Source organism: Capricornis sumatraensis, chromosome X, assembly GCF_032405125.1.
Source record: "Capricornis sumatraensis isolate serow.1 chromosome X, serow.2, whole genome shotgun sequence".
Taxonomy (NCBI): domain Eukaryota; kingdom Metazoa; phylum Chordata; class Mammalia; order Artiodactyla; family Bovidae; genus Capricornis; species Capricornis sumatraensis.
This window is the reverse complement of record NC_091092.1, coordinates 86,982,842-87,054,930: the sequence shown is the minus strand read 5'-3', so window position 1 is coordinate 87,054,930 and position 72,089 is coordinate 86,982,842. Positions and strand designations below refer to the sequence as shown.

Below are 72,089 nucleotides of genomic sequence, written 5' to 3'. Positions count from 1 at the left end.
ACATGTGTCTGTTTCTTTTTGGTTTCCTCAAGGCATCTGTCTATGAGTGGGATTGCTGGGTCATACAGTGATTTTATTCCTAGTTTTTTAAGGAATGTCTATACCCTCTTCCATAGTGGCTGTATCAATTTACATTCCCAACAACAGTGCAAGAGCATTCCCTTTTCTCTACACCCTCTCCAGCATTTATTGTTTGTAGACTTTTTGATGAGGGTCATTCTGACCAGTGTGAGGTGATATCTCATTATAGTTCAGATTTTCATTTCTCTAATAATGATTGATGTTGAGCAGCTTTTCGTGTGTTTATTAGCCATCTGTATGTCTTCTTTGGAGAAATGTCTATTTAGGTTTTTCCCACTTGTAGACTGGGTTGTTTCTTTTTCAGGTATTGAGTTATATGAGCTGCTTGTATATTTTGGAAATTAATCCTTTGTCAGGTGTTTCACTTGCTTTTATTTTCTCCCATTCTGAGTGTTGTCTTTTCACCTTGCTTATAGTTTCCTTTGCTGTGCAAAAGCTTTTAAGTTTAATCAGGTCCTACTTGCTTACTTTTGTTTTTATTTCCATTAGTCTAGGAGGTGGGTCATAGAGGATCTTGGTTTAATTTATGTCATCGAGTGTTCTGCCTATGATTTCCTCTAAGAGTTTTACAGTTTCTGGTCTTACATTTAGGTCTTTAATCCATTTTGAGTTTATCTTTGTGTATGGTGTTAGGAGATGTTCTAATTTCATTCTTTTACATGTAGCTGTCCAGTTTTCCCAGTGCCATTTATTGAAGAGGCTGTCTTTATCTCATTGTATGTTCTTGCCTCCTTTGTGAAAAATAAGGCACCCATAGGTGCATGGGTTTATTTCTGGGCTTTCTATCTTGTTCCATTGGTCTATATTTCTGTTTTTGTGCCAGTACCATACCATCTTGATGACTGTAGCTTTGTAGTATAATCTGAAGTCAGGAAGGTTGATTCCTCCAGCTCCATTCTTCTTTCTCAAGACTGCTTTGGCCATTCGGGGTCTTTTGTGTTTCCATATGAATTGTGATTTTTTTTTTATTCTAGTACTGTGAAAAACGCCATTGGTAATTTGATAGGGATCACATTGAATCTGTAGATTGCATTTGGTAGTATAGTCATTTTCACAATGTTGATTCTTCCTACCCAGGAACATGGAATATCTCTCCATCTGTTCATGTCATCTTTGATTTATTTCATTAGTGTCTTATAATTTTCTGTGTACAGTTCTTTTCTCTCCTTAGGTAAGTTTATTCCTAGATATTTAATTCTTTTTCTTGCAATGGCAAATGGGATTGATTCCTTAATTTCTCTTTCTGATTTTTCATTGTTAGTATATAGAAATGCAAATGATTTCTGTGTATTGATTTTGTATCTTGCAACTTTGCTAAATTCATTGATTCGCTCTAGTGATTTTCTGATACTATCTTTAGGGTTTTCTATGTATAGTATCATGTCATCTGCAAACAGTGAGAGCTTTACTTCTTCTTTTCCAATCTGGATTCCTTTATTTCTTTTTCTTCTCTGATTGCTGTAGCTAGGATTTCCAGATTATGTTGAATAATAGTGGCAACAGTGGACATCCTCATCATCTTCCTGATCTTAGACGGAATACTTTCAGTCTTTCACCATTGAGAATAATGTTTGCTGTAGGCTTAGCATATATGGCCTCTAATATATTGAGGTAGGTTCCTTCTATGACCATTTTTTTCAAGAGTTTTAATTATAAATGAGTGCTGAATTTTGTCAAAGGCTTTTTCTGCATCTATTGAGATTATCATATGGTTTTTATCTTTTAGTTTGTTAATATGGTGTATCCCATCAATTGATTTGCATATATTGAAGAATCCTTGCATCCCTGGAATAAACCCAACTTGATCATGGTATATGAGCTTTTTGATGTGTTGCTGAATTCTGTTTGCTAAAATTTTGTTGAGGATTTTTGCATCTATGTTCATCACTGATACTGGCCTGTAGTTTTTATGTGTGTGTGTGTTGTCTTTGAATGGTTTTGGTATCAGGGTGATCACCATCACCCTGGCCTTGGAGAATGAGTTTGGACGTGTTCCTTCCTCTGCAATTTTTTGAAAATGTTTTAGAAGGATAGGCATTAGCTCTTCTCTAAATGTTTGACAGAATTTTCCTTTGAAGCCTCTGGTCCTGGACATTTGTTTTTGGGAGATTTTTTTTTTTTTTATCACAGCTTCAATTTCAGTGCTTGTAATTGGGTTGTTCATAATTTCTACTCCTTCCTGGTTCAGTCTTGGAAGATTGAACTTTTCTAAGCATCTGTCCATTTCTTCCAGGTTATCTATTTTATTGCCATATAGTTGTTCATAATAGTCTCTTAAAATCCGTGGTATGTCTGCATTGTCTGTTGTAACCTCTCCTTTTTCATTTCTAATTTTGTTGACTTGATTCTTCTTTTTTTCTTGATGAGTCCGGCTAAAGGTTTGTCAAGCTTGTTTATCTTCTCAAAGAACCAGCTTTTAGTTTTATTAGTTTTTACTACTGTTTCTTTCATTTCTTTTTCATTTATTTCTGCTTGGATCTTTATGATTTCTTTCCTTCTACTAATTTTGGGGTGTTTTTGTTCTTCCAATTGTTTTAGCTATAAAGTTAGGTTGTCTATTCAATGTTTTTCTTGTTTCTTGAGGTACGATTGTATTGCCATAAACTTCCCTCTCAGGACTGCTTTTGCTGCATCTCATAGGTTTTGAGTTGTCGTGTTTTCATTGTCATTTGTGTCTAGAAATTTTTTTATTTCCCTTTTGATTTCTTCACTAATCTGTTATTTAGAATCATGTTGTTTAATTTCCATGTGTTTGTGTTTCTTACAATTTTTTTCTTGTAATTGTTATCTAGCCTCACAGCATTGCAGTCAGAGAAGTTGCTTGACACGATTTCAGTTTTCTTAAATTTACTGAAGTTTGATTTGTGACTCAAGATGTAGTCTATCCTGGAGAATGTTCCAAGTGCACTTGAGAAGAAAGTGTGTTCTGCATTTGGATGGAATGTCCTGAAGATATCAATGTGATCCATCTCATCTAATGTATCATTTCAGACTTGTGTTTCCTTATTAATTTTCTGTTTTGATCATCTGTCCATTGATGTGAGTGGGGTGTTAAAGTCTTCTACTATTGTGTTACTGTCAGTTTCTTTTATGTCTGTTAGTGTTTCTCTTATGTATTGAGGTGCTCCTATGTTGGGTGCATAGATATTTACAACTGTTATATCTTCCTCTTGGAGTCATCCCTTGATCATTATGTAGTGTCCTTCCTTATCTCTTGTAACAGTCTTTATTTTAAGGTCTTTTTTGTCTGATATGAGGATTGCTTCCCATTTACATGAAATATATTTTTCCATCCTCTCATTTTCAGTCTATATGTGTCTTGAGGTCTGAAGTGGGTATCTTGTAGACAACATATATATGGGTCTTATTTTTGTACCCATTCAGACAGTCTGTGTCCTTTGGTAGGAGCATTTAATCCACTTACACTTAAAGTAATTATTGATATATATGTTCCTATTGCCATTTTCTTCATTGTTTGTAGTTGATTTTGTACATCTTTTTTCTTCTCTTGTATTTCTTGACTAAATTAGTCCCTTTAACATTTGTTGTAGAGCTGGTTTGGTGGTACTATATTCTCTTAACTTTTGCTTGTCTGAAAGGCTTTTTATTTCTCCATCAATTTTGAATGAGTTCCTTGCCAGGTACAGTAATCTTGGGTATAGATTGTTCCCTTTCGGTACTTTAAATATATCCTGCCATTTCTTTCTGGCCTGCAGAGTTTCTGCTGAAAGATCAGGTGTTAAGTGTATGGGGTTTCCCTTGTATGTTACTTGTTGCCTCTCCCTTGCTACTTTTAATATTCTTTCTTTGTGTATAGTCTTTATTAGTTTGATTAGTATGTGTCTTGGGGCATTTCTCCTTGGGTTTATTCTGTATGGGACTTTTTGTGCCTCTTGGACTTGATTGACTATTTCCTTTTCCATGTTGGGGAAATTTTCAACTCTAATCTCCTCAAAAATTTTTCTCATACCCTTTCTTTTTCTCTTCTTCTGGGACAACTATAATTCGAATATTGGTGTGTTTGATATTGTCCCAGAGGTCTCTGAGACTATCCTCAGTTCTTTTCATTCTTTTCACTTATTCTGCTCTTCAGAAGTTATTTCCACCATTTTATCTTCCAGCTCACTGATTTGTTTTTCTGCTTTAGATATTCTGCTATTGATTCCTTCTAGAGTATTTTTAATTTCAGTAATTGTGTTCTCTCTGCATGTTTATTCTTTAGTTCTTCTAGGTCTTTGTTAATTGATTCTTGCATTTTCTCCATTTTTTCAAGGTTTTTGATTATCTTTACTATCGTTATTCTGATTTCTTTTTCAGGTAGTTTGCCTATTTTCTGTTCATTTATTTGGACTTCTGTGTTTCTAGTTCCTTCATTTGTGTAGTATTTCTCTACCTTTTCTTTATTTTTTTTAACTTACTGTGTTTGAGGTCTCCTTTTCCCAGGCTTCAAGAAAAGTTGAATTCTTTCCTTGAAGAAGGTTGAATTCTTCCTTCCTTTTGGTTTCTTCCCTCCTAAGGTTGGTCCAGCAGTTTGTGTAAGTTTTGTATAGGGTGAGATTTGTGCTGAGTTTGTGTTTGTTTTTTCCTCTGATGGGCAAGGCTGAGTGAGGTGGTAATCCTGTCTGCTGATGATTGGGTTTGTATTTTTGTTTTGTTTGTTGTTTAGATGAGGCTTCCTGCACAGGGTACTACTGGAGGTTGGGTGATGCTGGGTCTTATATTCAAGGGGTTTCATTTGTGTGAGTTCTGACTATTTGATACTCCCTAGGGTTCGTTCTCTGGAAGTCTAGGGTCTTAGAATCGGTGCTCCCATTCCAAAGGCTCAGGGCTTGATCTCTGAGGAGTGCAAGCTAATAAGCAGCAAGCCCAGAAGGGAGGTCAGTCACCAATAGGTCACCCCTGTTTACTGTGCCAAGATGAATTGTGTCAATTCTCTGGCTCCTTCCTTTAACCTTGATGGGTAACAGCTGGACTACAGGAAGTAATGATATTTGAAACTCAGGTTTTAGAGAATACACAACATGCTCCAGGGCCACACTGAAGTCATGGGGTGGGAGAAGTGGAGAGAGAGAGAACTTGGGCAGAATCTGGGGCTCTGCCTTTGTTAGGATCCAAGGTTGGGGTGCTTAGGGTTTTGCAGGTTCAGATTGTCAAGAGGAAGAAATTTTTCCTCCACCATTGTAGATTCTTCTGACTAATTTCAGGAAGCAGAGATGCAGGTGGGCTCTCAAAGTTAGGTCTATAGGGTATGGGCATTCAGGTATTTATTTTTTTAAATTTTTTAAAACTATAAATTTATTTAATTGGAGGTTAATTACTTTACAATATTGTATTGGTTTTGCCATATAAGAGGCATTTCTTTGAAAACTTCAGGAGACATCCAATCCTTGGGGTCAAAAAGATCCTCTGGAGAAGGAAATGGCAACCCACTTCACCATTCTTCACTGGGAAATCCCATGGACACAGGAGCCTGGCCGGCTACAGACCATGTAGTCTCAAAAGACAGGACTTAACAACTAGGTTCTTGAAGGTTCCACAGCTAACTGCTATACGGCTTAATCCATGCAAAGCTTTACATGGTAAGTGCTGTATGAGTTATCTATTTTTTATTACAATGCATTTTTGCATTACTTATGCAATTTTAAAGTAAATAATGTTTGTGATTGCATTAATAACTCTGAACCCAACTGCCTGCCAAGCATAAGGGTCATTTATTACAACCCCTCCATTCCAAAAGCCCAGCACAAGGTCCGGCAGTTAATGGCCTTGTTGTGAACACATGCTGCGGGGACCAGCCTGCTGATTCTTAGCACTCCCCACACCCTAGTGAGATCCTAAAATCAACATTCACCACACCACACTAACCTCCCTCAAACAGCACAGCTACCAGCCATCCAAAACGCAGGCACAAGAAGTGGTTTGATCTTCTTGCTGTCCAAGGGACTCTCAAGAGTCTTCTCCAGCACCACAATTTGAAAACATCAATTCTTCAGTGCTTAGCTTTCTTATGGTCCCATTCATGTATGGTCCATACATGGCTATTGGAAAAATCACAGCTTTGACTATATGGCCATTTGTTAGCAAAGTGGTGTCTCTGCCTCTGAATATGCTGTCTAGGTTTGTCATAGCTTTCCTTTCTAGGAGCAAGTGTCTTTTAATTTCATGGCTGCAGCCACCATCTGCAGTGCTTCTGGAGCCCAAGAAAATAAAATCTGTCAGTTTCCACTTTTTCCCTTTCAATTTGCCATGAAGTGACAGGACTGGATGCCATAGTTTTCTGAATGTTGAGTTTTAAGTCAGCTTTTTCACTCTCCTCTTTCACCCTTATCAAGAGGCTCTTTAGTTCCTCTTTGCTTTCTGCCATCAGAGTGGTATCATCTGCATATCTGAGGTTGTTGATATTTCTCCCAGCAGTCTTGATTCCAGCTTGTGATTCATCCAGCCTGGCACTTCCCATGATGTCCTCTGCATATAAGTAAAATAAGCAGGGTGACAGTATACAGCCTTGTTGTACTTCTTTCCCAATTTGGAACCAGCCTGTTGTTCCATGTCTGGTTCTAACAATTGCCTCTCAACCCGCACACAGGTTTCTCAGGAGTCAGGTAAGGTGGTCTGGTACTCACGTATCTTTAAGAGTTTTCCACAGCTTTTTGTGAATCACACAATCAAAAGCTTTATCCTAGTCAAAGCAGCTGTTTTTCTGGAATTCCCTCACTTTCTCCATGATTCAACGAATGTTGACAATTTGATCTCCAGTTTCTGTGCCTCTTTGAAACCCAGCTAGTACATGTGGAAGTTCTCTGTTCATGTACTGTTGAAACCTAACAAAGGATTTTGAGCCTTACCTTGCTAGCATGTGAAATGAGTGCAATTGTGTGGTAGTTTGAACATTCTTTGGCATGGCCTTTCTTTGGGATAGGAATGAAACCTGACCTTTTCCACTCCTCTGGCCACTGCTGAGTTTTCCAAATTTGATGACATATTGACTGCAGCACTTTTAGGCAGCACATATTGACAGCATCATCTTTTAGGATTTGAAATAGCTCAGCTGGAATTCCATCACCTCCACTAGCTTTGTTCATAGTAATGATTCCTAAGACCCACTCAACTTCACACTCCAGGATGTCCAGTTCTAGGTGAGTGGGCACTGCCTCATTGTTATCTGGGTCATTAAGACCTTTTCTGTTTAGCTCTTCTGTGTATTCTTGTCATTTCTTCTTAATCTCTTCTGCTTCTCTTAGGTCCTTGCTATTTCTGTCCTTCATTGTGCCCTTTCTTACATGAAATGTTCCCTTGATACCTTCAATTTTCTTGAAAAGATGTCGTCTTTCCCATTCTATTGTTTTCCTCTATTTCTTTGCATTGTTCACTTAAAAAGGGCTTCTTATCTCACCTTGCTATTTTCTAGAACTCTGCAATCAGTTAGGTATAGCCTTCCTTTTCTCCCTTGCCTTTTGCTTCTCTTCTTTCCTCAGCTATTTGTAAGGCCTCCTCAGATAACCATTTTGCCTTTGTGCATTTCCTTTTTCTTGGGGATAATTTTAGTCACCACCTCCTGTACAGTGATACAAATCTCCATTCTAGTTCTCCAGGCACTGTCTACCAAATCTAATCCCTTGAATCTATTTGTCACCTCCACTGTATAATCATAAGGGATTGGATTAAGGTCATACCTGAATGGTCTAGTGGTTTTCCCTGTTTTCTTCAATTTAAGTCTGAATTTTGCAATAAGGAGCTCACGATCTGAGTCACAGTCAGTGACCAGTCTTGTTTTTACTGACTGTATAGAACTTCTCCACCTTCAGCTACAAAGAATATAATCAATCTGATGTCGGTGTTGACCATCTTGTGATGTACATGTGTAGAGTCATCTCTTGTGTTGTTGGAAAAGGGTGTTTGCTATGACCAGAGTGTTCTCTTGAGAAACCTCTGTTAGATTTTGCCCTGGTTCATTTTGTACTCCAAGGCCAAACTTGCTGGTATTCTAGGTATCTCTTGACTTTCTACATTCGCTCAGTATTAGAGAAATGCAAATCAAAACTACAATGAGGTATCACCTCACACCAGTCAGAATGGCCATCATCAAAATAACTACAAACAATAAATGCTGGAGAGGATGTGGAGAAAATGGAACCCTTCTGCACTGTTGGTGGGAATGTAAATTGATAAAACCACTATGGAGAACAGCATGGAAATTCCTTAAAAAAAAAAACTAGGAATAAAACTACCAACTGACCCATCAATCCCATTACTGTGCATACTCTGAGAAAACCACAATTCAAAAAGACAGATGTACCCCAATGTTCACTGCAGCACTATTTACAATAGCCAAGACATTGAAGCAACCTAGATATACATTGGCAGATGGATAGGTAAAGAAGATGTGGACATATATTCAATGGAATATTACTCAGCCATAAAAGGGAATGAATTTGAGTCAGTTATAGTGAGGAGGATGAACCTAGAGCTTGTTATACAGAGTGAAGTAAGTCAGAAAGAGAAACACAAATATCATACATTAACACATATATATGGAATCTAGAAAAACAGTACTGATGAACCTATTTTCAGGGAAGTAATGGATACTCAGTCATAGAGAATGTACTTGTGGACACCACAGGGAAAGGAGAAGGTACAACAAATTGAAACAGCATTGACATATATACAGTACCATGTAAAACAGATAACTAGTGGGAAGCTGCTATAACAAAGGGAGGCCAGCCTGGTGCTCTGTGGTCACCTAGAAGTGTGGGATGGGAGAGGGGAAGGAGGTTCAAGAGGGAAGGGAGATATATATAGATACAGATATAAAATTATGACTGATTTGCATTTTTGCAGGGCAGAAACTGACGCAACATGGTAAAGCAGTTATCCTCCAATTTAAGAGGATAATTTTAAAAATAAAAAAAGTTTAGAATCAATTTGTCTATGTCTATAAAATTATCCTGCTGAATTTTGACTTGTATTGAGTTAATCTATAGATCAATTGAGAAGTTGACACCATGAACACCGTGTTTCTCAATTTACATGATTTCATCAGCAATTTTAGTTTCCACTACATAGATTTTGTAAATATTTTATTAGATTTACACCTAACCATTTCATATTGGGGACCTATTGTAAGTGGTATTTTGAAGTGTTAATTGCCTTGTACATTGTCAAGAAGATCCCTTGATATTTTCTACACATATGGTCATTTGCCCCAAAATCAATTTTATTTATTCTTTTCCAATCTGTATTCTTTTTCCTTCTTTTTGTTGTCTCATTGCACTGGATAAAATTTCTAGTATACTGTTGAAAAGAACTGGTGAAAGTAGAGATCCTTGTCTTGTTCCTAATCTAAAAGGGAAAGCATTCAGTCTTTCACCATTAAGCATGATGTTACATGTAGAGTTTTGGAGACAACCAGCTTCCCTGGTGGCTCAGATGGTAAAGAATCCACCTGCAATGTGGGAGACCTGGCTTTGATCCTCTGGAGGATCAATGGTTGGGAAGATCCTCTGGAGAAGGGAAGAGCTACCCACTCTAGTATTCTGCCCTGGAGAATTCCATGGACAGAGGACGCTGGCAGGCTACAGTCCATGGGTTACAAAGAGTCAGACATGACTGGGCAACTTTCACTTCACTTTATCAGGTTCAGAATGTTTCTATCTACTCTTAACTTGTTGATCATTTTTATCATGGATGAATATTGAATTCCATCAACTGCTTTTTTCATATCAATTGATATGTGACTTTTCTTCTTTAAATTGCTAATAATGACTGATTACACTGGATGATTTTCAAATATTGAACCAGCTTTTCATTCTAAAGATGAATTTCATTTGTTTGAGTATTACTATTTCTGGACTGGATTTGTTAAAAATCTTTTTGAGTCTATGTTTATGAGAGATATTAATCTGTAATTTTCCTTTTTTTAATACTGTCTTTGTTTGGTTCTGGTTATATGGATAAAGGTAGTCTTGCAAAATGAGTTGGAAAAGGTTCCATCTTTTTTCTGGTGAGATAGTGTAGAATTGGTATTAATTCTTCTTTAAATGTTTGGTAGAATTCACCAGTGAAACCACCTGATAATGTAGATTTCTCTAGGGGTGGGGGGAGGTTTTCAACTATGAATTCAATTACTATATTATAGGACTACTCAGGTTATCTATTCTATCTGAAAGACATTTGGTAGTTCATAGTATTCGGGAAATTGGTCCATTTCATCTAAGTTGTCAAATTTATTGCATAGAGTCGTTCTTAGTATTGTCTTACTAGCCTTTTAATTAATATGAAATCTGTAGTAATTTCCCCTCTTTCCTGATATTGATGATTTGAATCTTCTTTCGAGTTTCTGTAGGTGACATAGTTGAGTATGCCATTTTAATTTGTCTTTTCATTGTTTAGACCACTAATTAATTACTGATATGACTATATTTAGGTTTGCAGTTTTACTATTTATATTCTGTCTGGTTCCTCTGAATTTTTATTTCTGTTTCTCTTTTCCTGCCTTCTGAATTATTTGAACATTTTTAATACTCAATTTTAATTTAGTGTGACTTTGAAATCTCTTTATACAATTTTTTTTAGTAGGTGGTATAGGGATTTGAAAAACACATATTTTTCACAGTCTATTTAGAATCAATATTTACCACTTTAATTGCAAGGTGAAAAAACCTTTCCAGCATTTTGGACCCTTTACCCCTCCACTTTATGCTAACATCCTCTTATGTATTGCATCGACATACGCTGAAAATCCCATCAGAAAGTGTTGCTATTCACTTTCAGTCAAAACTCGAAAGAAGAAAAATAGTTTATTACCCAGGTTTTCACCACTCTGTGTTCTTCCTTCATTTGTAATGTTCCACTTTCTCTTCTGATATCTTTTGACTTCTGTATGAAGAAATTATGGCTCATCTTCCGCTGTGAGAACTCCAAAATTGCAGCTAACTGGTGAAATACCATCAATAGGAGAATGTTGAATCCCACCAAAAAAGATACCCCACGTCCAAGAGCAAAGGAGAAGCCCCAACAAAATGGTAGGAGGGGCAAAACTGTGTTTAGAATCAAACCTCATACCCACTAGAGATGCTTGGAGGACTCAAACAAAACCTTGTGTGCACCAAGAGCTAGGCATCCCACAACAGACTGAAACAAACCTGCCTTTGAGTGTTTGAGTGTTTTCTGCAGAGGCGTGGGTCAGCCGTGGCCTGCCACAGGGACAGGGGCTCTGGCTGCAGCAGACCTGGGAGGTGCAGTACATGAGCCTCACCATAGAGCTACTGAGCAGACAAACCACAAACTGGAGAACAATTATACCAAAGAAGTTCTCACACTGTTATAAAAGTTTTAGGGCCAAAAACAGATTTCCCACCCTGGGGATCCAGCAAAGGGACTGAGAACCACCCAGAGAATCTGACTTTGAAGGCCAGTGGGATGTGATTACAGAACTTCCACAGGATTCGGGAAACAGATGCCTGGAGGGCACAAACAAAACCTCATGCATACCAAGATCCAAGAGAAAGGAGCAGTGACCCCACAGGAGACTGAGCCCACAGGAGACTGAGCCAGACTGAGAGTGTCCAGGAGTCTCTGACAGAGGCGTGGGTTTACAGTGGCCTTCTGTGGGGTCAGGGACACTGAATACAACAGTGCTGGCATAAGTCCTTTTAAGAGAGGTCACCATTAACAAATACCCCTACCAAAGTTTGGCCTCAGACCAAACAACAGGGAGGGAATACAGCCCCATCCATTAACAGAAAATTGGATTAAAGATTTACTGAGCATGGCCCCAACCATCAGAACAAGACCCACATTCCCCCACAGCCAGTCCTTCCCATCAGGAAGTTTCTACAAGCCTCTTATACTTATTCATCAGAGGCCAGACAGAATGAAAACCACATATCACAGACAAATAATGAAACTGATCACTTGGATCATAGCCTTGTCTAACTCAATGAAACTATGACCATGCCATGCAGGGCCACCCAAGACGGACAGGTCACAGTGGAGAGTTCTAACACAATGTCGTCTACTGGAGAAGGAAATGGCAAGCCACTTTAGTATTCTTGCCTTAAGAACCCCATGAATAGAATGAAAAGGCAAAAAGATATGACACTGAAAGATGAATTCCCCAGGTCAGTAGGTGCTCAATATGCTGCTGGTGGAAGAGTGAAGAAATAACTCTGGAAAGAATGAAAAGATGGAATGAAAGAAAGAATGAAAAGCTTGTGGATGTGACTGGTGATGAAAGTAAGCTCAATGCTGTAAAGAATAATATTACATAGGAATCTGGAATGTTAGGTCCATGAATTAAGGTAAATTGAAAGTGGTCAGTCAGGAAATGGCAAGAGTGAACATTGACATTTTAGAAATCACTGAAATAAAATGGACTGAAATGGGAGAACTTAATTTAGATGACCATTATATATACTACTGTGGGCAAGAATCCCTTAGAAGAAATGTAGTAGCCCTCCTAGTCAATAAAAGAGTCTGAAATGCAGTACTTGGGTGCAATCTCAAAAATAAAAGAATGATCTGTTTGTTTCCAAGGCAAATCATCAATATCACAGTAATCCAAATTTATGTCCCAATCACTGATGCCAAAGAAGCTGAAGCTGAACAGCTCTATGACGATCTACAAGACCTTCTAGAACTAGCACCAAGAAAAGATGTCCTTTTCACCACAGGGGATAGGAAAAAGAAGGAAGTCAAAAGATACCTAGAGTAACAGGCAAGTTTGGCCTTGGAATGCAGAATGAAGCAGGACAAAGGCTAACAGAGTTTTGTCAAGAGAACACACTGGTCATAGAAAACACATTCTTCCAAGAATAAAACAGATGACTCTACATGTGGACATCACCAGATGGTCAACACTGAAATCAGACTGATTATATTCTTTGCAGCCAAAGATGGAGACGCTCTATACATTCAGCAAAACAAGACCAGGAGCTGACTGTGGTTCAGATCATGAACTCCTTATTGCAAAATTCAGACTTAAATTGAAGAAAGTAGGAAAAACCACTAGACCATTCAGGTATGACCTAAATCATATCCCCTAAGATTATACAATGGAAGTGACAATTAGATTTAAGCGATTAGATCTGATAGAGTGCCTGAAGAACTATGGACAAAGGTTTGAAACATTGTATAGGAGGCAGTGATCAAAACCATCCTCAAGAAGAAGAAATGCCAAAAGGCAAAATGGTTGTCTGAGTAGGTCTTACAAATAGCTGAGAAAAGAAGAGAAGCTAAAGGCAAATGAAAAAAGGAAAGATATACCCATCTGAATGCAGAATTCCAAAGAATAGCAAGGAGAGATAAGAAAGCCTTCCTCAGTGATCAATGCAAAGAAATAGAGGAAGACAATAGAATGGGAAAGACTAGACATCTCTTCAAGAAAATTAGAGCTACCAAGGGAACACTTCATGCAAAGATGGGCTCGATAAAGGACAGAAATGGTATGGACCTAACAGAAGCAGAAGATATTAAGAAGAGGTGGGAAGAATACACAGAAGAACTATACAAAAAAGATCTTCCTGACAAAGATAACCACGATGGTGTGATCACTCACCTAGAGCCAGACATCCTGGAGTTCGAAGTCAAGTGGGCCTTAGGAAGCATCACTACAAACAAAGCTAGTGGAAGTGATGGAATTCCAGTTGAGCTATTTCAAATCCTAAAAGCTGATGCTGTTAAAGTCCTGCATTCAATATGTCAGCAAATTTGGAAAACTCAGCAGTGGCCACAGGACTGGAAAAGGTCAGTTTTCATTCTAATCCCAAAGACAGGCAACGACAAAGAATGCTGAAAATTACCACACAATTGCACTCATCTCATATGCTAGGAAAGTAACGCTCAAAATTCTCCAAGCCAGGCTTCAGCAGTACGTGAACCAAGAATTTCCAAGTGTTCAAACTGGATTTAGGAAAGGCAGAGGAACCAGAGATCAAATTGCCAATATCTGTTGGATCATAGAAAAAGCAAGAGAGTTCCATGAATACATCTACTTCTGCTTTATTGACTATGCCAAAGCCTTTGACTTGTGTGGATCACAGCAATCTGTAGAAAATTCTTCAAGAGACTGGAAAACAAGACCACCTTACCTGCCTCCTGAGAAATGTGTATGCAGGTCAGGAAGCAACAGTTAAAATCTAACATGGAACAATGGACTGGTTCCAAATTGGGAAAGGAGTGTGTCAAGGCTATATATTGTCACCTTACTTATTTAACTTATATGCAGAGTACCTCAAGTGAAATGCCAGACTGGATGAAGCGCAAGCTGGAATCAAGACTGCCCAGAGAAATATCAATAACCTCAGATATGCAGATGCCACCACCCTTATGGAAGAAAGCAAAGAGGGACTAAAGAGCCTCTTGATGATACTGAAAGAGGAGAGAAGAGATTTTCTGGCTTAAAACTCAAAATTGAAAAAACAAAAAAAGATCATGGCATCTAGTCCCATCACTTCAGGGCAAATAGATGGAGAAACCGTGGAAACAGTGACAGACTTTATTTTCTTATGCTCCAAAATCACTGCAGATGGTGACTGCAGCATTGAATTTAAAAGATGCTTGCTCCTTGGAAGAAAATCTATGACCAACCTAGACAGCATATTAAAAAGCAGAGATGTTACTTTACTGACAAAGGTCCACCTAGTCAAAGCTATGGTTTTTCCAGTAGTCATGTATGGATGTGACAGATGGTCCAAGACCATTAAAAAAAAAAAGCTGAGCACCAAAGAATTGATGCTTTTGAACTGTGGCGTTGGAGAAGACTCTTGAGAGTCCCTTGGACTTCAAGCACATCAAACCAGTCAATCCTAAAGGAAATCAGTCCTGAATATTTATTGGAAGGACTGATGCTGAAGCTCCAATACTTTGGCCACCTGATGTGAAGAACTGACTCATTGGAAAAGACCCTGATGCTGGGAAATATTGAAGGCAGGAGGAGACTGGGACAACAGAGAATGAGATGGTTAGATGGTATCACCACCATCAAACAACCACCATCCATTCGCTGGACGAGTTTCAGCAAGCTCCAGGAGTTGGTGATGGACAGGGAAGCCTGGAGTGCTGTAGTCCATGGGGATGCAAAGATTTGGACATGACTGAGTGACTGAACTGAATTGATAAAGAAATTCCTTTAGCAATTCTTTTCCACAAGGTCTGCTTGCTATGAATTTTCTTAGCTTTCCCCTATCTAAAATTGTGTTCTAAATTTCACCTTCATTCCTGAGGGATATTTTCTTGCTGTATATCCGAACTGATACACCTTTCAACACTTGAAAAACTGTTGCTTCTTTGTGATCTAGAGTTTATGATCAATTCCAGAAAAATAAATGACCCAATCAAAAAATGGGCCAAAGAACTAAACAGACAGTTCTCCAAAGAAGACATAGAGTTGGCTAACAAACACATGAAAAGATGCTGAACATCACTCACTATTATAGAAATGAAATCAAAACCACAATGAGGTACCATATCAGCCAGTCAGAACGGCTGCTATCCAAAAATCTACAAACAATAAATGCTGGAGAGGGTGTGGAGAAAAGGGAACCCTCTTACACTGTTGGTGGGAATGCAAACTAGTACGGCCACTATGGAGAACACTGTGGAGATTCCTTAAAAAACCACAAATAGAACTGCCTTATGACCCAGCAATCCCACTGCTGGGCATACACACCGAGGAAACCAGAATTGAAAGAGACACGTGTACCCCAATGTTCACTGCAGCACTGTTTATAATAGCCAGGACATGGAAGCAACCTAGATGTCCATCAGCAGATGAGTGGATAAGAAAGGTGTGGTACATATACACAATGGAGTATTACTCAGCCATTAAAAAGAATACATTTGAATCATTTCTAATGAGGTGGATGAAACTGGAGCCAATTATACAGAGTGAAGTAAGCCAGAAAGAAAAACACCAATACAATATACTAACACATATGTATGGAATTTAGAAAGATAGTAACGATAACCCTGTATGTGAGACAGCAAAAGAGACACAGATGCATAAAACAGTCTTTTGGACTCTGTGGGAGAGGGAGAGGGTGGGATGATTTGGGAGAATGGCATTGAAACATGTATAATATCATATATGAAACAAATTGCCAGTCCAGGTTCAATGCAGGATACAGGATGCTTGGGGCTGGTGCACTGGGATGACCCAGAGGGATGGGATGGGGAGGGAGGTGGGAAGGGGGTTCAGGATGGGGAACACGTGTACACCCGTGGTGGATTCATGTTGATATATGGCAAAACCAATACAATATTGTAAAGTAATTAGCCTCCAACTAAAATAAATAAATTAAAAAAAAAAAAAAGAAAGATGGTACTGACGATTCTACATGCAAGGCAGCAAAAGAGACACAGACATGAAGAATAGACTTTTGGACTCAGTGGGAGAAGGCGAGGTTGGGATGACTTGAGAGAATAGCATTGAAACGTATATTACCATATGTAAAATAGATGACCAGTGCCAGTTCGATGCATGAAGCAGGGCACTCATCAGGTGCTCTGGTACAACCCAGAGGAATAGGGTGACGAAGGAGGTGGTAGGGGGTTTCAGCATTGGGGAAGACACATCACAATATTATCAAGTAATTATCCTCTAATTAAATAAATACATTAAAAAATGAAGTCTACTGACTCTTTCCTCTGACATCATACTTCTGCTATTAAGCCCATCTGGTGATTTTTTTTTTTAATGTCAGTTATTGTATTTTTCAGGCTTCCCTAGTGGCTGAGTGATTAAAAAAAAAAATTGCCTGCCATTTCAGGACACACAGGTTTGATCCCTGAATCAGGAAGATCCCCTGGAGAAGGAAATGGCAACCCACTCCAGTATTCTTGTCTGGGAAACCCCATGGACAGAGGAACCTGGGGGGCTACAGTCCATGGTGTTGCAAAAGAGTCAGACACAACTTAGCAACTAAACAACAACTGCATTTTTCAATTCTGAAGTTGTCATCTAGTTTCTTTATATCTTCTATTTATCTGATTAGGCTTTGTATTTTAACATTTGTTCCAAGAGTGTTTGTGCTATCCATTTGAATTTTTAATAGTTAATTGACAAAGTCTTTTTCAGATAAGTGCAAAATTGCAGCCTTTGGTTGTGGCTGTTTTTTAATTATTTTATTTTTTTAATTTTAAATGTATTTATTTGCCATGCAACTTGAAATCATTGTGGTTTTTTCTATGCCTGATAATTCTGGAGTATATCCTGGACATTTTAGACATGATATTACAAAACTCTAAGTATGGAAAGCATTTATATTTTTGCTTTAGCAGTTAATCTGATTAGGTTCAGGCCATATGTTCCCACCAGCTTGCTGTGGGCTGGTGGTTCAATGTCAGTTTTCAAATGTTAACTCAGATTTGTCTGGTATGTGTCACTAAGTCATCAGTCTGGAATCTAGATAAAAGTCAGTTATCTCAGTTCTTTGGTATGCTCATTGGGATCTAATCAACATAGGCACAGGTTAGTGGTGGGTATCCAGGAGCTCATTAACAAAATACATTATGGGGTCATTTTCCTGAACTCCTACCTCTCCAGTCTCACCAGTGCTACCCTGCGATTTCCCTTTCAGGCCTCCAGTTGGAAATTGTTCACTTCTGCAATTGTGCCACATCTGGAAACAAGCAGTGGGAAAACAGAGGGATAAAAAAAGCAACAGTAAGTGGTTCTGCTCTCACAGCCGGAGCTTCATCACACAGAGACTAAGGGTTCCCCTCTCCAAGCGTACTGGTTCCGATGGCTTCACTGCTGCCACTGTTGCTGCCACTGCATGATTGCCTGAGGGCTGGGATGTGAGAGAAGAGAAATAAAGGGGAAAATGGAGGACTTTCCCCCTTCTCTCACTTCTCAAACAAGAACTAGAGGGCGTCTCCTGGAACTTTTTGACTGTACTACAGTAATCACTTTCAAATGGATTAAGTTCAGGTTGGGGAATGGGGTAGGGGGAGTGGGAAACTCACCACTGGTTTGTTGGATTCTCAAATTCTGATGTTCTTCTTTAATCTTCCCACAGCTATTTACTTTTCAGTATTCTCAAACAGCTGTGTCATGAATTCTGTCCAGGTTTTATGACTGTGTTCAGTGATGGACAAAGAGTAGCAAGTACTTAACCATCTTACCCAGAACTATAATCTAGAATTAAATTTTAAATAAATCACTCTGGTGGTGATACGGAAGGTGAATTTGAAGGGAACAACACTAAAGATAGGGAGATCAGTTAGGAAAGTACTATAGTAATCTAGGTAATAGATGAGATCTCAAATCTGGGCAGTTGGTAATAGAGACGATGATGAGAATGCCAATTCAAGAAATATTTGGGAGGTAAAATTGATTAAGACTCAAAGAGGTGACCCTCGTACAAGGCCATAATTGAAACATGTAAGAAATTCAAAGTGGTCAAGACTTTTTAATGGCTCCATTAAAAAATACTTAGGAATAAATATAACAATAGAAATAAAAAAATTATACTCTGACAACTGTAAAACACTGTTGAAAAGAACTACTTCAATAAATGGAAAGACATATCATGTTGCAGTATAAGTCCTGACATTTGGATTTTCTCTTTTTTGTAATTCGTATGTCTGCCTTAAGCCTTGATTGCCCAGACATCCCCTTCAAAGAGGCACCCACTTCAAAGAGGGCAACCTCAAAAACATAAGCCGCCCCCACCCTAGTTCCTACTCCTTTGTTATAGCAATCTTGTTTGATTTGATACCTGACCATTTGGACTGCTTATTTTTTCTCTTCTCTGGCTTCAAATTCCACTCCTGCATTTTAAAATTCACCAATAATGAGAGAGCCCCAGAAATCCTAGGTTTCCACCTTCAATAAAAGCTTGCTCACTCATTCTCTGTCTCTGTGTCACTCTATCTCCCTCTCTCTCCTCTCCCTTTTTGTCTCTGTATCTCTCTTTCTCTCTCCCCAAACCCTTGATCTTTCTGGGTGGCCTCAGGTGTGCTGTGTATTTTCCAGGTGGTAGTGGTGGTTTAGTCGCTAAGTTGTATCCAACTCTTGTGACCCCATGGACTGTAGCCCACCACCACTGCTCTGTCCATGGGATTTCCCAGGCAAGCATACTAGAGTGGGTTGTCATTTCCTTCTCCAGAGGATCTTCCCAACCCAATTACCATGACAACCACCAGAAAAACTCATACAAGGACTAAAAAGAAGTATTGCCTCAGTTCTGGTCCAAACCACACCCCTGCTCTAAGGTAAGTCAAGAATATCCCTCCTTCTCTTTCCAATTACCCACCTTTTACATTGAAATTCTCATATATATATGATGTCTCTGCCCAAAGCAGGTTGAGAAGTTGATTTGCAAGCTAAATTCCTGCTTCTCCATTATTCAGCCATCAGATAAAGCTTGTGCTGTTCTAGTCTTGGGGCTTCCCCAGTGGCTCAGACGGTAGAGAATCTGCCTGCAATGTGGGAGACCAGTTTCAATCCCTGGGTCTGGAAGATCTCCTAGAGAAGGTAATGGCTACCTACTCAAGTATTCTTGCCTAGAGAACCCCATGGACAGAGGAGCCTGGTGGGCTATAGTCCATAGGGTCGCAAGGAGTCAGACATGACCTAGCGACTAAACAGCAGCAGCAGCAGTTTTACTCTCAGAATTGGTTTCATTATTAGCTGTGCAAATCTGATCAGAAAAAGAACCTCCCTGGAAGACAAGAGGTCTGAGTCCAGGCTAGGACCCAAGCATAGGTCCAGGCAACCAATTCGGTCACATCCACATGCAGAAAAATGAAACTGGATTCCTATATCACACCATATACAAAAATTAATTCAAAATTGATTTAAGACCTAAATATAAGAACTAAAACTATAAAACTCCCAAGAAGAAATAATGCAGGTAAATCTTCATGATCTTGACAGATCATGGTTTCTTGGATAAATTTAGACTTCAACAAAATTAAAAACTTTTATGCTTCAATTAACACAATCAAGAATGTGAAAAGACAATTCACAGAATTAGAGAAAATATTTGAAATCATAAATATAATCCCAGATTATGTCAAGAATTCTTACCATTCAATAATATACAAGTAAATAAGCCAAATAAGAATGGGCAAAGAATTTGGACTGATATCTCTCCAAAGAGGATACACAAATGGCAAATAAGCACAAGATAAAAACGTCCAACATCTTTAGCCATTAGGGAAATGTGAATCAAAATCACAAGAAGATACCACTTTCATGCCCACTAGAATGGCCATGATAAAGACAGATAATAAAAAAGTGTCGCAGAGGAGGTAATGAAATTGGAACCCTCATACACTGCTGATGGTAATGTAAAGAAATACATGGTCCAGCAATTTCCCTCTTCAGTAAATATCCATGAATAATGAAAATATATGTGCACACAAAAACTTGTACATGAATATTCAAAGCAGAATCATGCATAATAGCCAAAAAGTGAAAACCCTCATTCCCATCAACTGATGATTAGGTAAAAAAAATATGCTATATCTCTACAATGGAATGGGCTTCCCTGGTGGCTCAGTCGGTGAAGAATCTACCTGCAATGCAGGAGACCTGGGTTCAATCCCCAGGTTGGGAAGATCCTCTGGAGGAGGGCATGGGAACCCACTCCAGTATTCTTGCCTGGAGAATCCCCATGGACAGAGGAGGCCTGGTGGGCTGCAGTCCATGGGGTCACAGAGAGTCAGACACGATTGAGCTACTAACCACAGCACATACAATGGAATATTTTTCATCAATAAAAGGAAATGAAATACACATGCTACAACATGGATGAATCTTATGTTAAATGAAAGAAGTTAAACATAAAAGGCTACACACTGTAAGATTTAATTCATATGAAATGTCCAGAACAGGTGAATCTACAGAGACAGAAAGTAAATCAATGGCTGCCTAGGGTTAGGGGCTAGGGATGGGGTGGGATGGGGACTGACTGCTAATGGGTATGGGGTTTCTATTGGGATGATGAAAATGTTCCAAAATTTGACTGTGATGATAGATGTACAACACTGTGAATATACTAAAAACTATAGAATTGTACACTATAAGTGGTGAATTATATGTCAATAAAACTGTTGAAAATGCATAAGGTTCAAAGAAAATCAGTTATATTGAACCAGAGGAATCAAAAGATAAACACAAAATCTTGATAAAGAAATAGATGTGCTTCTTTAGTAACGCATTAAATAACAAGATCCAGGTCTAAGAGCTAACTTACTTTTGAAGTAGTGATGAGTGTAAAATAAATTTTGAGACATGTGCAACAACTACAACAAAAACGACTTTCAGTTCCATTAGCATTACTAAAGAACAACAGAGGTGGAAAAAAGGAGAGAAAGTAAAACAGTCAATTGTTTCCCCTGATGAAGCTGCAGGATTAAAAAGCGGGTACAGACAAGAGATCTCCTTTTAGTGAGGTTGGAGATTTGCAAGACGGCTTCCAGCCTAGTGCTTTTCACATGTTTATACAAAATTGGCTGTACCAGCTAAATCACTGCCAAGCAACTTGGACATCTCTGGCTGTACCCTTCAGTCACTCTGCAAGGCAGCGGGAGGGGACAGGCATAAACCTAATGATACTTGGTCACCAAAACAAAGCAAGCTGGGAGACAGAATGGAAAATTAACACAATGGGTAAGAATCTAAGGCATGGCATGCTCTCCCTCCTGTGTCCAACTTATCAGAGAAGGAGATATGACCAGACTAGCCTGGGGGCTCAGATGAGAATTGGAGAGACTTCAATGACTTCCCCCTCTACCAGATACCTACCTCCAGGACTAAATTTCAAAATATTTGACAAGTGATAATCGGCCACAGAGCAATCACAACAGTTGCCTGTCACAATACTAGAACAGAGCCTTGGAGGTCTCTTGCTATGACAGACATTACCTGATTCAGTTGCTAGATTATGGGAGGTCCTAGAAGTCCTAGAGGCAAGACTGGGGCAGTGGCTCTTCATCAACTGGCATAGAGGATGTCCAAGTCCTCTGTTAATAACTGAAGTGGTAGATTCTTTACCGTCTGAGCCAGCAGGGAAGTGCTGTATCAGTATACCTCACCACAAACATAGGATAGAGAGTGCAGAACCTCCTGAAAGCTTTATGAAGGAAGGATTGAGCAAGTGGTTGATGCTTCCATTCATGGGACATCTTGCAGATTTCACCAGTGGAAATTTCTCCTCTTGACTGAAGGACCAAAAGAGATTTCAGTGCACCACGCCAAGTTTTTTTTTAATTTAGACTCTAGAAAGTCACTTAACTGCAAAAGTAGGGGTACACTGCAGTGAAAATCCTGATCCTTACCTTTCCATCATGTAGGAAGAAGCAAAGAAAGCAGGCAACCAGAAAAGGGGACTGATGGATATTGGGCCAAACATCCAGCTGCCCCAGATCTGAACACTGAGGCCTGTCTGTCTGTAAGGGGTCTCTCTCTCTGGACTGCCCCTCCCAGCACCCGGGTGCTCCTTCTACAGACTCATCCATCAATGTACACCTAGCTCAATTCCTCTTCCTTTGAAGGGAAGACCTTCAAATAAAGAGGGAAACTGGATAAGCCAGACCCTGAGGCACAGCCTTTATTGGGCAGAGGAAAATACATCTGTGGGCTACGTATGGGGCTCCTGAGCAATAAAGGGGAAGTGAGTCATTTTAACAACAACCACTATTTTTATTAAATTTATAATCAAATATTACAACAACTTTTCTTTTGTACAAAAAAAAAATTTAAATACTTACAACATTGTCAGTTTGGGAAAAGACAAACAGTATAAAAATGAGGAAAAGTGATGAAAAGACAAATCCAAAGACAGAATAAACACAGCCTATTTATGCGCCTGCCCAGCCCTGGTGGCTGCTGCCAGAGTACCAGACCCTCGGCCTCAGAATTAGCAACACCTCAAAATTTTCTCCAGTGCCAACATGTCCAAGGGTGGGGTTTTGGCGACTTCAAAGAACATCCTGAAAAAGGAAGAGGGGTCTGGTCAGTGTGAAACAGGCCAAAGCAAGGAGGCTCCATGGAATAAGTGGGACATTGGCCCTTGGTTCCCTATCTTGCTTTAACTCTGGAACAGAAAGTAAGGTAAAAAAGTATCTGAATCTTTCTTTCCCCTTAAGTGAGGCTCGTCTGGGCCTCCCCATGACAAAGCATAAACCCAACCTCAACTGGAGACTGATACTTACTCATGCGAATACTTGGAACATACAGTCTTGAGCCTATTGCAAGAATGAAAAGTCAGTAGGATGTTCAGCTGCCTGACCAAGGCGTGAAGATCAGAGATCCTGTAGCCACTGTAATACTCTAGGATAGGAGCCTGGAAGAAGCAACATGAACAGTGACATTTATGACAGGAAGCAGACCCTTCCTGTCTCCAACACCCAAGTCCAAACCTCCTATCCATAGTACAGGCAGAGAAGATAGTCAAACAATTCAGACTCATACAGCACAGATACTGGCCAATAATTATAGGGTACTACCTAGAAAAATATGTTCTATCTGCAAGCTAGTAGAATGGCTATATCCATATGTTACCAGCTGGATACAAGGCCCAGTCATAGGTATTTAAACTGAAATCCACTGATAATTCAAGGAACAGGATAGACTTTATAACTTAGGCACTCTCAGGTTAAGAGCCAATGGCTAGGCAAACCTCAGAACAAACTTGAGGTCCCAACAAAACAGCCATCAGGAACTTTAGGTTGTTCTTCCCCTCTGGCTCAAACAACTATCATTTCATGTATTTATTTTCTCATTCAACTTTAAGGATGCCTAGCATGTGGCAAAAAGGAGTATAGCAGAGTGTTTAAGACCAAAGATTCTGCAGGCAAGCTGCTAGGGTTCAGATTCCAGCTCTACCTACAACATGACCTTGAACCAGTTATTTAACTTCTTGGTGCTGCTGTTTCTAAATCTGTCAAATGGGGATCATCACAGTAATTATATAATAGCATTAAATGAGTTAATATACATAAAGCACATGAAACAGAGTCTAGCATATGCCCATACCATATGAGCTAGGATTAATATTAACCGAGCCTCATACACAATGCTGGGAATACAAGGATGACTAAGGCTCCTACCCTTGAGGAGTGTATAGTCTAGTGGGAGAGACAGACATGCACACAGAGAATTACAAAATGTGTGGGAAGTGCTACCAGGGAAGGGAGCATGGGACACTAGAGGAAGAGAGCTGTAGGACCCATGACTTTTGTCTGGGAGAGCCACAGAAAGCTTTGTAGAGAAGTGGACATCTACAGTAGGTGCTAAAAGTCTAATGGGAGTTCCACGGGTAGAGAAAGGAAGATTTATTATTCTGCAAAGCGGAGTTTTCTTCAAACGTCTTATATTATTCTCCCTGAACTCATTTTTTTTTCCCCAACTATCTTACCTGGAATTGGCGGCAGGGGATAAGAAGTCCACCAATTTGGATCCCTTTCCCTTTTACATGGCCCTGAGATACTTCTGCAGGAATCTCAGGGCTCTACTGAATACTGGAAACCATTGCCACAGGCAAAGGCAGTCATTGGAATGCTGCTCTCACCTCTCACCATTCCGCGTTAATACATTCCCTGCTCTATCCATAGGAAATATCTTATCTGCCTCCCCCAAATCACAGTTTCCTTATTGCCTTCACGTCTTTTCAATCATTCTCCCTCTGCCTAGAATGTCCCTTCTCACATGTTCCTACTCATCTTTCAAGACCCAACTCAAAAGTCACATTCTGTGTGAAGCCTTTCTCATCTATAGCAGTATGCATGTATATGTATATGTGTGTGTGTGTGTGTATATATATATATATATATAGTAGTGTACAGGACTGTGAAGCCAGACTACCTGGGTTCAGATCAGGACTGACATTTAGCTGATGTTAGTACATCCACATCAAATATTAAAATACTGAAATATTTCTATGCTGGTTGGCAAGCAGTTTGCTGCCCTGAGCCTCTCAACCGTCCTCCCTACCAAGACTACCAATCTTCCCCAGGATCCAAAGCCTGGGTCAGCATAGGGCCTCCAGGATCATGACTCCAGAGCTACGGCCACATCCATTCTGATTGCAGAGTAGGTATATACTTTGAACAGACTCGTAGTTCTCAAAGCCTAGCTCTGCCTCTCATTAGCCAAACACGGGAACTTATTTCTTATCTGTCCAATAGGGATAATACTGTTGATTTCATAGGGTTGTTGTGAAGATTAAGTGAGTTAATACACAAAGTATTTAGACTACCATCTAAGCATTCAATAAATGCTAACTATTATTACATATTCTTTTTCATCATCATCACTGCCATTTACTGAATGCTTTCTCTGTCCCAAGACATTTCAGGGCCTGTCCAAGTTCACACAACTGTTTTTAGGGTTCTTTCTCAGCACACAGAGGTTCTTCCATCAGTAGTGGTGCTAGAATCTCTAGGCTGGAGGGGCCTAGGGGAGGTTGGGAAGAGTATGCTCATTTGTGAACAAACTCTTCTACTTGGATTTCATTTACACCTCAAAAAGTTCATAGTTTTCTAAAGTTGTTTTCATTCACAATTTTTCACAAAATTAAGAAAGCATCAAATATGCATTTTATTTGTATTGGGGAAGGAGGCTGTGGAGGCCTTCACCTTCAGAGAAGAGTACTATAGTATATGTCTGAGTCCCCTGTTATATACACAGACAGTTACTTTCACCGCTCTATTCTCTGGGTCAGTACTTGCCAAATCCTGTTCCAACGAGCACTCCTGTATGGGGCCAAGCTTTCTGAGAGGACTGCTAGGAGCAGGGGTGGCATGGGGTAAGGCAAGAAGTGGGTCTACCCCACCCCCTGCCACAATCAAAATAATTTCACATTAGTCTGTTTTGTGATATTGGGCTTTCAGGTGAGCTGTCTTTAGAACAAATGATACTGTGACAAAGAAAAATGAAATAAAATACTTCAAAACCAGGGCTACAGAAAACCTTTAGGCAGCCAGGCCCCTAAAAGGTCAAGATGTTAAAGGATTCATAACAGCACATAAGCAGCAGTTTTGTCACAGAGTCTCCCACAACCCTAACTTATACCTTCCTCCAGAGCTGAGCCTGTGCTTTTAAATCCCCCACCCAGTCTTCCCCACTGCCCACAAGTGTTTACCCAGTGTCCGAGCTTGTCCATGCAGAGGGCCAGGAAGAAGGAGGCAGCAGCGAGCTTGGAAGCCCTCTCCTGGACATAGTCATATTCCAGCAGGGTCAACTCACAGATGAAGCGGGACAAGGTCAGTGTCTTCATGCTGGCATAGACACACTAAAGGCAGGAAGAAGACGGACTCAGCAATCAGTACAGAACACTGGCACCAAGCAGATGACCCCTGCACTCACTCCAGTTATCCTACCTTGGGCCTAAATGGTTCTCTCCCTGAGCGATGTACTTCTGCCACCATGACTCACACTAAGGACCCTGTCTCTAAAGCAGAATCTTTAGGAGGGGAGATTCTGAAATCAGCAATGGTGTTTGCCATCTTTAGGATCTTAAGCCAAAATACCAACTGTACTTATGGTACCCTCCCACCTCCCCTTTCTGTATATGCCATCCTTTGAAAAGCCAAAGGCCTCCAACTGCTATCTTTGCACCAGGTTCCAGACTAGAAATCTTTTCTTGTTTGAATCCACACACACACACATACACACACACACATATATATACACACACAGGTATAATATATACATATATATTACATACACACACACACAGACACATATATACACATTTATATTTATGGGCTTCCAAAGACGCTTACTCCTTGGAAGAAAAGTTATGATCAACCTAGATAGCATATTCAAAAGCAGAGACATTACTTTGCCGACTAAGGTCCGTCTAGTCAAGGCTATGCTTTTTCCAGTGGTCATGTATGGATGTGAGAGTTGGACTGTGAAGAAGGCTGAGTGCTGAAGAATTGATGCTTTTGAACTGTGGTGTTGGAGAAGACTCTCTTGAGAGTCCTGTGGACTGCAAGGAGATTCAACCAGTCCATTCTGAAGGAGATCAGCCCTGGGATTTCTTTGGAGGGAATGATGCTAAAGCTGAAACTCCAGTACTCTGGCCACCTCATGAGAAGAGTTGACTCATTGGAAAAAACTCTGATGCTGGGAGGGATTGGGGGCAGGAGGAGAAGGGGATGACCGAGGATGAGATGGCTGGATGGCATCACGGACTCGATGGACGTTGAGTCTGGGTGAACTCCGGGAGATGGTGATGGACAGGGAGGCCTGGCATGCTGCGATTCATGGGGTCACAAAGAGTCGCACACGACTGAGCGACTAAACTGAACTGAACTGATGGTGGCTCAGACAGTAAACAATCTGCCTGCAATGCGGGAGACCCAGGTTCAGTCCCTGGATTGGGAAGATCCCCTTGAGAAAGGAATGGCAACCCACCTTAGTATTCTTGCCTGGAGAAATGCATGGACAGAGGAGCCTGGTGGGCTAAGTCCATGGGGTCACAAAGAGCTGGACACGGCTGAGTGACTAACACTTTTCATGTATATTTATACATACATACACTCACACACAAATCCTTCCACAAAACACACTTGTAGAATAAGTGAATAATTACAAAGTGACTTCCCTTGTAAGCAATATTCAGGTGAAGGAAAAGAACTTTGCTAGCATCTCCTCTAAACTTCCCATGTGTCCCTTCCTGATTAAAGAATCTTCTTCCCCTCCCCTACTCTGCCTTCACCTCAAAACTTTACAGGCATACCATTGAAATCTGCAATTTTCTCTGCCCACCACCACCACCACCACACTCCATAAAGATCACCATTCTAGGAGGGTGGCTTGAAGAAACTCCCCTGTCCTCAGTTGTCCCTTTCCCTACCACTCAGGGAGCCACTCTGGGAATGGAGGGGACTAACTCAGCAGTGGGAAAATGAAGATGTGCTTCCTCCCTCTTACCCTAGCATATCTGCGCAGAAAATGATAGGCGATGGGAATGTTGATATCAAATTTGAGGATTTTCAGGATGCTGGCTTCCATGGCGAGCATCTCGTCTCTCTTATAAATATCGTTGCAGATGTACAGGAAGTCATTCACACTAGGTGGGCAGCACTCCTATGGGTGGAGAGGAGAGGCAGTCACAAACAGGCAAAGACAACCCATTCCTCTCTGCTTGGAGATGAAAGGCAGGGGAAGAGGGGGTGAATGATAGGAGGTAATAACATTCCCTGGAATAAACCTTCAGGGTAGCTCTGAGAGCCAGCATCTGGTTGATGTGAGCAGTCCATCTGAAAAACAAAATCAGAGACACAGGAGGAGAGAGGACAAGGCCTTTTGGGGTAGATTCCTACAGCGCTGGAAGCGGCACAACATAGCACATGGACTGGAAGCACTGACCTCTCTTCTGATGAGTGAGAGCCAGAAACGGGAAAGCTAAGGCCTGCTCTGAGGGGGATGGAAGGAAAGAGACCACAGAAAGGGGAGCTAGGGATGGAAAATAAGCCCACACTTTGTTTCCTAGTCTAAGCAATGAATAAGGATGTTTGGGAGGGGTCACTGTTGGGGTAATAGGCATTGAAAGAGAGACAGAGAGAAGGGCACAGAGGGAACCCAAGCAGAGACTGAAGGTGGTGGGAGGACATGCAAGGGGGGCTAGACTGGGAAGATCCAGGGCAGATGGAGAGTGAGAACACCACCTCTCTCCCCATTCAGGAGCACCTTCCCATGCCCCGCCCTCTGCAGGTTGAAATTTATCTTTGGGGTGAGGAAGAGGAGGTAGGACGACCCCTGAATCTTTTCTCTAGCTGCACCTCACTGCCCACTCCAGCATTCTTCTCACAACTTTCCCTATCTTCAGATCACAAACTGGACCAATCCTCTGGGTTTGCAGACAAGGAAATTGAGGGCCAGAGAGAGAAAGAGACTTGCTTGAGGTCACACAACCACCCAGTGACAAGGCCAGAACGAGAAATTCTCCCTTCTACTGCTCTACTTACCAGTGGCTCCTTCCTTTCTTCTCCTCTTGTATCATCTCCTTACCTCCCCTTGCAAAAGTCTTTCTGTACTTCTCAGTCCTGTGAGGGGAAGACACTCCTGCTCCAAAAAAACCTAGTGGGGGTCCTTTGTCCTGACAACTAAAAGACAGGCACTCCTGGTTCCAAAAGTTGCTAACAAGAGCATCTTACACTTTCCTTCTCCCTCCTGTGCTTGGCTAGTCAGGGATCCCTAGCTTCTTTTTAACCCCCTTGAGGTTGAGGCAGGGAATACTTGCTCAGTCCACAAGGACATCCCTAGGTAAGCAGAGGGAGGAGCAAGGAGAGAGAGAAGGAAAAAGAGAGAGGAAGAGGAGCAAGGGAATGGACCAGGAAGCCAGTGAGCAGGGAAGGGAATGAGCTAGAGAGGGAAGCAGGGGACAAGGGAGAGAGTGAGAGAAGAGGAAGGGAAAGAGGAAGAAAAGCAAGAAGGTTAGGAAGCAAGGCCAGGAAGGAGGGTGGGAGGATAAGAATGAGGGGGAGAGCCAGGGAAAGAAGAAGCCAGGGAGGAAAAGAGGATGGAGTGGAACAAAGAACAAGTGTGAGTGAGAGGGAGTTGAGCAGAGAGGGAGCAAGGAGAGAGGAGGAATAAAGGAACCAGACAGTAAGAGAGCAGGGAAGGAAATGAGCCAGAGAGGAAAAACATCAGGAGAATGAGGGAGGGAGACAGAGAAGGAGAAGAGAGAGAAGGAAGAAAAAGAAAGCAAACCGGGAAGGAGGGTTAAGAGGAAGTTAAGGGGGGGTGGGGAGTCATGATGTCAGGGTACCATGGAGCAAGGATGGGAGATAGGAACGGAAGGAGCAAGTAGGGAGGGGAGAGAAGGAACCAGCAGAAAAAGAAGAGGGAGAAGGGGAAGGGGGGGGGGGAGAAAGAGGGAGGGGAGCAGGCACCAGCAGAGCAACAGGAAGGAGAGAGAAGGAAGAGCAAGAGTGTGTGACAGAGGGAAGAGAGTTAGCTAGGGAAGGAGAAAAGAGAGTGAACAAAGGAAAGGGAGGGAGGGTGGAGCATACAATGGAGGGAGAAACAGGGTGGGTAGGAGGGTGGTAGGAGGGAGGGAGGCATGGAGGAGTAAGGGACAGAACCAGGGTAGGAAGGAGAGGATCATGGAAGGAGGGAGCAAGTGAGGAGGGGAGGGAGTAATGAGAGAAAGATAAAGAAAAGGAGGGCTGGAAAGAGCAAGAAGTGGGTGGGTAGATGGAGGGAGGGAGGGAGCTCAGCATGGAGTGAGTGTTCAAAGCATGGAATGAGGGATCAAGGAAGGAACTGAAAGAAGGCTGGAGGGAGGAAGGGAGCTATGGAGCAAGGGCGGAGGTAGGGCCAGAAGTGGGGATGTGGGCCAGAACTGGCGCAAGAAGGAAGCAAGTAAGGAGCAAAGGAGGGAGAGTTCGAGTTAGAGAGGGAGGTACTGATCGAGGTACGAGCTAGCAGTGAAGAAGGGAAGTGGAAAGCTACTTAGGGATACAGCTGAGGAGGGAACACAAAAACAAATCCACAGTTCTAAAGGTTTTTGCACTCAGTGGAAGTTACTACTTCTCTGTTCCTAAACCATAAGGTTTTCTACTATTAGCCTATCTGAAGGAAAAATGAGAGTTGAGCAAGACCATTTAGTACCTGAGGAAGAGGAAAGAATCAGATAAAGTAGTTAGATGGATTATGGCCGGCTACTTGCTTTTATAATGCTACTTCAAAAGTAATTTACATGGACTCACTACCATCTACACTAGGCCATTTTCTCTTAAATGTCTCCAGCACCTAGATTTGGAAATGCTTCCTTATACATGCAATTCAAGACTCTACCAGAAGGAGATGGAGTTGCTGGAAGAAGAAAAGGGGGTGAGGACAGAGAATTATGGTACAGAAGGAAGCTTTAAAAAGAACAACTCATTTAACTAGGAATATGTCCACATACACACATTTTCAAAGAGGAAACAGGAGAACTTTGTTGATACCAGGAAACAAATACACCACCATTTGCACCCAATACCAGCTTCCCTGCCATGGAAGACAGACAAAAATTTGATAGGAAAACTTAATTGTGTTCATGAATGTAATTGTATACACACACAGATACACATATATGCAAATGTATACACATGCATACATGTGGTATGTATGTATATAATATATATATACATGCATGTTATACACATGTGCACACACATGTACATACATACATACATGGCTTGGACAGAAATTAATTAATTTTCTCCAAGTCTCATGGATTTGGGCTCACCTCAAATTTTGCTGCAATCATAAAAGCAGTGGAACCAAGGAGTTGTAACTTGTCCTTCTTGCATATTACCTTCATAAGGTAGTGATCTACCAGCTTCACTGCCAAGTACAGGGTCTCATGACTCATCTCAAAGGTCATCTGGAGGAATACACAAACAAGGCAGGAATCTGAATGTTGTCCAACTCCAAAGCCATATCCAGATGGATCTAACTACCTGGTCTGTGGTATTGAGGACATTGTAACTACAAGACCTAGCCAGCTGAAACTGCTATAAGTGTAAGAAATGCTTCAGCTAGGTGCCTGGCTGTATCTCTCATGCCTCTGAGGACCCTGGCAATACCTATCCCTACACATTTGGGTAAATGACAAATCTTACATCAGAGGGAGATGCTCTGCCTTCTCTATGAGCACCTTGAGTGAACCCACCCTCTCTCTTTCACCTCCAAAACTTAGATTCTTGTTCTCCGCATTTGCTACTTTATAGTGTAAACCCTAAGCATTGACTTTTTGTAATGCCAGCACCTGGCTTAAGTTTTGATTGCCAAAGTATCCACTTCAAAGAGATATCCACTTCAAGAATGGCTATGTCCAATGAACACACTGCCAGTCACAAGACGAGATAAAGAGTCAGGCCACCTTCCCCACTGAGGCTTCTTTGTTTTAGAGATCTTGGTTGGTTTTGATAACTGATCATTTGGACTGATTATTTTTCTCTTCCCAGGCTTTAAATTCTTACTCTTATGTTTTAAATTTACCAATAAAGAGTAAGCACCAGAAACCCTAGACCCCCACCTCTGACCCAGTAAAAGCATAACCCCCTGGCCCGCATGTTTACATGTGTGTTGTTTCTCTCTCTCCTTCCCTCCAACCTCAACTTCACCATGAGGACCCAGCTGTGCTCTGTAATTTCCAAGCCCTGTAAGTAATAAACCTGTATTTTTTCAAAGTTTCCTATCGTTATTGCTGAAGGGTGTTTTGCTATCATAATACGAACCACAGAGGGTAGTCCAGCCATGACATTAGTTATTGAAAGGCTGAGACCAGCACAAAAAACACTATTACCCCATACAATGAACTCCCAAAAGAGATGTTTATTTAGCTCTGAAATAAAGGGACTTGTTTATTAGTTTATTCATTCATTAGTTTCTCTTCCCAACTAGATATGCTATTAGAATATATGGACTGGGAGCAAGTACCAATAGCACAGTTTGTAAGTGAGCTGAGGGGCTAAAGAAGCCAGAAAGAGGTTAAAGCATTAGTAGCATAACCTTCCTTTCCTTCTTTCTCTTATTTATCCTTATTCTTGCCTTCACCAAGTCCAAGAAACTCTCCTATAGCCCCAGTCCCACAGTTAGTGCGAGCTCATATGGCATCTTTGTGCAAAGTAGGAAAAAAAGTGTCTCTGGGTGAATGCAGCCCTACAGGCACACATTTTATCAAGTAGACAATACTTTTATATAAATTAGCAAAAGGTGCCTTTGCCTCAGGGCATAGCAACCCCATAGTCAGAATGCACAGCTTAGCAAATAAGTATATTATCTAGATTCCATGCCTGCTTTTGCCTTGCCTGGACGCTGTGTGTAGGCACAATTTGCACTCATGGTGGTCCTACACAATCCTCACTGAGGCTTCTTCCTTACAACACCTTGGGTTCTTAGGATTCAAAAACAATACAATTTATACTAGCCCTGTGATAGGGAATAACAAATCTGACTCCATATTGGGTCTGTTTCTTTTACTTTAACCTTTGTATTCTATTCCTTATTCTACAAGTTGATTAACTTGTAACTTGTAAAGAGATGTTGCCTATAGCTTAAAGCATACACAATGGCCTATCTGCAGGAATCCTGCCCCCCACCCAGGCCTGAATGTTAAACTAAAATAAACTCAGCTCAAAGAAAACATCCTGACTCAGCCCACCTGTGAATAACTGCCAGAAAGAAGAAATTAACATACCCCTCCTGGCAGAAACCAGTAAATATTTGCAACACCTTATGGCCTTTTACTTTACCTCTCACCTCCCCCACTTATGGCCTGCTACTTTACCTCTCACCTCACCTCCTCTTTGTTTTATAAAAGAAACTAACATCTAGACCCTGGCAAGATGGTTCAGACTTCCAGCCTTCTGAATAAAGGTCACTATTTCTTGCCCCAACACCTCATCTCCCGATTTACTGTATTGTGCAGGAAGCAGAATGAGCTTGCTAACAGTCCAACACCTTAATCAATGTGTGAATCCCCTCTAACATCTCCACCAAATAGTTAACTCAGTTTCTGCCACAGAACCTCCAAATAGAACCTGGTTTTAACAGAAAATTCTTCTTTCTACTGAGTAGATATCGCCCTTAATGTAAGCTTACTTACTTCTTTGGGCCTCCTTTTTCATTGGCTAATATTATTGACCGGAGGCTAGATAACCAAATGGAGGTCCATAAAAAGCACTGGAGAAATGGATATATAACTGGATGGGCAAATAATTACCAGATAATGATTGAATACATTGGTTCAGTGATAGATATATTACATTTCTGAATAACAGAAATACCATGAAGCTTTTCTTATTGTTCCTGGGATATGGCCTGGATGTTCTCAGAAATCTGGCTTTATTAGTTTCCAACTGCTTCTGCAGTAAATTATCACACTCAGATGGTAAATAATCCACCTGCAATGAGGGAGACTTGGGTTCGATCCCTGGGTTGGAAAGATCCCCTGGAGAAGGAAAAGGCTACCCACTCCAGTATTCTGGCCTAGAAAATTCCATGAACTGTATAGTCCATGGGGTTGCAAAGAGTTGGACACGACTTAGCAACTTTCACTAGTGGCTTAAAACAATACAGATTTATTACCTTACAGATCTGGTGGTCATAAGTCCATTGGGCTTGCTGGACTAAAAAAATCAAAGTGCAAAGTGGGGCTATGTTTCGTTCTGAAGGTTCTAGTAGAGAATCTATTTTAGCTTCTAGAAACTGCCCATATTCCTTGGTTTGTGGCCCCTTCCATCTTCAAAGCCAGCAGTGGCCAGTGGAGTCTTTCCTATACTGCATTACTCTCTGCCTCTCTCTCTTCCACACTTAAGAACACTTGTGATTATAATTGGGCCCACTTGGATAACCTAGTATAGTCGCCCTACCTTAAATTCAGCTGATTATGATCTTAATTCCATAGTCTAATTTTCCATTCCCATATAAGGTAACATACTCAGATTCTGAGGATTAGGATGCAGGCATTTTATTCTGCCTACTACATTTTCCAAAGGAACATATAAGAAAGGGATGGGGAAAGTTCATGCAGATGAAGAGTAATGACTATCACCTCTAAGTGTCAAGAAATTGAGGTCAAATAATTACAGGAAAAAAAGTGTAAAAATGAAAAACAGCAATTCTCTGAGGATGCCTTTGTGAGCAAACAACAAAGCTAGTGGATGCATAGCCTCCTTGCAGTACCTCACATAGGCAAAAATGTGGAGTCAATAAATATTTAAATTAGCAGCTGTGTCAGTTACAGCACTCTTCCTTCCTTGAATGTGAGACAAGACTCTTCTAACATAACTCTACCCCTTGGGACTACATGGAACAAGTCTAATCCTTCTTGTGACAGCCTCTCAGCTACTGTTTTAGTTATTATGTTTCCTATACATCTTCATTCTAGACCAAATAACTTGACTTCCTCTATTTTTCACATGATATGGTTTTTCTGACTGCTCAGAATCAGGCTTCAAATTAGGAGCCTAACTTTGTGCCAGTTAGAGAAGAGTGGATAATTCCAATCAGCTATACAAAATGAGGACGAGAAGCTTTTCATCATAGGAGCAAGGTTCTCTCCCTCACAACTGCCTTTGTCAGGCATATCCTTCCAATTCTTCAAAAACAACTCTTTTCCATATCTGGAAATGGATAAGAAACAAAAGGAAATGATAAATCAATCAAAACTATAGAAAATACAAAGATTACTCTTAACGTTGAACTTAATATATGTTTAAAATATGCGTGTATGTATTCATATATGTTAGGAAGCATATGATAAAATTCATCCCAAGTTCCAAAACTCAAAGACCACCTTCTATAAAGATGAATAAACAGAGAAAATCTACCAGATATATGAAAAAGAACAAGTAATTTTTCAAGGAGAAATGCTTTGATGAACCAGAGCAAGTGTCTATGTATTGAAATCTTTTCACTCCAAAGATATAGAATAAATTCTTTAAAAGTAAACTCTCAGTGCACCAGCCCTGAGTACCCTGTCTCATGCATCATACCAGGACTGGAGATCTATTTCACATATGGGAGATCCAACCAGTCCATTCTGAAGGCGATCAGCCCTGGGATTTCTTTGGAAGGAATGATGGTGAAGCTGAAGCTCCAGTACTTTGGCCACCTCATGCAGTGAGTTGACTCATTGGAAAAGACTCTGATGCTGGGAGGGATTGGGGGCAGGAGGAGAAGGGGACGACAGAGGATGAGATGGCTAGATGGCATCACACACTCGATGGACATGAGTCTGAGTGAACTCCGGGATTTGGTGATGGACAGGGAGGCCTGGCATGCTGCGATTCATGGGGTTGCAAAGAGTCGGACATGACTGAGCGACTGAACTGAGCTGAATATACATGTTTAAATGCTATTCTCTCAAATCATTCCACCCTTACCTTCTCCCACCAAGTCCAAAAGTCTGTTCTTTACATCTGTGTCTCTTGCTGTCTCGCACTGGGATGACCCTTAGGGATGGGAGGGAGGTGGGAGGGAGGTTCAGGATGGGGAACACATGTACACCCATGGCTGATTCATGTGAATGTATGGCAAAAACCACCACAATACTGTAAAGTAATTAGCCTCCAATTCAAATAAATTAATTTTTTTTAAAGTAAACTCTCAACTAGATCTGAGAGGACACTGAATCTATGAAAAGAGAATCTAGAAAGACTAATTTCTAATGAAAAGATATCTACATAAATAAAATGCAATAGAGGCAGTGAACAGTATATTAGATTATGAAAAAAACCAAATCTATGATTCAAAGGCCACTTTAAGAAATTTTCCCAGAACTGAGAGGTAAAAGAAAGTTGAATAAAAACTTGAGACTCAATGAGAACAGATTTTGGAGAGACACATACACACACATGGGAAATCAAAATGAGAGAAAAATAATAAATAAAATTTTCTCTGAGCCAAAGAAAGACTGAACCTTTAGAGTGAAGGGACCCACAACATACCAGATAAAATTAAGGAAAAAAGATCTACATATAGACATGTAAAAATAATTATTTATAGGGAAGGTAATATATTAAATAATAATCTGAATCTAAAAGTCTAGACTGCTTTGACTAAAAACAGGAGAAGAAATAAACTAAAAGTATGCAGGTTATCTTATCTTTCTTGAGGGTCAATTAATAGATCAGGTCCAAAGGGGTTGGTTAAGTAAGCAACAACAATATCCATATGGTAGAATATTATCTATAAGTACAGATCTACTTATATGGGAAGATTATTAAGACTTATTAAGAGAAAAGAGCAAGTGGCACATGACCTATTCATGCAACAAAAGATATCAAAAAACCCACACTCAGTAAAAAGCTATATTTTTATATATGTGTGTATGTATATGCATTCATGTATTATTCATATAATTCAACATTTTTAAAGAAAGGATAGTCAAAAACTTAATAGAAGTAACAAGACAAAAAGGATACATTCTAAATTATAGTTATCTCTGAGAAATAAGGATAGAGTAAAACAGTAGTTTTTGTACATACACACACACAAACATATAAATACATATTTTAAACATGTATTAATTTTGTAGCTTAAAAACTTGTATAGAACAGAGTGGTTAAGGTGAGATGGAGGGGGTGAAGAAATGCCAGGATAAATTAATTAAACAATGATTACGGGTGGTTATCACATTGCTCTTAAGACTTTGGTAAGTTGAGCGGAAAAAATAAATTAGCATATAAATTATATAATAATTATTAAGCCAAAATAAATTGATATAATGATTCTTATACCCTAAAGAGAATACATATTTTCTTCAAACATCAGTGAACTATTTACAAAAACCCATTATATCTGAAGCCATGAAGACAATCTCATTAACTAAAAAAAAGCAGAAATTATCATTCAGGTCACATACTCAATACACAATACAATAAATCTAGAAATTGGCAATAAAAGGATAAACCAAACAAACTAAAGACAAGCAATGCATTTGAAAAAATCATAAGCATTATTCTTAAAGAAAAAAGCCTGGCTCAAAGGGAAAATAAAAATTGCAAATTATTGAGAAAAAAACAAGATAGCTACAATACTATCTTTCAAAACTGGTAGGATATAGTCAGAACTTTACTTAGAAAAAAATATATAGTTTTGAGGCTTTTATTATGAAGTCAGAAAAAATTAAATTAGACTAAGCACTCATTTTAAGATGCCAGGGAAAAACAGCAAATAAAACTTAATAAAATAAAAAACGATGAAAGCAGATGGTAATAAATTACATTTCAAAGAAAGAGTTATATATTTATCCATGAGCTGGTTCTTTGACCAGAGGACTGAATCAATCTTTTTTGAGGAAAACTGAGGGAAAAAAGGCATGGAAATACATGGGAGAGAGATAACACATCACACACATTTTGAATGAGAAAAGAAATAATTACAAAGGATTGTAAAAGAATACCATATGCAATCTATAGTAATATCTGTGAAAATATCCATGAAATCAATGATTTTTAATGAAATATAAACTACAAAAATGACTCAAGAAGAGTAATAAGACCTTAGGTGTGAAACTTTCAAGATGGCAGAGGAGGAAGATGGGGAGATCACCTTCCTCCCCACAAATGTATCAAAAATACATGTGCACATGAAACAACTCATACAGAACACCTTCTGAATGCTGGCAGAAGACCTCAGACTTCCAAAAAGGCAAGCCAATCTCCTCAGAATGAGGTAGGGCAAAAGCTAAAGATAAAAAGAGACAAGGGAGTTTGGAACAGGGACCTGCACCCAGGGAGCGAGCCATGAAGGCAGAAAAGTTCTGCACATTTGGACACCCCAGCACGGGTGGGGACGGGGGAGCTTCAGACCCTCAAGGATAATGCAGCACTAGGTGCTCGGAAGGCAAAACAGAGAGAATTCACCACAGAGATGTTGCCAGCCAGCACTTCCCAGCCAAGAAGCAGCTTGCACGCCCACCGTGGCAAGAGGGGGGCTGGGTGCTGAGGATTAAGGCTTCAGGGCTCAGGCCCCAGGGAGAGAACTGGGGTTGACTGCTATGCAGATAACTCAGGGGCTAGTACAACACAGCTGAGGAAGTCCAGGAAAAAGCCTGGGCCTCCCAGAGAGGCAAGAGTTTGTTGCCACAAGAACTCCTAACTCCCCAAGCTCACAGATCCCAGGAACCCACTTCCGAGAATGCCAAGGGCTGTGAACTGCCTGACCCCAGAGGAAGGTATGCCTGGCTGCCACCAAAGTATGCCAAGCCAGCAAGAGCGCCACAGGTGGAACTAGATGTGACTGTAGTTTACAATCCCAGAGGGAGAATGCAAGCTGACTGGCCACTGCCGAAGACTCAAAGCCAGGGGGAGTGCCTGAGACAGGGACTAAATGCCATCACTGTGGTCCTGACCGCAGAGGTAGTAGCTGCCACCAAGCCATAAGCAGGCAAAGGTTACTGCCCACATCTTCTGGGGAGCCTAAACTGCTTGGCTCTGCCAAGGGACATACAACTCAAGGCCAATTCCTGTGGGAGCACATGACCCGCCAAGGACTTTAGCAACTTCCTGCAGGCCTGAGTCCCAGGAAACACTCCCCAAACACCCCAACTGTAGCTTCCATAACCCTCCCTCTCCACAGCCCAACTGAGCAAGTGAGCCCTAAAAAGCTGCTACCTTTGCCCCCACTAGTTTGGGTGGGAAACAGACACAACAGGGCGGCCTACAAGCAGAGGCAGGTCTAAAACCAAAGTGGAGCACCAGTGGCTGTGTGAGCAAAGAGGAGGGAGGTAATAAACTACTGCAGTCACAGCTGCAGCGGATTACATGCACGCAATTAGCCTGAGACTGTGGAATTTGCAGGCAGTTGTGGACTTTGGGAGCAAGCATAACCTGGAGTTAAGGCCAGATCTGAGACTGAGCTGACCCCACAGCAGGTCCAGAGACCTTCCTAGAAATATTGGAGGACTTCCTCAGTACACAGACTGGCTGGTGTTCACTGTGTGGAGAGGACAATGGAGGAATTAGAGCACACTCTTCTTACTACTTCTCTCTCTCTCTCTATATATATATATATACATACACATATATATACATATACACACATATATATATACATATATATGTATATATATATGTGTGTGTATATATAATCTTCCTTTTTTGTATTGTTCTAATGTTCTTTAGGAAAAGGAGTACGTCAAGGCTGTATATTGTCACCCTGCTTATTTAACATCTATGCAGATATAACATCATGAGAAACGCTGGGTGGAAGAAACACAAGCTGGAATCAAGATTGCTGGGAGAAATATCAATCACCTCAGATATGCAGATGACACCACCCTTATGGCAGAAAGTGAAGAGGAACTAAAAAGCCTCTTGATGAAATTGAAAGAGGAGAGTGAAAAAGTTGGCTTAAAGCTCAACATTCAGAAAACGAAGATCATGGCATCCAGTCCCATCACTTCATGGGAAATAGATGGAGAAACAGTGGAAACAGTGGCAGACTTTATTTTGGGGGGCTCCAAAATCACTGGTTGACTGCAGCCTTGAAATTAAAAGACACCTGCTCCTTGGAAGAAAAGCTATGACCAACTAGACAGCATATTAAAAAGCAGAGACATTACTTTGCCAACAAAGGTCTATCTAGTCAAAGCTATGGTTTTTCCAGTGGTCATGTATGGATGTGAGAGTTGGACTATAAAGAAAGCTTAGCACCAAAGAATTGATGCTTTTGAACTGTGGTGTTGGAGAAGACTCTTGAGAGTCCTTTGGACTGCAAGCAGATCCAACCATTCCATCCTAGAGGAAATCAGTCCTGAATATTCATTGGAAGGACTGTTGCTGAAAGCTGATACTCCAATACTTTGTCCACCTGATGTGAAGAACTGACTCATTTGAAAAGACCCTGATGCTGGGAAAAATTGAAGGCAGGAGAAGGGAATGACAGAGGATAAGATAGTTGGATGGCATCACCGACTCAATGGACATGAGTTTGAATAAACTCTGGGAGTTGGTGATGGACAGGGAGGCCAGGTATTCTGCAGTCCATGGGGTCACAAAGAGTCGGACACAACTGAGTGACTGAACTTGACTGAACTGAAAATGTACAATTGGGCAAGACACTTCACAAGCATAGTTGTCTATACACAATTGGATAAATTCATTTTTTTAAAGCAATAAATAGTTATTGAGAGCCCCTGCAAATAGTTTCCTTTACCTACAAAAATTTTAAATATGCATTTTGTTGGTCTAATACTTCTATTCCTAGTAATTTATTTCAGAAAAACAAAAGTACATCTATGAGCAATGCAAATGTATGCATGTTCACTACAGGGTTATTGGAAATAACCTATATGCCCATTAATAGGAGACTGAGTAAATAATGCCAGTTGAAGAACAGAATACTACGGTCTAAGGCCATACCACCCGAAATACACCTGATCTCATCTGAACTTGGAAGCTGAGCAGGGTTGGGCCTGGTTAGTACTTAGATGGGAAAACAGAATACTACACAGTTGACAAAATTGATGTAGAAATGTCAATTTAACTAGAAAGATATCTGCAATTACATGAGCATTATTACATGAGAAAAAAAAGCAAGTCCTAAAGAACTATGAAGAGGACATGACAATCCTAAAAATATATGCTCATATGCTCTGAACAACAGATTTTCAAAATATACAAAGAAAAAAAGTGACAAAACTGAAAAGAGAAACAGACAAATTCATAATCGTAGTTGAAAACTTCAATACTCTTCTCTCAGTAACAGAATTAGTTCATGGAAAATCAGCAAAAATAATAAGGAAATTAACAACATGAACCAACTGAATCTAACAGACATTTTATAGAACACTCACTCCATCCAACATAGCAGAATACACATTCTTCTCAAGTGCACATGTAACATTCACCAAGACAGACCATATTCTGATCAACCTTAAACTTTTTTAAGTAATTAAAAATTATACAAACTGTTTTCTTTGACCACAGTGGAATTAAACTACAAATCGATAACAGAAAAATAATAGTGAAATCTCCAAACACTTAGAGATTAAACAAACTTCTAAATAGTTCAAGCAGTTAAAAGTGGTACTTAGGGAGAAATTATAGCAATTAGGTGCTTATATTAGAAAAGAAGAAAAGTCCTAGGACATCCCTAGTGGTCCAGTGGTTAAGAATCGGCCTGCCAATGCAGGGGACCTGGGTTTGATCCATGGTCTGGTAATATCCTACATGCCACGGGGCAAGTAAACCAGTGTGTCACAACTACTGAGTCCACTTGCCCTAGAGCCCATGCTCCACAAGAGAAGCCCCCACAATGAGAAGCCCATGCACTACAACTAGACAGTAACCCTGCTCACTGCAACTAGAGAAAGCCTGCGCAACATCAAAGACACAGCACACCAAAAATAAAATAAAGAAAGAAATATTTTATAAAGAAAAGAAGTCTGAAATCAATAATCTACTCTTCTACCTCTTCTACCTTTCTAAACTAGGAAAAGAAGAGCAAATTAAACCCAAAGCAAGAGAAAGGAAACTGTGAAAATTAAAGCACATATCAGTTAAACTGATAACAGAAAAATAGAGAAAACAAATGAAACCAAAACCTGGTTCTTTGAAAAGATCAATAAAAATGATAAACTCCTAGCAAGATTGATAAAGCGAGAGAACACAAATTACTAAATATCAAGAATGAACGACTAAATAATCAGCAAATGCTATGAACATAAATTCAACAACTTAAACGAAAGGACCAATTCCTTGAAAATCACAAACTTCCAAAAGTCATCTGTATAATAACTTGAATAATCACATAACTATTAAAGAAATTATATTCTTAGATAAAATTCTTCAGAGAAAAGAAAAACCTTCAGGCCCAGATGGTTTTACTTGTGAATCCTACTAAACACTGAAAGAATAAACATCAATTCTACACGTCTTCAAGAAAATAGAAGAGAATACTTTCCAAATCATTTCATAAAACCAGTATCATTCTCATACCAAAACCAGAAAGTCAGTACCAAAAAAAACCAGAAAAAAACACTACAGACCAACATTCATCATAAACAGATGTGATAATCCTCAACAAAATATTAGCAAATATAATCCAGAAATATATAAAAATGATATTCTAAAACTAAGTGGGGTTAAAACAATTAAAAAAAAGACAGACTAGAGTTGGAAGAATCACATTAGCTAGTTTTAAGATTTATTATAAAACTACAGAAATAAAGACTGTGATATTGGCAAAGAGAAAGACACACAGATCAATGAAACAGAATGTAGAAAGAAGTATAGAAATAGACCTACACAAATAAGGCAAATTGTTTTTTTGGCAAAGGTCCTAAAGCAATTCAGTGGAGAAGTATATTTTTCCACAAATGGTGTTAGAACAGTTAAACATCCATATGCAAGACAATGAACTGACTTCAAAACCTTCATACCTTATAGAAATTCAACTCAAAATGGATTATAGATTTAATGTTAAAGCTTTAAAACATTCATATAAAATACAGGAGAAAATTTCATGACCTAGGTTTAAGCAGAGTTCTCACATGGTGAAGAATCAGCCTGCAATGTGGGAGACTTGGGTTCAATCCCTAGGTTGGGAAGATCCACTGGAGGAGGGCATGGCAACCCACTCCAGTATTCTTGACTGGAGAATCCCTGTGGACCAAGGAGCCTGGCGGGCTACAGTCCATAGGGTTGCAAAGAGTTGGACATGACTGAGTGACTAAGCATAGAAAGATAACATATAAAAATTGAACTTTATAAAAATTAAAAACTTTTGCTCTATGAAAGACACAGATTTAAAAAAAAAAAAAACTGGTGTGATATATTTGTAAATCACACATCCAACAAAGGATTTGTACCCAGAATATATAAGGAACTCTCATAACTTGACACAAAGAAAATAAACTATCCAATTTAAAACTGGGCAAAAGATATAGACATTTCATCAAAAACGACTTCATACAAACAAGTATGTTCAACATTATTAGCCCTTGAGGAAACACAAATTAGAACTATGATGAGATTCCTCTATACATCTATATGGCCAAAGTTTAAAAACAAACAATACTAAGTGCTAACAAGGATGCAGAGCAGCTAGAACTCTCATATATTGCAGGTAAGAATGCAAAATGATAGTCATTCTGTAGCACTTTCTCATTAAGTTAAACATACACTTATCATATGACCCAGAAATCCCACTCCTGGGTGTTGATGTTGGAAATAAAAACTTATATTAACATAAAACCCTGTACATTAATGTTTATAGACATTCTTCTCACAGTCTCAGAAACTGGAAACTCAAAATGTCCTTTAATGGGGGAAGATTTAAACAAACCTTGGTACATCCATACCATGGACTACTACTCAGCAATAAAAAGGAATAAACTGTTGATACACACAACTTGTATAGATCTCAAAGGAATTATGGTAAGTGATAAAAGTCAATCCCAAAAAGTTACACAGTATATGATTCCATTTATATAACATTCCTGAAATCACAAAATTACAAAAATGGAAAGCAAATTAGAAGTTTCCAGGGACAGGAAGGTGAGGGGAGGGAGATGGCTGTGGCTATAAAAGAGTAAAACAAGGGATCATTCTGGTGATGGAACAATTTTGTATCTTAACTGTGGTATGGTGCTTATGAAACTCACATGTGTGATAAAATTATATAGACTAAACACACAAAGAAATAAGAGCATGTAAACTGGTAAAATATAAATAAAGCCTCTGGACCTTGACTGTGATATTATATGACAGTTATGCAAAATGTTACCCCTGGGAGAAACCAAGTGAAGGGTACACAGGACCTCTCTATATACTATTTTTTTTGCAACTTCTTGTGAATCTATTATTTCAAAATGTTAAAAGTTCATAGAACTGTATACCAAAAGTCAATTTTACTATTTTGAGATATAAAAATTAAAGTTACAAAAGTAATATATATAGGAACACATTTTTTACAACTGTGATTCTCTATCAAAGGTATACATTAGCATGGCTTATGGAACTTAAAAAATATATGATAAGTCTCAGACAGGACCTGGGCATCTGACTCTGTGATCAGTGTACCATTTTTAAAATGGGGGCATAATAAACACACATGAATATTAACACTCTTTGTAGGTTGTGGGATCATAAGTAATCATAATTTCTTACTTGGCTATAATAAATGTGAATTTTTGTGCAATAAAAATAACAAAAACTTTTTTAAAAAATTCAGTTCATTCCAGCTGGTATCTCTAAAGAGTCAGACATGACTTAGCAACTAAACAACAACAAACAACTGCTCCCAGTTTCATGCCATCTGATGAGATGATCTTCTCTGTTCTCATCTATATAATTTATAAAAAGTGTCAATCAAAACAAAGTCCACTGGCAGTCTACTAGAAATCTCTTGTTTGGTAATAATCAGCAATATTTGTGATCAATTTTACTTATTTAAGATCTACTCAGATTCTCCTTTATCTAATTTACTATTTTTCATCATTTCGATAGAATGACATTTTCATGCTTTGCTGATCTTCAAATATACAATATCTACCACATTTCCCTGGTTTGTCACTCCAAAGCGAGCCTGAACCATTACTCTGGTATTTAAAGGATATTTAACAATATTACCTTTTCTTCTGCTGAGCACAGACTATGCCTTTTATTTCCTTGCAAACTCCAGAGCAACCCCTTCAATTCTATTCATTCAACAAATATTCACTGACATCCATGTACTAGTACACCTTCATTAGTGTAAAGTAATAATTAAGTATTCACAACAATATTCCCTCAACAGTCAACTCTGAACAAACAGCCATTTGCCCTGTTTGGGGCTATACTGTCCTTCCTATTACTCATCCCATCCAAAGCTTGAAAGACTTATCCAATCACTACATATACTTTTACAAGATTTTGAGAATGACTGAACTACCATACCATGATTACCTTTTCTAGAAATCTCTCTCCTTCCACTGGGTTCTCACAGTGTCTTATTAATAGCATTCTTATATTACTTAGTATATTCTACTTTGTATTATTCCTATCTGCCTGCATGTCTTATCTTGTCCCCTAGGTCATAAGCTTCCTGAGGGCAGGAATCCTGGCTTATTCAGCTCTGGAGACTCAGTAAATTTTTACTCTTGTTTGAGACCTGGCAATGCTGAGTGAATAATCAATAAAGAGAATAGCAGCCCCTTAAGGCAGCAGTTGTCAGGCTTACCTGCACCTCCACCAACCAGTCCACAAGAATGGCCCTCATGTCACTGTCGATATCAGTCTGCCTGGTCATATATTTTTTAAGTATAAACTTTTCCTGGCAGTAAGAAAGAAATATTAACAGATAAACTCTTCTTGTAGTTCAAAATTATAACTTAGGAAAAGCTATAAGCAACTAATATCTAAAAACAAACTATAACTTAAGTAATTTCTTCCCAGTTCTAACTCATTATTTTTAGCTGGTATCAAATAGAGGCAGAGGAAAGTATCCTTTCCCAAACAAGGTCAGTTATCCTTGGAAATGAACACACATGGTATTCAAGTGTCAGGGTGGATATTGCGGAGTCTAGCAGAATATGAAATATAGGCAGGAATACTCCTATGACTATAGATGAATACCAGCAAGATTCTGCCCCTTCTTTGCAATTCAATCAACAGCACGATACCATGCTGTATAGTGGAGTCATTCTCAAACTTTAACATACATATTTGAAAGATACTTGAGGATCTTTCCTTACTCCTTCGAAGACGCTTTACTCCTTGGAAGAAAAGTTATGACCAACCTAGATAGCATATTGAAAAGCAGAGACATTACTTTGCCAAGAAAGGTCCATCTAGTCAAGGCTATGGTTTTTCCAGTGGTCATGTATGGATGTGAGAGTTAGACTGTGAAGAAAGCTGAGCACAGAAGAACTGATGGTTTTGAACTGTGGTGTTGGAGAAGACTCTTGAGAGTCCCTTGGACTGCAAGGAGATCCAACCAGTCCATTCTGAAGGAGATTAGCCCTGGGATTTCTTTGGAAGGAGTGATGCTAATGCTGAAACTCTAGTACTTTGGCCACCTCATGCGAAGAGTTGACTCACTGGAAAAGACTCTGATGCTGGGAGAGATTGGGGGCAGGAGGAAAAGGGGACGACAGAGGATGAGATGGCTGGATGGCATCACTGACGAGTCTGAGTGAACTCCGGGAGTTGGTGATGGACAGGGAGGCCTGGCGTGCTGCAATTCATGGGGTCGCAGAGAGTCGGACATGACTGAGCGACTGAACTGAATTGAACTGAGATCTTTAAAATTTAGAAAGTCGGGGGTGAGGTTAGGTTTCTGCATTTCTAACAAGATCTTAAGTGAAACGAATACTGCCGAGCTAAGGCCCACACTTTTAGTATAGCAAAATTATCTCTTGATTCTTCCAAGATATACTAGACAAAGTACAGGCTCTGGAGTCAGTTCATCTATTACCACGTCTCTAGAGAGAAGATGAGACATTCTTCATTCCTCTTATGAATGGCCTGCTAAAATTCTAGTTAGTACATAACCCTTGTCCCATCTGTTCCACTGAGAGAGAGAAGAAAATTTGGAATTGATGAACATTAGTGGTAAAGGAGACTGGCAGATTTGAAAGGAGAAAGAAAATTTCACCAAGTTGGAGAGCTGGAACAAAGAGTCTGGTTTTACATGCAATGCCAGAAAACTGCATAGAGAAGGAGAAAGATCTCTTAAGTCACTCAGAAAGAGCTCACTTGACAATTTTTGTGCCTGAGATTACCTTCTAAGCAATTGGTGCGGGCTTATGGTTTCTAAGGTAATCAAACTCTAGTTCATATCCCAGATGTACTACACACTAGTTGTTTTGACTGAGCAGTTTCCCCCAACTATAAAAAGGAGATAATAATACCTACCATCATGAAGCTATTGGGAGAATTAAGCAAGATAACATTATAAATCCTTTAGCACAATGTTTAACTCATAGTATGCTACCAGGAGACATCAGCTGCTACTGTTATTATTTTCCTCATCATTGAAGGATGTATGGTAAGGAAATGAGAACTGGAAAATTATTTCCCCTCACCCCATCCCCTACATACCTCTCTTTTCTTCATGTAACTGAAGATATCCTTAGCATATACTGAGCTGAAAAGTGTGTCGCTGCAGTCTATATCAGTATTCCCCAGTGGGATCATCTGCTTGGAAATCATCAAAAAGACATATTAGGAAAAAGGTTCCAAGAGAAGCTTAGCACACACACAAAAAATTACTCCTTTCTTCCCACTTTTATCTTCAGCTCAAGCCTTTGCCCTGTAATCTGCATACTGTTGAGTAACCAAGAAATACTTAATCCTTGTACATACCTGCTCTGCCCTAAGAACCAGGCACTATTATTACAGGTAAGCACAAGATTCTCCAAGAAAGACATTGTGATCTTACAGTCTTCCAGCTTATGTCACCTGTTATGTTTCAATGCTTTGATCGGGCCCAGTTCATCTTGTTAGCCTTTTCCTCCCTCCTATACCTTTAACCAGGTTATTTTGCCTACATCCAGGTTTTCTCCTCCCAGGTACCAAACCTCATCTCATTTTCCTTCTAATTTACAACCTATAAACCATCTTCCTTGGAAGATGCCTCTGTGAATTTAACTTATCTTTAGCTAAGGTCCTATGTAATGCAGATTGCAATTACTAAGAAAGGCAATTTCCTGAAATTGTCTAACCACTACTGAAATACACACACACACACACACAGAGTATTCCAGACCCTTGAGGGTGTCCCTGGAATTTCTAGTGGCTCAGGTGTATCACTATGCCAATCATGAAGTCAAGAGATTCTACAAGGCCAGTTCGGTTTAATATCACTTACTATATACAACTCAATTGCTTAGGAAGGCAAAAAAAAAACTCTTTGCTAGCAGCCACCTCCAAGACAAAAAAGAACACTTCATCTAATTTAAGAAGAAAGAAAGCAGAATACCTCCGGCTGTGATCTCTTGTCACAAGATGAGGAAGGTTTATCAGAACTGGATTCACAAGTACTGGACTTGCTTATGGTACTGCAAGACATGGTGATGGTGTTGGACAAGCCTGTTCCAAATTCAGGGGTGGTGGTGGACACATCTGGGTTGGTTTCAATGTGGAAGGTGCAATCTTTGAGAAAGGGGTCTTCTTTGTGAGTGAGAGTCTTTTGCAAGGCCAATGGCTCCTTCCAGACAGCCTCCTTCTCAATCATGGAATTCTCCTGCAAGGCCAAGGACTCCCTCAGGATGGTCTCCTTTTCAATGCTGGGCTTCTCCTGCAAGGCCTGTGGCTGCTTAATAATGCACTCCTCTTCACTGGTGATGTTCTCTTGCAAGGTCGACTGCTTTTTCAAGAGGAACACCTCCCCCTGAGCAGTGGCCTGCTTCTTAAAAGATGATTGTCCCTCTATGCTGGCTGCTGCCTCGGGGGAGAAGTTTTCCTTCAGAACCAATGGTTTCTCGAAAAAGAATTTCTCTTCAGTGGTGCTTTTCTTCTGCAAAGCCGACAGCGTCTTCAAGAAGTCCACTTTGGTATCAGTCTTCTGCAAGACCAAGGACTTCTCCATGGTCAACAGTTCTTTGACATTTGATTCTTCTTTAGTGGCGATATTCTCCTCTAAGGTCAATGGCTTCTTTGAGAGGGACGCCTGTTGCAGAGAGGTGTGTTTCTCTTTCAATACAGATGGATCCTGGAAGAGGAGCCCCTCTTCAGTTGTATACTTTTTTTTTAAGGGCAACAACTTCTTAAAGAGTGACTCTTTTTCAGAGGTGGTCTTCTCTATGACCGTGTTCCTCTGAGTGATTTGCCTCATTTTTGGAGATAATGTTGTCTTGGTAAGAACTGCCTCATCAGTTGAAGACTTCTTCCTAGATGATACCGGCATCATAACGGAATTCTTACCAATCATATTCTGCAACCCCAACAGTTCTTGCCAGATAGACATTATTGTTTGACTGGCACGCATTTGCTTCATTAAAGATAATGACTCCTCGGTAGAGACTGCCACATTTGTGGTCTGTGTCTTCCTAAATGACAATGGCTCCATAAGAAATTCATCTTTACTGTCTATTCTCTCCTGTAATGCCCATGGCTTTTTCAAGGGGGCCACATCCCCCTGAGTGGTGTGCTTCTCTTGCAGTGCAGATGGTTCCTTCAAGAGGGACTCCACCTCAGTGGTAGGCTCCTTAATGAGTGATTTCTCTTCAGAAATGGTCTGCAATACTACTGGCTTGATCAAACAGGACTTACCCTGAGTAGTACACTTCTCCTTTAAAGATAACAGCATATTGGTGGAGGCTGCCTCCCCAATGGTAAACTTCTTAAAAGTCAAAGTCTCCTTTTTAACTGATTCCTCCTCAGCTGGAGTCTTTTGCAAGACCAAGGGCTTCTTCAAGATGGATGCCTCCTCTAGAATGGTGTGCTTCTCCTGCAATGCTGATGGCTCTTGGAAAAGGGATTCCTTAGTGGTAGGCGGCTTCTTAAAGGGTAATGGCTCCTTAACGAGTGACTTCTCTTCAGATGTGACCTTCTGCAATACTAGTGGATTCTTCAAGTGGTACATCTTCCCCTGAGTAATACACTTCCTCTTTAAAGGTAGTGGCTTCTTGGGAAGTGTTGCCTCCTTAGTAGTATGAGCCTTCCTAAAGAAAAGTGGCTCCATAAGAAAATCATCTTCATCATCTTTCTTCTGCAATGCCCACGGCTTCTTCAAAAGTGTCACTGCTCCATCATCGGTATGCTTCTCTTGCAGCACTGAGAGGTCCTGGAAGCAGGACTCCTCCTTAGGGGTAGGCTTCTTTTTAAAGGACAGTAACTGGCTAGTGAGTGCCTTCTCTCCAGAGGCGGTCTTATTCATGTAGGTCATCTTCCTCTTCCTCTGAGTAGTGCACTTTTTCTTCAAAGATAATGGCCTCATGGTGAAGGCTGTCTCCTCAGTGGTAGATTGCTTCTTAAAAGCCAATGGTTCCTTAAAAAGTGATTTATCTTCAGTGTTGATCTTCTCCTGAAAGGCCAATGATTTCTTCAAGATGGATATTTCTTGTTCAGAGGTGTGCTTCTCTTGCAGTGGAGGTGGCTCCTGGAAAAAGGACTCCTCCTCAGCATTAGGCTTTCTCTTAAAAGACTCCTCAGTGAGTGGCTTTTCTTCAGAGGTGGTCTTCTGCAGGACTAGAGGATTTTTCCTATAGGACATCTTCCTCTGAGTGGTATACTTTTTCTTTAAAGATGATAATGGGTTGGTGAAGGTTCCTTCCTCAGTTTTAGGCTTCTTACTAACATTCTGGAGCTCCATAAAGGAAGAATCCTCTTCAACACTGACGTCCTGCAAGGCCAACTCCTCCCCCAAGCAAGACTGTTTTCCCTGATATTGGCACATATTCTTTAAGGATAATGTCCTGTTGGTGATGGCTGCCTCCCCGGTTTTACACTTCTTCCCAAAAGTCATTGGCTGTACATCACTGTCACTCTTCCCCTGCAAGGACAGTGGCTTCTTCAAGAGGGATATTACCTCCTGATTTGTGCACTTCTTTGAAGATAATGACCTCTTCGTGAGGACTGCATCCTCAGAAGTGGGTTCCTCTTTTAAAATGAATGGCTCTTTGAAAATAGATGCTTCCTCAGTATTGGGTGTCTTGGAGCTGGTAGACATATCCAGAGTGAGAAGATTATCTATAATGTTTGGCACCATGGTGGTTGAGACTATTATTGGTGAGAGTTCTACCTTACATCTGCAAAGGAAACAATGTCTGGGTGAGAAGAATGTAGTTCCTAGAATCCTTACCTACCATTTCATTTTGTCACTACAGTTACTGAATGTATGGAAAGGGAAAGGACTGCAACCCCAAGAGACAGACTAGAGGGTAAAAATCAATGGGTAACATAGTAAATCCACTGAGTAGCATAGTGTATAGTTTCTATGATCTAGGTCCTCACACTTTTCTAAAAAAATTCCCCCTGAAATCCTTCTTGCTTTTTCATATATGACTTATTACCTTTATTTATATAAAAAGGCTTTTATTATAATACTTAGCACATCGCATGAGTGATTTGCTTATGTATCAGTTTCTCTCACTAGCTGCATTTGTCTTTGTCTATCAGCACTAGGCATCTGGTGAAATTCAGATTGAAATTAATATTGTTTGAAGGCTTATGAGAGACGATTATAAGAGAGAGGCTTATAAAAGGCTTATGAAAGCTTATAAGAGAAAGTTGGTCTGGTACTTAATGTTCATGGTATCTAGTCATATTTCCTTCACCCTAGGCTATTCACAAGATGGTTTCCCAGTGAAGGTAATAAAAAGACCAAAACAAACAATTGTTGACATGTGTCAGATGCAAAGCTTTGTTTTGAATAGGACTTCACTTCAATTAGAATGATTAACCTGGTGTGACCAAATCACTGGATGACTAGAAATCAGAACAAGAAAAGAGAATTATTGGTAAATATGATCAATCTGAACAAAAGTACCTCAAAAAACTAGATATTATATGATTCCATTTATATGAATCATCTAGAGGAGACATATCCACGGAAGTATATCCGTAACAGATAGTAGACTGGTGAGTGTCTGGAGCTGGGAAGGGGTGGGGAGGAAGATAGAAAGGGGGACTGGGAAATCTATTCTTCCTAAAAGAAGTAATTCCCACTGGAATGAGGAGAGGATATAGAAAGGTCTTACTCCACTTTCTAATTCTTCCAATAAAAATTTTCCTAGGAGTAAATCATTTTCCCAAATCCTAGGTGAGAATACTCATATCTACTTGCAGAACCTGTTATCAGTTCCCTAAACACAGCTGGAAAATACACATTTTTGGCCTAAGGAGACAGTAATTTCTCTAGAGTAACAAGAAACAAGCCTCCCCCTAAGGCTTCTTATGGGATAAGCAGACTGGCAAGCTATTAATCGGCTGCTGAGAATCCCCTGAAAACTGGCTCCACACTCTGGAGCCCAGACTTGCTCAATCAGGGACTGAATCACCAAAAGAGAGAAAATATGAACACAAGATCTCTTGGCAAATTCCTCAATGACAACAGCTCTTTCAATATGCACACAACAGGGGGCGAGGGGCAGAGGGAGGGAGGGAGGGAGGGACAGAGGAGGGAGAGACAAGAGGCCTGAAATTCTTTAGCAACTTAGACCATCTAAGCACCCAGGGTTAATATAGTACTCACCACTGTGGCTCATTAACAATGTTCTCAATGGGAACAAAAGGCAGTCAAAAGGATGTCACTCCCTCTCCTTTACCATCTAAAGCAATGCCCTCTGAGTTCCCTCTACTCACCTTTTTATATTCATCTTATTGTTTCCAGGCAACCTTTCCTTGTTTCTCTTCTTGGAAGTATCTTTAACAAACTCATTATTGGCTTCCTTCTTGGGCTGGACATGTTGACTTTGAGGAGCCTGCAAAAAAAGGCAGTGGGGGTGGGGAGGGGAGTAGTCAGGAGAAGGAAGCAAGGAAATGGAGAGAAAACTTCACTTTCAAGATATATAGAATATAGTGTTGATCTCCATACTGGCTGGCAAATTCCCAAAAAGATATTTTGTAAACTTCATATTCCATTTTGACCCCATAAGACGTTCAGAGGGGGAAAAAGACCATATAACTGGCTTTGCTGCCTGAGAATGCCAAGATCAACTAGTGTTTCAGGGCAGACCTCTAACACATCACTATCTGTGATACATCTATCTCATCCCACTGAGGGGATATTTATTTAACATGGGGCTCTGGGGAGCTCCACCAAAGACTCTAATCATGACTAATTCTATTAAACAGCAGAAGAAATCATGGGACTGTGAATAACATCAATAAAAAATCATTTTAAAGATTATGCCTTTAAAATAAAACAAATTGAATCTAATTATATTCCAAATAAATACCATAACCACACTGAAGGACAAAAGAAAGAAAACAGAAGAAAATACAAGAAACAGCTAATCCAAGTAAACACAGACTATATATCCTCAATATATACTTCCTCAATCAGGATGGGTTTGTGGGGTGGTAGGGAATATCACAAATAAATCTGGAACTCTTTTTAATAGGTGAGTTTATTATGGTAGTGTGGAAGAAGTAATTCTGAAACTTTTAGATGTATTACAGTATTGGGTAAATATGTTGATGATCTTAGGAACCATGGTTCTCACTGTAAAGAAGGAACATACAAATATGGACTGAGGAATAAGAGAAAGAATCTTGTGCATTGGAATGGGAGCTGTGTAGACTCATAATTTCTTACACAGGTATATGTATATATATATAGGAGTGTGTGTTACTTGTATATATAGATATATGTGTGTGTGTGTGTATATCTTTAAGTACAGATATGTGTGTATGTATAATGTATATGTGGGCTCCCCTGGTGGCTCAGCAGTAAAGAATCCGCCTGCCAATGCAGGAGTCCCAGCTTCATGCCTGGGTCAGGAAGATCCCTTGGAGAAGGAAATGGCAACCCACTCCAGTTTTCTTGCCTGGAAAATCCCATGGACAGAGAAGCCATGGAAGGCTACAGTCCATGGAGTCACAAAAAGTTGGACACGAATTAGTGACTAAAAGAACAACAAATATATATATTACATCCAGATATTTCCTAACTCTCTGCAGAAAGGGCAGAAAAAGCAGATACCCCAGTAGCACACCTAGCACTGAGATCTTAGTCTCTAGTACTATTCCCCACTCAAATGAGCAGGAATTCTTTGGAAAAACAGTCGACTCCCTGTCTGAGATAAAAATAGGCACATGATGAGTCTGAGACATCCTGTTATGCTGGAACGAAAATGCTCAAAAAAAAATGATGAGAGTATGTCACAAAGACACAGTAATTAGATTCAAGGGGACCCTAGTGGCCAATCTGAACACCAAAATAACATAATAATGAACAACAAACCACTGAAAAATAAAAATTCATAAGTCTATATTAATAATAAATAGGCGAGAAGAGAAGGCTCTGCTTATAGAATGCCAAAGGCAGATTGGTAAATGGGGAGCAAGAACTACAGCTGGAAAAATCACCATAAAAACTGGGTTAGGCAAAAATCATCAATGGATACTAAATCTAGGGGGCATGTTTATGAAGAGCAGTTATTTGCAGGCTCCTAACAGTGTGTCCCACAGACTGTTAGTTGCAAGAGGGAAAAAAAACAGTCATTATGCAGCAGAGAAACCAGACAACATCTTGACTGGGTGATCAAAATTAACCTCACCAATGATGGATATTGTATGCCTCCAGCTGTGATACCCTAAGGACAGACCATGACCCATACAGTACTCCAGTCAAGTATGTATAACACCAATCTAATCTCATGGACATATTAGAAAAACATAAAATGAGGAATGTTCTATTTTTAAAAGGGGGATTGAGTGGGACTTTATTCTTCAAAAATGTCATAAAAAACAAAGAGAAGCTATGGAAGCATTCCAGATTAAAAGAAGCTAGAGACAAGACAAGTAAACAACCCTAGACTGGATCCTTCCCTGGAAGGGGAAAAATGCTTATAACGTTGACTTTACAAAGTCAATGGGAAGAATGGGAATATGGGCAATAAATTACATAAAAACATTACATCAGTGTAAATTTATGAAGTTGACTGCACTATGGTTATATAAGACTACTTCTCTGGGGTAATACACACTGAAGTACTTAGGGATAAAGGGCCATGATGTATGTAAGAAGATGGGATAAAATGTTAATAATAGGTGAACCTAAGTAAAAGGTATATGTGTGTTCTTTGTATTATTCTTTTTGCAACTTATCATAAATGAAATTATTTCCAAATGAAATATAAAAAAATTATGCCTTTGTATCATCATATCATAAGCTACTACAATCCAGCAGGGAATTCCTTCTTAGGCCCTCGGGTTGCTGTCCACTTCTGCTCTCCAAAAGTTTGGCACAGTTTGTATTTGAATTTCACCTAAAGAGTTACAAACTCCTTCTGTGTCCAGCCGAGATCCACAATTAGAAAAGATGTGCATTCTTGACACGAGAGAGGTGGAGACTCTAATTCCCAGAGTGAAACTTTCTACTTGCCATATGTGAAGGTTCAAAGCACTAATATTTTCAGATCTAAGCTCAAGGGGTCCTTTACCAGTATTTCCCCCTAATTTTTTCACTGAGAAATAGGAAAATGGAGATGAAAATCCTACTGACAAAACATAATTTAGGAAATAGACCTTATCTCTGCATCCAATGGCTCAGGATCAGCTCTAACAAATCAAAAGTCCTTCCCATGCTGGAAGGATAAAGGAAAGGGGAAAAAAGAAAACTCACAGCAGACTAAATAACTAAAACAGATCAGCTCCTTTGGCCAGCCAGAACCTCACTGTGGTGAATGCTGAGGAGAAGACAGATATGGGGACATGAAGACACAGTAATACCGACAGGAAAAAGCAAATCATCATAAAGGGAATCCCCAAAATTCAGAGAGAAAGGAATCCTCAACCCTTAAAGAGATGAGCTCAGACATCTGCAGAAATGTTCAATCCTGGAATGACTTACGTATATTGTAATGACGGAACTTTCTCTGGAAAGCACCAAAGACAATTCAAAATAAGCAGAACTTGAAGGCAAAAGGGCAAATGGGCTTTCTGAGCTTCTGAAAAGCTAGAGGCAGAGATACTTCCCAGGGGTGCCTTGCTTTTTCCCTACCCTGGAGGAGTATGTGACCTAACAGATGGTGAATTCAGTTGGAGAACCAGGAGAGTCCTAGCATGTATTTCCTATTAATTTGCTTGTTCTTTATCGATGATGACATAAATTTCACAAATAAAAAAGTACTGAGACACAACAGGAAAGCTTCTCATATGCTGTTAGAACTTTTCTTTGCACTGCCATCAGGGACTCTGGAGGCCAAGGGAAGCTACGCTAAGATAGGCTGCATCTGCTCCTGACTTATGTGGCTACCTTATCTCAACAAAGTTTCAAGAGCCATGGTAAAATAAGTCAGGAAATGAATCTAACTTTACAGGTCTGTGTGGGAGGCAGCTCTTTCAACCAGTATATAGTAAATCTGATTATGCAGGAAGCTGTAACACAATTACACATGTTGTAATCTGCGTGGGGAAAAGACTGGTTTAACACAAAAGTGGTCACATGGCATCTAAAGAGCAGAGATATAAAGGAGAGAACTTTGCCAATGCTTATCCAACCCTGCCCAAGGCAGTAAAATATTACCTAGTAAATGTAAGAATTCTGGTAGCCACAAAATAACACTCTATTATAGAGGGCAGGACAGATCTCACTAGGGTTCTCTGTATCCTAGATGAAACGGACTTCAAAACCAACACTAGCCATGTCTTCATCTGTAAAGGGGTTATAGTTTTAGTGTCTGCCTCATAGGATTTTATGAGTATTAAGTGGGTGGATAGTGCCTGCTGCTGCTGCTAAGTCGCTTCAGTCGTGTCCGACTCTGTGCGACCCCATAGACAGCAGCCCACCAGGCTCTGCCATCCCTGGGATGTGGTAAACACTCAGGAGGTATCAGTTATTACTGATTTCTAAGACCAAAGGTTATCTATATTCAATTAGTAACATTCTAACTATCAAATTTGATTTTTTGCTAGTACCTTAATAATACCAGAAGGGAGGTAACTTGGAAGTAAACTCAAGAATTCTAGTCACAATTGAGTCTCTAGATATCCTTAGTTGAAAACCAAATTATGGAACTGTGGTCATCAATGGTTCCGTACATCAGAGGTCAGTTTTGACTGTCCCTATGACTGGGATGCTGCTGGAACTTAATGCCAGGGGCCAGGAATGCTGGTTGAATAACTGGGAGTTGCAAGGTGGTGCAACTCCCAGTCATTCAGTCCTACACAGTAGAAAAGCTGTCCTATTCAAAAAGGCCCATAGTGCCTGAACTGATAAACACTGCCCTAGACTACAATGAACCCATCATAGTATTGACACTTGCCTCCAAGGCTAAGGCAGCCAGTCGAGCCATCTCTGGACTTTACCTAAATGTAAGAATTCATAGTTCTCATATCTGTCTACAATTTCACATCTGATCATCATTCTGTCTGAGGCTTTCAGAGAGCTCCACCAATTAATACAGATGGTATGTGCCAGCAGAAAAGCCCCTACAGTTTCTGAAATTGGGTCACTGATTCCAAATAAAATTGGAATTGGCTCTCACCATTCTACAGAGGGTCAGGGTTTGGTAAACTAGAAAGGTCCCTCAAGGAAGAGGTTGTTTGAACCTTATGCAACACCATAGGACTGAACTAGCATACTTACATTGGTGAGATCTTCAAAAGCTGATCTCTTTTTGAGTGGTCCCTGAGGTGAAGATGGAGATATCTTTGCTTGGTACTTCTCATCTTTCTAAAAAAGTGAAAAAGGTAAATGAGTATATCCAATTGTGAACAGTCTTTTCAGGGACTTCAGGTCATCTTTGGAGCTCAACAGCCTGAATCTCCAAGCAATTGGGAATGTCTATAATAAACCCTAATAAATTACAACAAAAGAAAGTTTTGGCACTCACTGCTGCTTAGAGAGTCCCTGAAGGAGGTAATAATCATTGATGATGGTGACAAGGCTGTGAGGAGACAGGACAACCTTCATTGTAACTCTTAAAATGAGCAAAATAGCTTGGTGAAGCTAATTTTCTCTCTTACTCCTCTCATATCTATGGCTATCCTAGCCAAGATTAATCATGACCATCACCACCACCTTGCAACTACCAGTCATTCATTTAATATGGGCGTTCCCAGGTAAATTACTTCAATAATTTAACAAAATTTAAGTGTCTCTTATGTTAAGTAGTTGATTTAAGACATTCTCAATAAGGATAATCACACACATACCTAGATACTGATCCAGGATCAGTCCTTTACTAGCGATTGACCTTGGAAAAGTCACTTAATTTCTGAACCTCAATCTTCTCATCAGTAAAACTGGAAAGATGACCTACCTTATTTGAGGATCAAATAAGAGAATACATGTTTTTTAAAAGTCTATATAAGCTGTAAATGGGCAGAAATAGTATTTTAAAAATACATGGTCCAATGTGATTTTAAACCTCATAAGGAAAATTCTGTATTTTAAGAAAGGAGTTTGGTAATTCATATTTATCCCTTTTAGTGTATGCAAGGGAGGAATGGGGAAAAGGAGGCAGGGTGCGTATTTTGGAGCAAAGAGAGCTTTCTTTCCAGCTAGTGTTTATCTGAAATGCCTTATCCCACTACCAAATGAGCAAGACTATCTCTATGGGGTTAAAGGTTAAGGTAAATCACACTGTAGGGTTTCTCTATTCCCTAACAGTTTTTGTTTGGTGAAAGTGTCCTATGTATCAGATTTCCTTTATGAATTGAGAACTCTGCCTTACCTATGTCAGAGAGTTGTTATAATGTGAAACAGAACACTGAGGTCAGACCATTTATTTTCTCTGTTTCTCTCTTTACATTATGTACAGTTAGTACATAACACAGTAAGTGATTAGAAACTTAGAGAATTGGATTCTTATTGCAACAGACCAATTCTAGTACAGTGGAGCAATTCTGAAAGAGCTGAGAAGAATTACTTCTGTTTTTTGACTGTTTAAGCTAAGAAATAAGTAAACTGTTAGTCTTTCATCTAGTTCATGATAAACAATCCTAATGGAAATAATTAGCAAAGAATAAATTATTATTTTCTCACAAATTAGCTAAGAAATTAACTATGGTCTGCTATCCCACTCCTGCTTAATATTACTGGCAGAAACAACCAGCCCCAAATAAAATTAATGGTGAAACTAAATCCTATAAAATTTATATTTGCAAAATACACCCTGAGAAAGTTGGATTTGGAAAAATAACTGCCACAAAAGAAAATGTACAGTGGCAGAACTCTAATCATAAAATTTGATATGAACAAAAATTTGATCAATATAGCAAATCTTGTTGCCAAATTTACATAGGAAAAATACACTTGTTTTCCCTAACCTCCGAGAAAACCATTTTAGTGAGACAAAAATGAAAATGATTAGAAAGTGTTTATCTGTGCTGAGAGAAAACCAATCAAGGAAATTAAACTGGCCTAATGATGTTTGCTCCAGGAAACACTTTCTTAGCAACAATTCATCAGTATTAGTAAAATTCTGATTAAAATATGACTGATGGCAAACACAGAACATCACAAGCTCGGAATGTCAATGTCAAACTATTCACAAGGTCAAAACAGCAGGCTCAAAATGGACCCATTCTTCAAATTTAATAGCTGTAAAAAGCATTATAATACATTTGTTGACATAATCATCATACTCTCCCCAGGATGTACTAAGCAGCCACCTGGCAAGGTGCTTTGAGCCTCTCAGAGAAAATAAGAGTTTAAATGGGACCCTAATGAGAACTGAGTATTGTTTGCTTTTGAAAGTTGTGGAGGACACCCTTCATCTTAGCCATGCACTTATGGGAAAGAAGAGTTTATGCTTTCTCCCCAAGTTATAATTTGCTGGTCTCCTCCAACTACAAGGTTTGCCATGCCTTCTCACTTTCTCAGATTAACCACACATATTCCAAAAGATATAGAGGGGAGGATAGGGACTAAGCCAATACAGAAAAGAGGCTAAATGAGACACTATTGGGAGGGACAGCTTGCTCTAACCTTTTCAGATGGTTCATGATCACTGGGCACAATGCTGGACTGAGATTTCCTAGTCTCACGTTTGGAGTGTTGGGGTGGTAGTGGCACCGACATTTCTTACAGATTCAGCAGCATCTATCCAAGGCAGGGCTGCAATCAGAAAAAGACTCTTTAAAACATTCACCAGAAACAGCACCGATTCTCTGGAGATCCTTGAGAAAACCCAGTCTCTCTATAAAATCCCTAGGAGAAAACAGACTTCAATGTTAGCTGATCTGGGATCAAATCTTGGTTGTACCACACTTAACCATGGGCAAGTGACTTAACCTCCCTGGACTTCAATTATCTCATCTGCAAGATGGAGGTTAAGTATACGCATCTTTGCAGGGCACTGTTCAAATTAAATGAGATATTCTGTGTAAAAAGCCAAGCACAGTGCCTGCCACCTGCTGTGGGTACTGGGACTGTGGCCTAGCCCCTAGCTTAGGCCTAGGAACACTAGAGGAAAATTAACAGTTGAAAATAATCAAGATCATGACAAATCATATAGTATGGAGGCTCACTGGTAGGGTTAATGTTCTTTAAAAGGCATGGGGTCCTGGCCCCAGCAATAATGATGCTACAGAGAAGGCAAAAGAATGCACTGCACACACACACATGCAGAATAGGCCAGAGGGTATTCTAGGCTGTATTCAATCAAGAAACTGCAGTCCAGTTTCAGACATCTGGTAAAAAAAAAAATCAAATCAAAAGATAATACTGGTGGGAAGAAAAAGATAATAGCAGAAGGAACTTACTTGGTGAAATTCATTTGACATATAAAATTTAACAGTCATTACAGAACTTAGGAGAGTCCTACCTTCACCCCACCTCAATGTCTGACCCCATTCTATACTTTAGCTTGTGAGTTCTCAAACTAAACTAAGAACTCACTATCATAACTTATGATATACTTAAGTGTCTTATGTTATGATACACTTAAGTGTCTTACAAGCACATTAGGAGGAATCAGTTCTTGAATATAAGAGAGACCCTTCCCACTCAGATATAACTGCTCTTCTGAACCCACCCATATTCAGTATCCAAGTTCAATGACATTTGACAAAGAACAGGCTTCCATAAGAGAGACCCTCAAGGCAATGCAACAAATTTATGTACAAGATACATCAGGCAATGGAGACAAACACAAATAAATCATGGATCTTATCCTAGAAGTATTCACAGGCACAGCTCTACCAGCAACATATGAATGTGACAAATGATTTAATAACAGCCATCCAGAGAAGGCAATGGCACCCCACTCCAGTACTCTTGCCTGGAAAAATCCCATGGACGGAGGAGCGGCTGTGGTCCATGGGGTCGCTAAGAGTCAGACACGACTGAGCGACTTCCCTTTCCCTTTTCACTTTCATGCATTGGAGAAGGAAATGGCAGCCCACTCCAGTGTTCTTGCTTGGAGAATCCCAGGGACAGGGGAGCCTGGTGGGCTGCCATCTATGGGGTCGCACAGAGTCGGCCACGACTGAAGCAACTTAGCAGCAGCAGCAGCAGCCACAAAGTACTTTAGAAACATAACGCAAAGTCAGTAATCTTATGGGAGACAGTGGGTAGAGGAAGGCTTCACAGAGGAGACTATATTTGATCTGGACTTAATATGATAAAAAGGTTCCCAAGTAGACAGGTGAGCTTTCCAGGCAAAGAAACCCAGAGCCCAGGCAGAGGCTTGAACGTGTAGAGCGCAGCAGGTTTGGAAACATCCAAGCTGCCCAGAGTGTGAAGTATAATGTGTTGGGAGGAGTTAGAAACAGGCTGAGAGCTAGGCTGGGACCATGCTGTGAAGACTGCAAAGACTGCAGTTTGAGAGAAAGGTTGAAGAAAAGAGAAAGGCTAACTTGGGTTTTGCTTTGGATGGACAATATTAAACATTCTGTTGGCGAGGAAAAGTCAGGACAAATAAGTGCCTTCACATTTATTATGTCAGTTAATCCTCCCCAAGCTGTGAGGGTAAGCAGGGCAAGTACAATTCTTTCCACTTCATAGTCTCAGATGAGTTAAAAGTTATTTACTACACAGAACAAACTATTAAGCAGCACAGATCACCCAGCTCTTTCCAGGGCTCTTTTCTAAAATACCATGAAGTCTCTCTGACTGTATGTGCAAAGATTCCAAAACAGCCCACAGAACAAAGTGAAAGGCCACAGAGTGGTAGTATGAGGAGTACTGAGTTAGAACGACCACAGACTTCTTTTTAAAGAAGCAATTGGGCTTCTAAATCAGCCAATTTAGCATTTTGAGCCTCAGTTTCCTTATCTGCAAAAGAGCCATGTACCACCTCTTACTTGCAGAGGTATCGTATGGCTCAAATGTAAATTTGCACGTGCAAAGCTTAACCTGGTATGTCCTCAGAATACATGGTGCATTGTACTCTCCTTTTCTTCCTCCAAATCCAAACCCATTTTCCATCTCATCCCTCAAAACTCAGCCAAGCAGAAATAAAGCTAAATTGAGTGAACCCAGCCTTAACTGGACTGTATGAAAACCACTCACTCCATTATTATTGTTCACACCTCATACAATTCTTTATGGATGACCAAAGACTCGGGTTCTCAAATATTTATCTTTCAGCTGGAAAGAAAACAATTGAACTGGAGTCAGCAGGCCAGAAAACTTTTGGCTGATGACATCACAGCATGACTAAACCTCAGAGAAAATCAGTTTTCAGATGATGGTCATTTATCACTTTCATTATCCTGAACAATAATCTGGATTAAGTAACTAATTTCCCTGCCACTAGGAGAGGGGAGGGGATTACACCACCAAAAGCATGTTTTCATAAAAGGACACTCTGCAGAACACTCTCAGCTTCTACTACCTACAGAACCCTCAGCCTTACTTAGACAAGAAAATTAGAACCCTCTCCACTTTTCAGACTTTCCTTCTCCACTACATACACACTGATGAGTGTTAAAGGCTCTATCCCAGGGCTGGTGTTGAAACCCACACAGGGACAAGTTGGCTTGTTCAGAAGCCCAATTGTTCAGAGTCCAAAACTGTAGATAGGACAGTCTCAGGAAACAGTATCAACTTCTTTTTATATACAAAGGCAGATTACAGACAGCAAGACACTGGGGAGAGAAAGCAGGATGATGTCAATGAAAGCAGCACTGAGCTGGGGAGGATGCCTAAAGTGTAGTTCTGATCCTGTCCCTAGCTGGCTGAGTGACACTGGATGGTAAAGGTCCCTTTACCATCTCCAGGCTTCCTTCCTTCACCTAAGAAAATGAGATAGTAAGACCAGAGTCTCCTGGACATTTAATCATCGTCAATGGGCCAGCAATATTGGCATCACCTGGGAGCTTGTTAGCAATTTAAACTCACTCCCCAAGCTGTTGCTGCTGCTAAGTCGCTTCGGTCATGTCCGACTCTGTGAGACCCCACAGACGGCAGCCCACCAGGCTCCCCCATCCCTGGGATTCTCCAGGCAAGAACACTGGAGTCGGTTGTCATTTCCTTCCCCAGTGCAGGAAAGTGAAAAGTGAAAGTGAAGTTGCTCAGTCGTGTCCGACTCTTCGTGACCCCATGGACTGCAGCCTACCAGGCTCCTCCGTCCGTGGAATTTTCCAGGCAAGACTACTGGAGTGGGGTGCCATTGCCTTCTCCCACTCCCCAAGCTGCTGCTGCTGCTGCTGCTGCTGCTAAGTCGCTTCTGTCATGCCCGACTCTGTGCGACCCCATAGACGGCAGCCCACCATGCTCCCCCGTCCCTGGGATTCTCCAGGCAAGAACACTGGAGTGGGTTGCCATTTCCTTCTCCAATGCATGAAAGTGAAAAGTGAAAGTGAAGTCGCTCAGTCGTGTCCGACTCTTAGCGACCCCATGGACTGCAGCCTACCAGGCTCCTCCGTCCATGGATTTTCCAGGCAAAAGTACTGGAGTGGGGTGCCACTGCCTTCTCCCACTTCCCAAGCGAGGCTTTACCAAATCTGAAAGTGAAAGTTAACTTCCCCTGGTGATTTGTATGCACTTTAAAGTTTAAGAAGCATTATTCTTGGATCCCTTCAACTTCTGACATTCTAGGAGTCCAGGAGGTCCACAGCAGAGAGCCATGGAAAGCCAGAGCTGGATGGGACTGAAGGTGAAAATCTTAAGTCTCACCAACTCTCTTCTATCACTAGCTAGTGGAGACAACGGTGCTTCCCAGCTGGCACAGTGGTGAGGCACTCGCCTGCCAACGCAGGAGACACAAAAGACTTGAGTTCGATCCCTGGGTCGGTAAGATCCCCAAGAGAAGGAAATGGCAACCCACTCCAGTATTCTTGCGTGTAAAATTACACGGATAGAGCAGCCTAGCGGGCTATAGTCCATGAGGTCGCAGAGTCGGACACGACTGAGCACAACAACTGACGGACTGACTGGAGACAAGGGAGAAAAGACACGTTTCCATCCCCCTTCATATCCTTCAACGTGTTTAAGATATCCCTCACGTTGCATTCTCTAACTTAAGTACGTTTTGTAGGTTAAATTGATCCTGTACAGCTTCACTTGGGAAAAGACTACAGAAATGTACTCTGATTCAGGAATGTTGCAGCGGTAGCTCCATTTAAAAGCCGGGAACCAGTTTGGGTTTTGTTTGTTTTGCCTTCTCACCCTCTAAAACACACTCCCTGCCCAACCTTGAACAGGACTCTCTCCGCAGACTGCTGACAGGAGAAAGCAAAAGTTTCGTGGCAGGACGCATTCCGGCAAAAATTACAGGGACTGGAGTGAGCCTCAAGGACCCACCCGCGGGCGACAGAGCCGGACATTCGAGTCAGGACAAGTTCAAAGGCGCCTACCTCATATCGAGATTGAGGGCAGAACAGGAAAGATCACGGACGCACTCCTAGGCCAGGTGAGGCCAGGAAAATGACCGGAGCTCCGCGTTGCAGCAACCGGCGTCCGTCTCAATTTACCCACGAGAATTTTGAAAAGTACAGCCCAGGAAGAAGAGCAGTGGTGATTGGCCAGCAGGGGCCAATCAGCGTGCCGTTGAGTCGCGCCAGCCTAGCAAGGAGGGGCGGGCTGGATATTTTCAAAGTGAACTCTGAGGCTAATAGACCTCCCAATGGGGCGTGGTTTCGAGTACCATTGGTTAGACCGGACTGGACTGACAAAGGGAGTACTGGGTCCCTTTAAAGACGTGTTTTTGTTTAAATAACCCTGCCGGAGGACGGAGAGAGTGGCAGCATTACGTGAGCAATTAAATAAGCTTTGGAGAATTGCCTGGCGATCCAGTGGGTTAAGACTCGCTGCTTTCTCTGCCCTGGCCCAGGTTCAATCCTTGGTGGGGGAACCAAGATCCCGAAAACCGCAGGGCGGCCAAATAACAACAACAACAACAATAATAAGCTTTTATAGAGTCAAACGTTAACTCTTGCTGGCTTCACAAATGGCCTTGTGATGGAAGCAGAGCAGAAATTATTGCCCCTATTTTATGGATAGCACCCATAGTGCAGATAGCTAATAGTAGCTAAAACATTAATTGAGCGCTAACTCTTGCTGATTGCTATAACTTTTTAAATTGTTTTAAACATTGTCCCAAAAGGTAGGTACTTTTATTATTGCCATTTTACAGACACAAGAAAACTGTAGCTTGCTAATTGCATGCATGCTAAGTCACTTCAGTCGTGTCCGACTCTTTGTGACCCTATGGAGCTTGCCAGGCTCCTCTCTCCGTGGGATTCTCCAGGCAAGAATACTGGAGTGGATTGCCATGCCCTCCTCCAGGGGTCTTTCCGACCCAGGGATCGAATTCGTGTCTCCTGCAGCTCCTGCATTGCAGCCAGATTCTTTACCTCTGAGGCACCGGTGAAGCCCCATGATTGCTAACTGCCCAATATCAAAATGCTGCATTGTGGCAAAGCAGGTACTACCATTGATATTCTCGTTTATTTCATTAGTACATTAATTAATTCATTCAACATTTATTGAGCACCTGCTTTTGTCCAGGAGCTAGAAAAAAATATATGAGTAACTGATAAAAGACTTGAAGAGTTTATCACCCTGCTCTATGTTCTAAGGAAGGAAAGAGAAAAGTGGAGATACCAGGAATAAAATCTAAGAATTCCTGCATATACAGATACTCTACTACTAAACTACATTTTTACATTTATTATTAGTCCATTCTCCTTTTACTGATAGTATCTCATAGCTTTTACATTAAAGGGAAAATAGTCACATGATCCCAGGCCCTTGTCTCTTTTTAATCTCCCTAGGTTATCACATATAAATCCATGACTTTAAATATAACCTAAAAGCTGGCCCTGAACTCCAGACTCATAAATCCAACTAATTATTCCACATCTCCTCTTGGATGTCTAATAGATATCTCAAACTCAACATATTCACAACCTCACCAAATCTGATCCTTCGTCCAATGCTCCCCATTTCAGAAAGTGAAAGTGAAGTCGCTCAGTCATGTCTGACTCTTTGCGACCCCATGGACTGTAGCCACCAGGCTCCTCCGTCCATGGGATTCTCCAGGCAAGAATACTGGAGTGGGTTGCCATTTCCTTCTCCAGGGGATCTTCCTGACCCAGGGATCGAACCCAGGTCTCCCACATTGCAGGCAGATGCTGTAACCTCTGAGCCACCAGGGAAGCCCTATTTCAGAAACTGATACCATATCAAGCCTGTTAATCAAGCCAGAAACCTGGGTATCATCCTTGATTCTATTCTTTTCCACCACCTTAACCCCTCAAATCCAATCCTTCAGCAAGTCCTGTTGATTCTACCTCAAAAATATATTTTATATCCATCCACTTTTCTCCATCTCCACTACCACCATGATCTCTCAGTGGGGCCACTGTCAAAAGCCTCCAAGCTGTTCTACCACTTTCCAATCTGGTTCATCTCTAATGCAAATACAATACAATGATGTGATTAACCTTTTTAAAAACAAAAATTATGTTCCTCTCCTGCTTTTGTAGTTACCCACAGAATTAAAATCCAAACTCCTTACCCTGGACTACAAGTCCCATCTATCTCACTAACCTCATTTCATACCACTCTCTTTCTCATTTACTCCATTCCAGCCATAATGATCTTCTTCCCAAACTTTGAATATACAGAAAATCACACTCCTCGGGATCTTCACACATGATGTTCCCATTGTCAGAAATATTCTTCCCTCTCTTCTTTAAATCACTTTTTTTTTCTCATGCTTTAAAGTCTCAGCTTAACTATCCTCTCTTCAGAGAGGCCTTGCTTGACCATGTTATCTAGAGTAGGATTCTTCTCCCACTCCCTTATACTTTATCTCAACCCTTACATTTCTTTTAGAGTAATTATTGCAATTTTTAATTTTTGAACCTATCTCATCACTCAAGAATGCAAGCCCCACAACTGTAAGGACCACAGGCATTGTGCTCTATCTTCAGTGATTAGCATTAAGAAGAGTTCACATTTATCAACTGCTTACTGTATGTGTAACACTGTTTTGACACTCACAACAATACAATGAATTGTTACTGTTCCTGTTTTGCAGAAGAGCTTCCCTGGTAGCTCTGCTGATAAAGAATCCACCTGCAATGCAGGAGACCTGGGTTCCATCCCTGGGTTGGGAAGATCCCCTGGAGGAGGGCATGGCAACCCCACTCTAGTATTCTTGCCTTGAGAATCCCCATGGACAGAGGAGCCTGGCAGGCTATAGCCCATGGAGTCACAAAGAGTCGAACACGACTGAGTGAATAAGCACACAGCACATTTTGCAGAAGAGGAGCTTGTAGTAACTTGCCCAAGATCACACAGCTAGTAAGCTATCAGACTGGGATTTAAACCCACACAGTCTGATTCCAGAGACCAAAGACAAAGCACTACCCCATTCCTGCCTCCTGGACAGATGACTGGAAAATATTTGTTAACCAAGTAAATGGGTTATCTTCCTTCAAGGGTCATTGCTGTGGACAAGCATCCTACTGGGATGCACTATAAAGGAAATACAGTATTAACACAAGTCACTATAAATCTTCTTTAGTCAAAAGAGGAAAAGGTACATCCACCAAAACAATAGCAACACAAAAAATCACAAAATGAGAAATTTATTTTTCCTATTTCCTTCCAGTTTTTCACAAAAAAAAGTTATTGAGTAAAAATTATAATTTTTCCAAAAATTAAAAAAAAAATTATCTCAACTTTCAAACCTCCAGTTGACTTAACCTTTCCTTTGGGCAGCACTCAGAGAGAATACTAAGAAAAAAGGAGATAGCTCTTTGACACTGCCATTTTCCAGTATTTCCCTCCAACCTAGGCATACAAAATTGTCATGAACTCTCCTTTCCCCTCCCCACTACATTCCTGTATTAAAACCTGGTAGGAAACATCTGCTCTTATCTACTTCACTTTAACATGAAAATATATTTCACATGGATCCAACATTTAATTGTGAAAATGCAACCATGGAAATATTAGATAAAATATAAAAAATATTTTTATAATCGTGAATAAAGAAAACCTTTCTAAACAGGACAAAAATTTAGAGATTTTTAAGCAAAAGTCTCAGTAACATTAAGTAGTATTTGGCAAAACAAGTAAACAAAAACAAGGTTAAAAAATCTAACAACAAACTGGCTAAAAACATTGTCAACACATGTGACAAAGGAATAATTTCCAAAATGTACAAAGAGAACTGCATGATCAACAAGAAAAAGATGAACTATCCATCAAAAAAAAAAACTGATAAGTAAATGAACAATTAGAGAAGAAACATAAATGGTCAGTAAGCATAAAAATATGCTCAGTTTCACTAAAAATACATGTCGATTAAAACAGCAATGCATTTTGTTTAGGATATTGGCAAAATTTTAATGGATTAATATTAACTTCTGTTGGTAAAGGGGTGAGTAAACAGGCACTTGCATTGTCGGCAGAAATAAAAACTGCTACCAATTTTAGGAGCGTTATTTGAAAATATATAGTGACTTTTAAAAGTTTGAACCATTTTACCCAGAGATTCTACTTCTGGTAATCTTTTCTACAAAAATATTTATTCCAAGAAATAAGGCTGAAAGTTTTCCAAAATTGAGAGAGACATAAACCTACATTTAAGAAGGTAAGTAAACCGCAAAGAGGATAAACCCAAAGAAATTCAAACAAAAACATCATAATCAAACTTCTGAAAACTAAAGACAAAAAAAAAAACCTTGAAAGCAGCAAGAGAGAAATGATACCTTTCTAATAGAGCAAAATTTTGTCAAATGACAATAGAAACCACGCAGGCCAGAAGAAGGTGGCAATGTTTTTCCAGTACTAAGAGGAAAGAGCTGTCAGTTGGCAACTGAGAATTCTATATCCAAGGAAAATATCCTTCAGAAGTGAAGGGGAAATGAAGTCATTCTCAGATGCTCCTCTGAAAAGAATAGAAAGTTTACAAGGTAGAAAAAATAGTCATGGAAGGAATCTTGTGTTAATAACATAAGGGAGAAAGAACTGTGGAAAGAGTAAAAATACAGGTAGATACAATGGACCCTCCTTCTGATGCTGCTTTCTCAATTATGTCTGAGAGTTACAGCAAAATGTATAACACTATCTGATGCAGTTCTCAATATATGTAGAGGACATGTTTAAAACAATAATATCGATGTAGGAGGATAAAAGAAGGAAAAGTTTTACACTCTCTCAAACTGCTAAAATGCCAACTACAGTAGACTGTGACATGTTGTGTATATATAATGGAATAATTAGAACATGCACTGAAAAAAAAAAGCTATATACAACACAACATCCAAAAAACTCTGATTTTAAAATGGACAGAAGTCCTGAATAGACATTTTTCCAAAGGGGAAATGCAGATGGACAATGGGTACATGAAAAGATGCTCAACACTGCTAATCATCAAGGAAATGTAAATCAAAACCTCAGTGAGATAGCACCTCACATCTGTCAAAATGGCCATCATCAAAAAGGCAATACATAACAAAGTGTTTGTGAGGATGTTGAGAAAAGGAAGCCTTAGTACACTGTTGGTGGGAATGTAAACTGGTACAGCCACTCTGCAAAACAGTATGGAAGGCTCTCAAAAAAAACTGAAAACAAAACTACCATATGACCCAGCAATTCCACTTCTGGGTATATATCTGAAAAACAAAACTAACACAAAAAGATAAGATACATGTACCTTGATGTTAATAGAAGCATTATTTACAAATTGCCAAGGTATGGAAGCAACCTAAGTGTCTATCAACAGGTAAAGGGATAAAGATGATGTGAGATACACACACACATACACACACACACAGTGGAATACTATTCGGCCATAAAAAGAATGAAATTTTGCTATCTGCAGCAACATAGTTGGACCTGGAGGGTATTAAAGTCAGACAGAGAAGGACAAATACTGTATGTGATTCACTTATATGTGAAATCTAAAAAAAAAAAAAAGAAAGAAACAGTAAATATAACAAAAATGAAGCAGGCTCAGAGATATAGAAAACAAACTAGTGGTTACCAATGCAGATAGGGAAGGGAGAGGGGCAATATAGGGGTAGGGAATTGAGTCACAAAACTATCATATATGAAATAAGCTATAAGGATCTCTTCAAGAAAAATGGAGATATCAAAGGAACATTTCATATGAGGATGGGCAAGATAAAGGACAAAAACAGTAAGGACCTAACAGAGGCAGAAGAGATTAAGAGGAGGTGGTAAGAATGCACGGAAGAACTGCACAAAAAAATATCTTAATGAGCCAGATAACCACAATAATGTAGTCACTCACCTACAACCAGATATCCTAGAGTATGAAGTCAAGTGGCCTTAGAAAGTATCACTACCAATAAAGCTCCTGGAGATGATAGAATCCCAGCTAAGCTATTTCAAATTGTAAAAGATGATGCTGTTAAAGTGCTGCACTCAATATGTCAGCAAATTTGGAAACCCCAGCAGTGGCCACAGGGCTGGAAAAGGTCAGTTTTCATTCCAATCCCAAAGAAGGGCAGTGCTAAAGAATGTTCAAACTACTGGACAATTGTGCTCACTTCCCATGCTAGTAAGGTTATGCTCAAAATTCTTCAAGCTAGGCTTCAGCAGTACAAGAACTGAGAAATTCCAAATGTACAAGCTGGATTTATAAAAGGTAGAGGAATCAGAGATCAAATTGCCAACATTTGTTGGATTATAGAGAAAGCAAGGGAACTCCAGAAAAACATCTACTTCTGCTTAATTGACTACACTAAAGCCTTTGATTGGGTGGATCACAACAAATGTAGAAAATTCTTAAAGAGATGGGAATACCAGATCATCTTACCTGTCTCCCGAGAAACTTGTATGTGGGTCAAGAAGCAACAGTTAGAACCAGATATGGAACAACGGACTGGTTCAAAATTGGGAAAGGAGTAGGACAAGGCTGTATATTGTCACTCTTATTTAACTTATAGGAAGAGTACATCATGTGAAATACCAGGCTGGATGAGTTACAAACTGGAATCAAGATTGTCAGGAGAAATAACAACCTCAGATAGGCAGATGATACAACTCTAATGACAGAAAGTGAAGAGGAACTAAAGAGCCTCTTGATGAAAGTGAAAGAGGAGAGTGAAAAAACTGGCTTAAAACTCAACATTTAAAAAAAAAAAAAACAAGATCATGCATGCAGTCCCATCACTTCATGGCAAATAGAAGGGGGAAAAGTGGAAGCAGTGACAGATTTTTCTCTTCTTGGGCTCCAAAAACACTGTGGATGGTGACTGCAGCCATGAAATGAGAAGGCACTTGCTCCTTGGAAGGAAAGCTATGACAAACCTAGACAGTGCATTAAAAAGCAGAAACATTACTTTGCCAACAAAGGTCCATATAGTCAAAGCTATGGTATTTCCAGTAGTCATGTATGGATGTGAGAATTGGACCATAAAGAAGGCTTGAGTGCTGAAAAATTGATGATTTCGAACTGTGGTGCTGAAGAAGACTCTTGAGAGTTCCTTGAAAAGCCAGGAAATCAAACCAGTCAATCCTAAAGGAAATCAAGCCTGAATACTCACTGGAAGGACTGATGCTGAAAGTGAAA

The 72,089-nt window shown here is 40.1% G+C and overlaps 1 protein-coding gene across 1 annotated transcript; it reads right to left on the bottom strand.

Annotated features, from left to right (window-relative positions):
• Positions 1–22,866: 22,866 nt before the first annotated feature.
• On the bottom strand, positions 22,867–60,166 carry CCNB3 (cyclin B3). The gene is made up of 8 exons (XM_068962414.1): positions 60,074–60,166; positions 58,978–58,998; positions 57,728–57,814; positions 31,281–31,418; positions 27,974–28,129; positions 26,175–26,324; positions 23,245–23,375; positions 22,867–23,022 (listed from the first exon to the last, which is right to left on the bottom strand). The coding sequence occupies exons 1-8, from the start codon at positions 60,164–60,166 to the stop codon at positions 22,950–22,952; spliced, it is 849 nt and encodes a 282-aa protein (XP_068818515.1). The 3' UTR covers positions 22,867–22,949.
• Positions 60,167–72,089: the final 11,923 nt, after the last annotated feature.

Bases quoted from the DNA above. Each gene is read 5' to 3' on its own strand.
- CCNB3 (XM_068962414.1), bottom strand. From the start codon at position 60,166: ATGTCGGTGCCACTACCACCCCAACACTCCAAACGTGAGACTAGGAAA. The intron at 58,999-60,073 runs GTTAGAGCAAGC...AATTCTTCTCAG, and splicing joins ATCATGAACCATCTGAAAAG to CTCTTTCAGAATTGCTCCAC. The intron at 23,023-23,244 runs GTAAGTATCAGT...TTCCTTTTTCAG, and splicing joins TGTTCCAAGTATTCGCATGA to GATGTTCTTTGAAGTCGCCA.